The sequence below is a fragment of the Grampus griseus genome (genome assembly GCF_964374135.1).
Source record: "Grampus griseus genome assembly, chromosome: 1".
Classification (NCBI taxonomy): Eukaryota; Metazoa; Chordata; class Mammalia; order Artiodactyla; family Delphinidae; genus Grampus; species Grampus griseus.
The window spans coordinates 50098084-50166213 of record NC_139017.1 but is presented as its reverse complement, the minus strand read 5'-3'; the positions used below and the strand labels follow the sequence as shown (position 1 = coordinate 50166213).

Genomic DNA, 68130 nt, shown 5'->3' with positions numbered 1-68130 from the left:
AAGGTATTTCATGCAAATAGAAACCAAAAGAAAGCTGGAGTAGCAATTCTCATATCAGACAAAATAGACTTTAAAATAAAGACTATTAGAAGAGACAAAGAAGGACACTACATAATGATCAAGGGATCGATCCAAGAAGAAAATATAACAATTGTAAATATTTAATGCACCCAACATAGGAGCACCTCAATACATAAGGCAAATACTAACAGCCATAAAAGGGGAAATCGACAGTAACACATTCATAGTAGGGGACTTTAACACCCCACTTTCATCAATGGACAGACCATCCAAAATGAAAATAAATAAGGAAACACAAGCTTTAAATGATACATTAAACAAGATGGACTTAATTGATATTTATAGGACATTCCATCCAAAAACAACAGAAAACACATTTTTCTCAAGTGCTCATGGAACATTCTCCAGGATAAATCATATCTTGGGTCACAAATCAAGCCTTGGTAAATTTAAGAAAATTGAAATTGTATCAAGTATCTTTTCTGACCACAACGCTATGAGACTAGATATCAATTACAGGAAAAGATCTGTAAAAAATACAAACACATGGAGGCTAAACAATACACTACTTAATAATGAAGTGATCACTGAAGAAATCAAAGAGGAAATCAAAAAATACCTAGAAACAAATGACAATGGAGACACGACGACCCAAAACCTATGGGATGCAGCAAAAGCAGTTCTAAGAGGGAAGTTTATAGCAATACAATCCTACCTTAAGAAACAGGAAACATCTTGAATAAACAACCTAACCTTGCACCTGAAGCAATTAGAGAAAGAAGAACAAAAAACCCCCCAAAGTTAGCAGAAGGAAAGAAATCATAAAAATCAGATCAGAAATAAATGAAAAAGAAATGAAGGAAACGATAGCAAAGATCAATAAAACTAAAAGCTGGTTTTTTGAAAGGATTAACAAAATTGATAAACCATTAGTCAGACTCATCAAGAAAAAAAGGGAGAAGACTGAAATCAATAGAATTAGAAATGAAAAAGGAGAAGTAACAACTGACACTGCAGAAATACAAAAGATCATGAGAGATTACTACAAGCAACTCTATCCCAATAAAATGGACAACCTGGAAGAAATGGACAAATTCTTAGAAAGGCACAACCTGCCAAGACTGAATCAGGAAGAAATAGAAAATATGAACAGACCAATCACAAGCACTGAAATTGAAACTGTGATTAAAAATCTTCCAACAAACAAAAGCCCAGGACCAGATGGCTTCACAGGTGAATTCTATCAAACATTTAGACAAGAGCTATCACCTATCCTTCTCAAACTCTTCCAAAATATAGCAGAGGGAGGAACACTCCCCAACTCATTCTACGAGGCCACCATCACCCTGATACCAAAACCAGACAAGGATGTCACAAAGAAAGAAAACTACAGGCCAATATCACTGATGAACATAGATGCAAAAATCCTCAACAAAATACTAGCAAACAGAATCCAACAGCACATTAAACGGATCATATACCATGATCAAGTGGGGTTTATTCCAGGAATGCAAGGATTCTTCAATATACGCAAATCAATCAACGTGATACACCATATTAACAAATTGAAGGAGAAAAACCATATGATCATCTCAATAGATGCAGAGAAAGCTTTTGACAAAATTCAACACCCATTTATGATAAAAACCCTGCAGAAAGTAGGCATAGAGGGAACTTTCCTCAACATAATAAAGGCCATATATGACAAACCCACAGCCAACATCGTCCTCAGTGGTGAAAAACTGAAAGCATTTCCACTAAGATCAGGAACAAGACAAGGTTGCCTACTTTCACCACTCTTATTCAACATAGTTTTGGAAGTTTTAGCCACAGCAATCAGAGAAGAAAAGGAAATAAAAGGAATCCAAATTGGAAAAGAAGAAGTAAAGCTGTCACTCTTTGCAGATGACATGATACTATACATAGAGAATCCTAAAGATGCTACCAGAAAACTACTAGAGCTAATCAATGAATTTGGTAAAGTAGCAGGATACAAAATTAATGCACAGAAATCTCTGGCATTCCTATACACTAAGGATGAAAAATCTGAAAGTGAAATCAAGAAAACACTCCCATTTACCATTGCAACAAAAAGAATAAAATATCTAGGAATAAACCTACCTAAGAAGACAAAAGACCTGTATGCAGAAAATTATAAGACACTGATGAAAGAAATTAAAGATGATACAAATAGATGGAGAGATATACCATGTTCTTGGATTGGAAGAATCAACATTGTGAAAATGACTCTACTACCCAAAGCAATCTACAGATTCAATGCAATCCCTATCAAGCTACCACTGGCATTTTTCACAGAACTAGAACAAAAAATTTCACAATTTGTATGGAAACACAAAAGACCCCGAATAGCCAAAGCAATCTTGAGAACGAAAAACGGAGCTGGAGGAATCAGGCTTCCTGACTTCAGACTATACTACAAAGCTACAGTAATCAAGACAGTATGGTACTGGCACAAAAACAGAAATATAGATCAATGGAACAGGATAGAAAGCCCAGAGATAAACCCACGCACATATGGTCACCTTATCTTTGATAAAGGAGGCAGGAATGTACAGTGGAGAAAGGACAGCCTCTTCAATAAGTGGTGCTGGGAAAACTGGACAGCTACATGTAAAAGTATGAGATTAGATCACTCCCTAACACCATACACAAAAATAAGCTCAAAATGGATTAAAGACCTAAATGTAAGGCCAGAAAATATCAAACTCTTAGAGGAAAACATAGGCAGGACACTCTATGACATAAATCACAGCAAGGTCCTTTTTGCCCCACCTCCTAGAGAAATGGAAATAAAAACAAAAATAAATGGGACCTAATGAAACTTAAAAGCTTTTGCGCAGCAAAGGAAACCATAAACAAGACCAAAAGACAACCCTCAGAATGGGAGAAAATATTTGCAAATGAAGCAACTGACAAAGGATTAATCTCCAAAATTTATAAGCAGCTCATGCAGCTTAATAACAAAAAAACAAACAACCCAATCCAAAAATGGGCAGAAGACCTAAATAGACATTTCTCCAAAGAAGATATACAGACTGCCAACAAACACATGAAAGAATGCTCAACATCACTAATCATTAGAGAAATGCAAATCAAAACTACAATGAGATATCATCTTACACTATCTGATGATACACTATCTGATGATAGTCAGAATGGCTATCATCAAAAAATCTAGAAACAATAAATGCTGGAGAGGGTGTGGAGAAAATGGAACCCTCTTACACTGTTGGTGGGAATGTAAATTGATACAGCCACTGTGGAGAACAGTATGGAGGTTCCTTAAAAAAACTACAAATAGAACTACCATATGACCCAGCAATACCACTGCTGGGCATATACCCTGAGAAAACCATAATTCAAAAAGAGTCATGTACCAAAATGTTCATTGCAGCTCTATTTACAATAGCCCGGAGATGGAAACAACCTAAGTGCCCATCAACGGATGAATGGATAAAGAAGATGTGGCACATATATACAATGGAATATTACTCAGCCATAAAAAGAAACGAAATTGAGCTATTTGTAATGAGGTGGATAGACCTAGAGTCTGTCATACAGAGTGAAGTAAGTCAGAAAGAGAGAGACAAATACCGTATGCTAACACATATGTATGGAATTTAAGAAAAAAAATGTCATGAAAAACCTAGGGGTGAAATAGGAATAAAGACACAGACTTACTAGAGAATGGACTTGAGGCTATGGGGAGGGGGAAGGGTAAACTGTGACAAAGCGAGAGAGAGGCATGGACATATATACACTACCAAACGTAAGGTAGATAGCTAGTGGGAAGCAGCCGCATAGCACAGGGAGATCATCTCGGTGCTTTGTGACCGCCTGGAGGGGTGGGATAGGGAGGGTGGGAGGGAGGGAGACGCAAGCGGGAAGAGATATGGGAACATATGTATATATATAACTGATTCATTTTGTTGTGAAGCTGAAACTAACATACCATTGTAAAGCAATTATACTCCAATAAAGATGTTAAAATGAAAAAAAAAAAAAAGTGATTAAGACCAAAACCAGCCCATGGTGAAACCAAGCAGGGAGAGAGGGATTGGTATCTGGGCACACAGGATGTTAAGAGGTACTGGTATTGTTCCCTTTTGTATGCAGTCTGATGGGTACACATGAGTTCATGTCAATATTTTTCTTTAAATTCTAAATATATGTTATATAGACTCTTTAAAAAAAAAGGTAAAGACAGAGAAAGAAGGAACTTTTATAAATTTAAAGACTTAAGAATCAACAAAATGCAATGTGCAGAACCTCATTGGATCCTGATTCAAACACACGAATGTTTTTGAGACAAATGGGAAAATTTGAACACAGATGATGTTAAGAAATCCACGTTATCTTTCTTAGATGTGAGAGTGTTGTTAAATACAAACGTTCTTATGTGTTGGATATACATACTGAAGTATTCACGCTAAAATTATGTGAGGTCCAGGATTTGCTTTAAAATATTCTAGAAAAAAAAATGGTTAGGGGAATAGATGAGGTAGGACTGACTGGGAATGTATTGATCATTGTTGAAACTGGATGTGGGCATGTGGGAATTCGTAGCACTATTCTCTCTGGGTTTCTGTATCTTTATACATTTCCATAGTCATGGGAAAACAGTGAACAGACGCAGGTTAATTGGGTACCCAGGACAGGTCTTGGTGTAGGAGAGGGAAGGGGCACTAAAAACTTCAAGATCAATAAACACATCTTTATCTACATTACAGCTTTGCTTAAAGGCAGTCTCCTTCATATGGTTGTTGGAGGAGTTACCTTATTCATTCCCTTAAAACTTTGAGAGTCAGTCACTGAGGAGTCCACACTGGCATTACGGATGAAGACCAAAAGCAGATTTTTCCAGGCTGTGAGGTCAGCAGAAGCAAATCAGAGGATACATGAAAGGGTACACAGTAGGGAGGGAAACGCAGAGTCCAGTGTGGCTGGGATGGTGGAGAAACATGGGGACTGGATGTGGATATGCTAAGGAGTTTGGACTTTAGTAGAAAAGGGGGCAACATGGCACAGGCTGTTTTACAGGGGCCAGAACTGCATTTTAGGAAGATGACTCCGGCAGCAGAAGGAATCAGAGGCAATATGTTTGCAGACGTCAGCTGAGACACAATGAAGACCTAAACTGGAGAGGAGGAAAGGGGTTGAAAGATATTACAAGGTTGATTTGCCAGGACTGGCATGCAGGATACGTAGGAGGTGCTGAGAATTACTTAAACTCTCAGGGTAGGCTTGCCAGTTTTATCAAACAGAAATACAGGACTGGCATCCACTTAAATTTGAATTTCAGACCATCAGTGAATAATTTTTAGTATAAGTATGTCCCATGCAATGACTAATCTAACATTCAAACTGAATTGGGTGTCCTGTATCTTATCTGGCAACTCTGTTTCAGAATCACCTCCCTAAAATGCAAATCTGATCTGCTTAAACCATTGCTATATATATTTTTTAAAATTTTTATTGGAGTATACTTGTTTTCCATTGTTGTGCTAGTTTCTACTATATAGCAAAGTGAATCAGCTATATATCATCCCACCCCCCCACCCCTTCCCTCTTGGTATCCATACGTTTGTCCTCTGCGTCTGTGTCTCTATTTCTGCTTTGCAAATAAGACCATCTATATCAGTTTTTAGATTCCACATATATGCTTTAATATATGATATTTGTTTTTCTCTTTCTGACTTACTTCACTCTGTATGACAGTCTCTAGGTCCATCCACGTCTCTACAAATGACCCAATTTCATTCCTTTTTACGGCTGAGTAATATTCCATTGTGTATATGTATCACATCTTCTTTATCCATTCCTCTGCTGATGGACATTTAGGTTGCTTCCGTGTCCTGGCTATTGTAAATAGTGCTGCAATGAACATTGGGGTGCATGTGTCTTTTTGAATTATGGTTTTCTCTGGGTATATGCCCAGTAGTGGGATTGCTGGGTCATATATTACTTCTATTTTTAGTTTTTTAGGGAACCTCCATACTGTTCTCCATAGTGGTTGTATCAATTTACATTCCCACCAACAGTGCAAGAGTAAACCGTTGCTATCTTAATTCGACTCCCCAGGTAAATAATCCTCCTGGAAAGAGATTGCACTTGTTAGCAGGAAAGAGTATTTGTGTCAACTGAGCAATCATATTTCTCACTTTCAACTGGACAATCAGCCTAGTGAAGAGCATCATTTTTATTTTAGCATAATTTTTTTAAGCTTCTTAGGCATTCTTTATTTTTTTAATTAAAAAAATTTTTATTTATTTATTTTTGGCCGCATTGGGTCTTTGTTGCTACGCACGGGCTTTCTCTAGTTGTGGTGAGCGGGGGCTACTCTTCATTGCAGGGTGTGGGCTTCTCATTGCGGTGGCTTCTCTTGTTGCAGAGCACGGGCTCTAGGCATGCAGACTCCTGTAGTTGTGGCACGTGGGCTCACTAGTTGTGGCTCGCAGGCTCTAGAGCACAGGCTCAGTAGTTGTGGCGCACAGGCTTAGTTGCTCTGCGGCATGTGGGATCCTCCCAGACCAGGGCTCGAACCCGTGTCCCCTGCATTGGCAGACAGATTCTTAACAACTGTGCCACCAGGGAAGCCCTGTAGCATCATTTATTCAATATGGTTTTTAGATCTATACTAAATTTACTCAATTTTAAATTTAGCATTGTCCTAAGTAATGATATCCATGAAATCACCAGTTTAGTGGGCTAGTTATTTTTTTCTATACCAGTTAAAATAAATGTATGACTGTGAAGTAAATTTTTTATTCCCTTACAAACTAAGATTTGCATACATACTTTGGGAAATTCCAGTAAAGTCGGGAGGGCCATGCCTGGGCTGGTCTGACTCGTACCCAACCAGTCTTGAGCCCTGATCCCTGTCCAGATGAGGAGGCGGATGGCCTGGTGTGCTTATAAACCTGCACTTGACTCTACTAGATTAGGAGGAGATGGACAGGCCCCTGATAAGGATTGGGCCAGTGGGGACTGGAGCTGAGCCTCCAGGAGTCCAGCAGGTCCCAGAGGGGCAGAGGCACATATGTGGTGGAGCCCCACTGCCTGAGAAGAACTGCATGAGGACCAGTCAGGGCTGAGAACTTAGCTGGAGGTTGGGTTGAGGAGTTACATCCCCAGGGGAACAACCTCTCTCCCCAGGGGCTGTAAGCTGATATCCAAGAATGCTTGTTTTGGGATTTGGATACAGACTGTTGATCTACCTGCTCGCACAATGTCCAATTGTTCTGGATTTGTTAAGAAAGCTTCTCCTGACACTTGGTAGCAGTTCAGGTTGATGTCAGTCCCTGGGCTGTCCAACAGAGAGGTTTTCCCAGGTTTCTTGGTGGAGACTGGAGCCACCGGATTGGGGCACCCTGAACTCAAACCAACCAGCCTCTGACCCCAAGGGTCATGTTGAGAGCCCAGTGGCTCTGATCATGATTTCAGCACTTCAGCCACATAATGGCCCCCACTGTCATGTTTCCTAAATGCCACAATGCTCTCTTCCCTCCAGGTTTCGCTCATCCATTCTGCTTGTAAAAAGACTCCTGGACTATGCCAGCATTACTCTGGGACTTTCTCTGTGTTCATCAAAGTTCAGGCTCCTTGGTAAGGGCTGATGCATCCCTGTGTGCTTGTCCACAGTGGGCTGGTGAGACACGAGACAGTAGGGGTAGGGCTACCACTCTGTCCAACACTCCTGTGTCACAAGGCTGTTCTGTGGGGGGCAAGGCAGAGGGGCTGGGCAGGAGACAGTAGTGATGTCTGTTATGCTAAGCCAAACTTTACAGTGATCCAGGAGGCAGGTACCGTCATCTTCATTTTACAGATAAGGAAACTCAGAGAGATTAAATAACTCGTATAAGGCAGAAAAAGCAGAGCTAGAATTAGATCTCAGGCTTTCTGACCTTAAGTTTGGCGCTCTTTGAATTATGCCACTTGAAATCGTTTTGAGAAGACAGGTAATCACTGGCTCAATTTCAATACAGTAAGAATTTGGAGGCACCGTCTGTGTGCCTAAGGGTGAGTGGCTGTAATTCAGGTGATTTGCATCAGGCAAAACCTACTGGTATCAAATCCTTCAGAATGTTCTGCTTTAACTCCCATCCTTTTTTTTTTTTTTTAAAATCATCCCACAGACTACTTTCCTCATTACTACTCTTATTAGATACACATACCCACATTAGTTAAGAATTAGTTAGGCTGTGTAACAAAGAGACCCAAAATACATCACTTAAACTTAAGTTTATTTCTCTCTTATATAAAATTCCAGATGAGTAGTCCGGAGGTGAAATACCCCAAAATGGCTGTCTCAGCTCCTACCATCACATTCTGCATCCCTGCCATCAGGAAAGAGGAGAACACATACCTTCATTTTAAGGGGATGGCCTGGAAGAGTGCACATATCACTTCTACTTATATCTCACGTTGATCTAAACATAGTTACATGGATGATTATGGCTACAAGGGAAGTTGGGAAATGTAGTTTTCAGCTGAGTTGTCACCTGTGCAGTAAAAACTTCTATTGCTATGAAAAAGAGAATAGATATTGGAGAGATCAGATAGCCACCACCACAATAATTTTGGGAAACTCTTGTATGAATTGGTAAGTCATTATGTTTTCTGTAAGAAGTCTGGATTTAGAGTCAGATCACTTAGCTTAGAGCCACAATTTTGCTACTTAGGTGTGATCTTGGTACGTTGTGTAACTTCTCTGAATATCAGTTTTCCTCTCTGTACAATTAGGTAACGATAGTCGGCTTAACTCACTGGTGTGCTGGGAGGTCCAAACAAACTCACGTCTTTGAGAGCCTAGGCTGTGAGGTCATGTGAAAAGTGAAATGCTACTGTATTAGGACACCCAGATGTGGTTCTCCATTTTTTTTTTTAATTGTGAGCACTTGGTGCTGGCTCCCCAGCTTGGTTTAGGATGAAAACCACATATCTGAAATGTCTATTTTGTATTTCCACTCAAAGGGGAATACTTTGGTGTGTCCTATCTGCTTCTCCTGGTTAGCCTGCCCCGCTGTGACCAAGTACCTCTCCCCAGGCGCCTGGGCTCTCATCCTTCTCTGGGGTGAGAGTCACTGGTAACCTGCCCCACCGGCTCTTTCTGTGCTCTAATCGTGTGTGGCTGATGAAAGCCCTGAAACTTACTCCTCACAAAGTGGATTTGGGTGGAGACGCTGGAACAGAATTGGCAGGAAGGAAACCAGCCAACAGTCCCCAGTGATGCCAATCTGAACGGTTTCTCCCCACCCTGTGTGCAACAAACCACAGAATGCAGTCTTGGCATAATTTGCATCCCTAGTTGAGCTTGTATGTCAGTCTACAGTGTGTGTCAGTTATAGCAGAACCTGTTCTTATCTATTAGCCTCTAAACTCCTTAAGGAAGGAAGGAAGGAAACCTTTCCTCAGCTTCTATTATGTTGCAGGCACATAGACAACTTGCCTGTATTTATTTCTCACCCAGCCTCACTGCCAGCAGATATTATGACTTCCTTACTGATAGATGAGGAGTTGGAGGTTGAAAATCTACCACCTTGCTCAGTACTGCACAGCCGTCAAGCAGAAGAGGTAGGATTTGAACCCAAGACCTTTGACACCAAGTCTGGCTCTCATTCTACCATAGCACGATTATTTTCATTATAGTCGAGTGTGAAAGGGTAGAAGCCACACGTTCAGTCACTGGATCCTCCCCTGAGTATGGGCATGATTTCATGCCCATAGTGGGGACTCAAAACAGTTGGAATGAATGGCATTTTCACCATTCTATCTCTGGCAGTACACAGCCAAGTAGCTGACATGTGAAATGGGTCATTACAGTATTTTGGGGTATACTTAAGTCATTGGATTGATATTTTTTAAAGAATCGTAACTGAGTTGAAGTTTAAAAACACCTTGCAAAGCCCCCACGGGACTAGGGTCTTTACACAGATAAAACAAGCAAGTGAAGTCAAGGAGAGGTTTCCTGGACACAAGTGTTCATCCCCGCCTTCCTAGCAGAACCTGAGCAGTAGTTAACCAAGGGTCTACTGGGTCTGGTATCTGAGTCACACTCATAGCCTTGAAACTGCGGCAAAAGCAGATGGCACTTCCAGTAGGCATCTCCCAGAGGAGAGAATTTCCCATGAGGTATGTGCATGGCAACTATCCATCCTGGGTTTCCTGGCATGCTCCAAGTTCTTTTGTCTGAAAGTCCTTAGAATGGCACGTGTCCTGGCTGGGTAATGAATCCTGCTTTTGAATATGGAAAATATGGTTACAGCAGGCACGTGGAAAGTGCCTTTTATTGCTTCCTGCTGGCAGATCAAAAGCAGAGGGGTTGGACTACCCCAGGAGAGCCTGTTTTACCCAGGGAAAGGGAGGGGCCTCAGGGCTCAAGAGTCTTTTGTTATTCTGTGCAGGTCAGGAAGCCAGGGGGAGGCTACTGATAGAGAAAGCCAACCAGGGCTGGAGCAGGGCTGTGTCCTGAGAACTGGGTCCCAGAAAAGGCAAAGAAAGTGGTAACAGGAAAGAAAAGAAGCAGAGGCAGAAACTTCTTTTTTGTTGCACAAAGGAAGGAGGTGACCCAAGGCTCCTTGTGACACAGGAAGAAGCATATTTGGGGAAGTGAGAATCTCTCTCTATAGATCCCTTCAGATCAGAGGCCAATTATGGGTGGCCCAGGACAAGCAAGAGGCTCTTTTGTGGTTCTAGCTCTTTCCACACCCGGATGGGGTCACTTGTGTAAAGGTGCCCTTCATAAGCATGTTGAAACCAAGCCCAAAGCCTATTTGTTTTCCAGGATCAGTCTATTAAGGCCCGCCTCCCCACTCCCAGGTCCTCCCACCCTTCAGCTCCCAGCTGGTCCGGCAGGTCCCTAAGGGTTAATTAAGCCTTGGGCTAGTACTCAGGAGACCTGGAGTGAGTCTTACCCTGCTTCCATAATCAGCTCTGAAACCCGGGGAACAACTTTTCCCCTCTGACCTCTGCTCTCTCAAATGGGGAGCAGAGAAGACTGACAGAATTATAGTGCTTACTACAGACAGACTGGTTACTTTGCCCTGAAGGTGATTCAACTAACTGACTCCACATTTAAAAAGGTTGAACGTATTCCTCAGTGCTGTAAAATCCATTATATGTCAGCCATGCTAAGCAACAAATAGCGATCACTTCTGCTTACTGAGTCCCTACTATGTGTCACATACCGTTAGATGCTTTAGATTGATCATCCCATTTAATCCTCCCCACAGCTCTATGAGCTACTACTTTCATTATTAGACTAAGAAGAGTTTAAGCAACTTGCTCCAGTTCATACATCTTTGATTCTAGGTCAGACTCCAAAGCTGGTGTTTTGATACACTAATTCTGTCACTGCATAGATAAATGAGATGCAGTGGGTCCTGATCTCAAGGAGGTTCCAACCAGCAGCGCTGTGGCCAGAAGGCCAGCTTGCAGGCTCTGAAACCCTTGACATTGTTCACTTGGTACAGTAGAAGATGTTCCATCCATTTCAGAAAACCTGGTGAAACTGGACCACACAGCAAACCCTTTTCCTCTTCATGCCTCCAGCCATGAGTTCCACAGACCTAGTTTTCTACGGAAATTTCTGTACCATGAATATTATAAACTGAAGAAATAGCGCCCTCATGTGTCAGGAGTACAACACTCTCCTGCACTCAGGAGAAAGGTACATTTAAAAAAATCTTAATCTATGAAACACTTGTTTTTGTTTTTGTGTTTTTATTTTTGCTTTCTATGACTTTGAAACATGCTGGGGAGAAACACGGGCCTCTCACTGTTGTGACCTCTCCCATTGCGGAGCACAGGCTCTGGACACACAGGCTCAGCGGCCATGGCTCGCGGGCCCAGCCGCTCCGCGGCATGTGGGAATCTTCCCGGACCGGGGCACGAACCCGTATCCTCTGCATCGGCAGGCGGACTCTCAACCACTGCTCCACCAGGGAAGCCCCTGATCCTAGCTTCTTGACATGTTTCTTTTCTTCCTTTCTGTTTCCCCCTGCCCCCCATTTCTTTTCTCTTTTTCTTACTTTATTATACCTTCATTTGCTTCTCCCCACACCACTCTCCCTACCTGTTCTTAGAAATAGTTATATTTGCTTATAAACAATACCATCTTTATTTCTCTTTTTTATGGAATTAAAAAAATTTACCTCTTCTTTTCTGAGTGTGTACTGGGGGTAGGGGAGGGTATGCAAAGAGGGAAGCACCGATATAACCGAGCATTTAGAAGATCTGGATTTGTCTCCATCCATCCATCCCTTCCTCCTCTTTCCATAAAGGATTAGCAGTCACTTATTAAAACACATACAGTAAAAATGACACAATGTAGAGTTTGAGGGGATATGATGAAGGAAAACATGTGCAATAATAAAAGGTCAGGAGGAAGACCTGCACAAAGTAACGTGCACCATAGAGTCCTGTACGTTTGCTGAAAGTAGGTCACAAGGTATTTCATTGTGGAATTTCTCAGAAACCAAGGAAAAGATGAAAAAATAATTAGTGATTGTATGTATCATATTCATTAGATGAAAACGATGAATTGTTCTTTGGAAGTACTGTGCTATCTGGTAGTGAGGCCTGACAAATTCTCCCATGGGTACTCATGAGGAAAGGACTGTGTTACAGTGGGAAACACTCCCAGCAGTAGCCCTACCAGAGCTACAGTAACACATTTCCTACAGTTGTTTCTTATAACAATGTTCAAAGGAAGGCTGATAGTGTAACTCCAGGGTACAGTTCAGTACAAACAAATCCAAACAAGGGAGGAAAACAATATAATCCAAGTAGGCAATTCTCTGCTACTCTGATATACTTCAAGGGAAAAATTTAGAAGAGCTAAAAAAAGGAGTGGACTGCATGTTCTTAGGAAATCCATCGCAGATACGACTCCTCCTGACTGGGCTTTTGATAAAACTGAGCAGAGTGTCAGATTAGAGTGTCTGGTTGTAACTTCCCGAAAGAATCTGTGTTGTTGATAAAAGGAAGATCTTGTGATTTTAATAACTGAAAGGGAAAAGAATAAAGTCCTTTAAAGAGCATTTAGGAGTCTATCCAGACATGTGACTGACTGGTATCCACTTCATCTCAGCAGAGGGTGAATTTAGGGAGCACCTAGAAGCTGAAGCCAAAATCTCTTTAGTAAACAGTTTGGGATCTACTCCAGCTTTTGAAAGAAACAGAGAAGCATAAAAAAAAATTCACAAATTTTAGTGTGCCTAGCACATGCTAAGATATTTGTTTAGAAAGCAGAGTCCTGGGGCCCAGCTCCAAAGATTTTGATTCCCTTGTTCTAGAGTGGGCCACTGAATCTACATTTTAAACTCAAGAAACAATTGGGACAGAGATACCACCTTAAAGTGGGGCTATGATAATTCTAATTGGGGAAAAAGAAAAAACAACAACTCAAAGCAGATGCTAGTGATTGCTCACTTGGACAAAAATCTCTCGGTAAAACACCTTGACTTACACTAATTTAAAACTATAGCTTCCTGGTAAAATCTGTAGTACAAATTAGTTTATAATTGTGCCCCCCTCCCCCTCCCCCACCAAGTAACTAAATGCTCTAACCTGCTGTACAGAATGGCTGCTGCAGGCCAATTTTATGCGGGAAGATGTCTGCCAAAATTGATTTCATTTTAGAGTAAACTCAAGTAATCAGATCACTTAGGATTAGGTTTGGCTGCATGGAATGGAAAAATCACAGTGGCTTGAACAACATGGAAGCTTACATCTGTCTCTCAGAAATGAGTTTCGGAGGTTGGCAGTGCTGAGCAAGTATCCTGCTCTACAATGTCAGGGACCCAGTTTCCTTCCATTGCTCTGATCTTCAGCACGTGGCCTCTACTTCATGCCCAAGATGGTTGCTGCAGCTCCCACCATGGTTCTACACAACAGATAGCAGGAAAGAAGAAGGGCTAAGATGGATGTGCTCCCTCCCTTTAAGGATTTTCCACGTTTATACTGAGCACATCTGCTTACATTTCATTGATCAGAACTTGGTCTCACAGCCATATCTAGCTGCAAGGAGTTGGGGCTCTGGGAAATGTAATCTTCATTTTGCATGGCCACGTGCCCAGCTAAATTTAGGGGTTGATTAAAAAAGGAAGAAAAATAATTGGGTATTGGGGGACATCTACCAGTCTCTGCCATAGCCATTTGTGGACATAAATTAGGTGACAAGGTCAGTTGTCAGTTGAAGAAATTCCTAACCAGTAACACCAAAGCCGTGTCACCTCCCTCAGAAAAGAGCCTTTCTGGGTCTTCCCTGGTGGTGTAGTGGTGAAGAATCCGCCTGCCAATGCAGAGGACACGGGTTCGAGCCCTGGTCCGGGAAGATCCCACATGCCGCGGAGCAACTAAGCCCGTGTGCCACAACTACTGAGCCTGCGTGCTGCAACTACTGAAGCCCAGGCACCTAGAGCTTGTGCTCTGCAACAAAGAGAAGCCACCGCAGTGAGAAGCCTGTGCACTGCAACAAAGAGTAGCCCCTGCTCGCCACAACTAGAGAAAGCCCGTGTGCAGCAACGGAGACCCAAAGCAGCCAAAAATAAAATTAATTAAAAAAACAAAAAAAAGAACAAGCTCCAGAAGTTAAAAAAAAAAAGAGCCTTTCTGATCTCAACACAGATGCTCACGCTTCCTGAAAGCGTGAGCAATTCGCAAGATACACACTGAAAAGAGGATGAGTCAGAATCTCTTTGCTTTTTTCCAACCTTCCTCTTTTGAAAGTTGTACACATGTAATATGTGCTCGTGACAAACCCAAGCAGTATGGAAGAGTAAAAAGCGCAAGTTCCCTCCTGCTGCAGCCCCTACCCCCTAATCCTACCTCAAGGGTAGTCTTGGTTATCATTTTGGGGTATTTCTTTCTGAACAAGATTTGTATCTCCCCCTCAAAATTGTTAGCTGATTGATCAGGACCCCATGCTTATCCTGACTTTGTATCTAGCTTTGTTTTGTATCATTGTAGAGTTTACCGCTATCCATTGCAGTAATGCAGTGGGGGGTCAAACATGACAAATGTTAGAAGTTAAAGGGGATGGAGAAATCATAGTGTAATTCTCACAAGTTATTCCTTGGTTTATGTTGAAATGTAAATGGGGTTAGGCTTGCTATTTTTTTTTTCCCACTTGACTTATGGAATTTTATTTATTTTTTAAAAATGCTTGATTCATGTGAAAGTAAATATGTAACTTCTCTTGGGGTCTTCAGTAATATAAACCAGAATATTTTCTTTTTTTGCTCTAGTCAGTCTGAGTGTGATTTTGCTGACAGTTAACCAGACAGTGTCCTCGTAGGTAACATCTAAGAGAACATGAAACAAATACAGGGAAAGTGAACCATCCTCCTTTTCTTTTCTTCTTTTAAATTTTTTATTTATTTATTTTTTGGCCACGCTGTGTGGCTTGCAGCTGTGTGGATCTTAGTTCCCCGACCAGGGATTGAACCCAGGCCCCCGGGAGTGAAAGCCCAGAATCTTAACCACTGGACCCACAGGGAATTCCCCATCCTCCTTTTCTATCACAGCCTGGAGGGGCTCCAGTGGCACAGAAGATGGCAGAAGCCCTCAGCCAGGAATCATGGGGTCTGCCACGGTGGCCCCCTGCGGATACATCTGAAGGGGTCAACGGAAGCAGTGATACCCCTCCCAAGGACAGTGGTGTCTGGGGGAGATTCCCCAGCAGAGAGGGCTCTAGCAGGAAGTAGGGAGGACAATGGCCAATGTGGTATAGTATAGTAATTGTCCCAGGCTTAGTTGATGTGCCTCCACCCTTTTCTTCTCTGCTCCACCTGCATCTCCCCCACCCAATTCTCTAGCCCGCTCCTCACCCCAGGACCTTGGCTACGTGCTCAACGGAGATCCTCCACCGCTACCACTGTCCTAACAGTGCGAGCTGCCTCAGCCTCCCCCAGGAGAGGGCTTGGCTTCGGCATGGCTTCCATCATGTTTGTTAGAGCAGTACCAGAGCCCCGATTCTTCCCAAATGCACCCCCAGTGCTGTGGCTCCTCTCACACTTCTGGGTCCAGGAGAAGTTCACACTGGAAGGCAGGGGATCTGACTTTCTCAACAACTTCCCAGAAGGTCTGTGTAACTCAGCCCAGAAGTGCAGGGAAATTAATGCTCCATGCGGTGAACTGCAACAATGACAGAGGAGATGAAAGACCTGGTTGACATATCCCTCTCCTTTCCTCCCCAGAGGCACGGTTCTGAGGCACGGTGTTTCCACCTCGCTTGTCTGAATGACAGTCTGCATGACCGAGCAACCAGCTGTGCTCGTGCAGCTGAGGGCAGCTAATCAATGTGCCACCTTGTATTTGCTTTCACTCCTTCCCTGCTTTCGCCCCCTGCCCTGGGATTTGCAATAAAGCTGCAGCATGTGAGGTTTGCTTCTGGCTTTTTTTCTAGGGAACATGGGCTAGGAGAGTAACTGATGATATTTGTCATGAGCATATGTGAACTGTTCCCTGGAGGGAGGGTTATGAGATTTGGCAAATAAAAATACAGCACTGAATTCAGAAATACTGAATTCCAGGTAAACAGCGAAATATTTTTTTAGTGTGTGTCCCAAAGATTGCCTAAGACTTAGTTATGCTAAAAGAATTATTTGCTGTTTATCTGAAATTCAAATTTAAATCTGCATCCTATATTTTATCTGGGAACCCTATCTGAATACACTGAGAAATTCCAGGGGAAGAGGCTTTGCAGGGTTTGAGGTAAGGGAACAGTGTAGGCAAAACTCTACAAAGCTGTAAAAGAATGAAACAACATAGCAAGAATGTAAAATGTGAAGAAGGGGTGCAATGGGAGATAGAGCTGTGTCACAATGAAGAAACTTAGGTTTTTACTTGTTAGAGGAGTGGTGTGGTCACTTAAAAAAAATAGATCATTCTGACGGAAACTCTGAATGATGAAATTCTGAAGAAAAATTGGTTGAGGGGCAAAATGGAATGAAGGCAAGATGGCCAGTTGAGAGGCTGTTCAGTCATTGACACTGGAGAGAACAAGGGCTTGGACCCAACCTGTGGTGGCTGGGATGGAAGGAAGTTGATGGTTTTGAGAACCTCTGGGGAGATTAAATTTAAAAGTCATGGTGAATAACTAGATGGCATGGGGAGTGGTAAGGAAGAGGAAGGAATCTGCCGTGCATTCCAGCAAAGCATTTCTGCTTAGATAACCAGCATCATCAACGCCAATGAGAAGAACAGATTTGGGGGAAGAAAACCACGAGTTCAGTTTCGTACCCACTGAGTTTGAGAGGGTCTGCAGGCATTGCAGCAGAGAGATCCAAGGAATGGGTGGACATCTGGATTTGGGCTGGGATGGACAGGCCCACTGTACAACTCCAGAGGGCACCATTCACACTGTATACAGTGAGACTGGTGCCCCTGGGTACCGTGCTGCATCATACTGATCCTGTGGGTAAGGATGGGAGTGGGTGTGGGGAGATAATTCTCCACGGGTATCTCCCTGCACATCTTGTGGGCAGAGGTATTGGCTGCCTTTGTTCTAGACAATATTTTTAAGGAAGTTTGTTTAGCAAACAGCCTTGAAAGATAGAGAGGGCATCTCCCTCCAAAGTGCAGGGCTGCTTCCTGTCCAGTTACCAAGGATAATGTGTCCCTTAGGCAGACTTACTGCCCATTAGAAAACATTTGGTTCCCTGAACTCAGGGTTCCTTTCCTGTATGCAACCCATTGCGTATGCAGGTGACCTGGCCCTCTTCACATTATCTGGTGGGAATTGAGGCTTGGAGAGCCATCCAAATGCTGCTACTCTGCCCACTGCTATTGCTCTGAGGAATAAACTCCTTTGCCTCTGATTTAAGAATCCTGTGGATGCTCTGTCAGCATCCATGAAACTATGGCAGGCTCAACTGCTGGTTTGCAGGGAGAGTAAAATGCCAGGTCCTTCACTGTTCTTGACAGTGGGGAGAGAGGAATGGTCAGGGCTGCACACATAAATTAGAAAGTCATCCACCTACACGTAAACATTCAGTGTGTGTCCTCTTATCTTTTTCTTCCTATTTTGTTCACTCTTCTCTATTGGTTTCTTCCTCTAAGTTCTAAGCCCCACTGGGGTGAATTTAGGAAGAAAGATGAGTCAGGCATTACAGGTCAGTTCACTCAGTCTTTCAAATTCCCTTCTCCCGTGTGTTTCTCTTGTTACAGAGGCTGGGAATCTAAATATTAATTTTCTAGTCTTCCTGGTATCTAGAGGTGGCAACTCACTCAGTGCTAGCCAATGAGATTTCAGCAAAAGTCTTCTGGAGGGGCTTGGAGGTGATAGTTCTAGGAAAGCGTTTGTTTTCCAAGTTTAAAGAGAGGAAAATTGACACAGGGGTAGTCATTTTTGTCCTTTGTTCTTCCCCTTCTTCTGGCCTAGAATGCAAATGTGATGCTTGGAGGTAGAGCATCCATCCTGTGACCATGAAGTAAAAATCATAAACATAAAAACAGATATTCTTTTTTGGCCGCGTTGGGTCTTTGTTGCGGTGCGCGGGCTTCTCACTGCGGTGGCTTCTCTTGTTGTGGAGCACGGGCTCTAGGCACGCAGGCTCGGTAGTTGTGGCGCACGGGCTTAGTTGCTCCACGGCATGTGGGATCTTCCCAGACCAGGGCTTGAACCCGTGTTCCCTGCATTGGCAGGCGGAGTCCTAACCACTGTGCCACCAGGCAAGTCCCATGACAAGGTTTTTAAAACAATCCTGAATGTTTGTTAGGCAAATGACATATGGCCCATGCACTCAAGGTACCAGTTCTGCTTTCAGTCTGCACTTGGATCCTGCTCTAGCTCTCCTCTCCTTAGACCCTCCTGTAGTGGGTGCTGTGGTGTGTCGCCCACATACCCACCCCTCACCCCCTTTCAGGACTGAGACACTCATTTCTTCAATTGCTCAGAGTGTTGGCAACTCACAGCTGGCAGCTGAGTCCCTCCCTGGAGATTGCCCTCAGCTGTGAGCACTGCTGGTCAAGGCAGGGGTATAAATGTCTAGCCCCTCTGCCCCAATCTGGGACAACTTCAGCTCAAAAGTTGGTGGAGCTGAGCCACCCCAGCTCCAAAGGACCTGTGGCATCAGTTGAGGCCTCTGATGTGACTGAATCACAGCTCATCTTCTCTTGCTACCCTATCCTGCTCCCTTCAGGGTTGACTCTAAGAGCACTCCCCAGTAAACTTCTTGTGCTAAGTCTCTATCTCAGAGTCTGATGTCCAGGGAACCTGACCTTTGGCAATTAGTGACAAGACTGGTCCAAGAAAGAAGACTGTTTATAAATTGGGTGCAATTATGGTGATGAACAACAAGGTTGAAGTGGTGGCCATGGGGGCCTGATCTGAGAGAGCTATTGAGACAGTGACTAGAATGTGATGTCCCTAGGGGTACGATGAACAGGCAGTCAGCAAGGGTTTTGCTCAACCTATACAACCAAAAGAAATCAAGAGTGGACGAGAGACTTCTGTTTCCTGGTTCCGCATGTGATGAGTTTAGAAGTTGCCACTCTGTCTTGACAACAAGTAAAACAGACTGAAAAATTAACTCTTCTTGGATCTGTACAAGAGGGGAGAACAGGGAAGACAGCTGCTCCCAAGCCTGGAGAGGCAGGCAGGTGAATACAGGGAGTCGCACCTTCCCAGAGCAGAGACACAGGAGCTGAAACAGCCTCTGGAGCCAGGGTCCGGGTAGGAAAACCTGAACCTTGAGTGATAAGTGCTGGAGACTCAGTGAGGAGAACTCTGAGAGTTAAAAACTCCAAGGGGACCCAGTCATAGGGGCTCCCACAGTACTGTGAGATTACCCTCCAGGAACTCCACTGGCTTCCCACAGTAAATACCAGAGAAAAATCCCCTCTGGCTCCCTGCAGGGGGAGGGAAAAAGGAACCATTTTGAAATATGCCAGAGCATTCTCTTCTTAAAAAGGTCTGCCTTCAGGGGAAACTAGTTAACCAGAGCCTAACCTGCTGGGGTATTATCAGAGCCTAATTCTAGTCCACTCTAGCCATCCTGTCCCACCTAAGGGGGGAGGGAAAAACTAAGAAACTCTTGTAAAGTTCATAGTCCAGAGACATAGGCTCATTAAAAGCCTGAGAACTGATCATAGGACTATAGGATGCTTCCCCTCCCCCCATACCTCATAACCATATTACTAAAGGCCTATTTACAGCAGTTCCTTTTACCCAGTAATCATGTCCAGCTGACAAGAAAAATTACAAGGAATACTAAAAGGCAAAAAAACCCCCCTAAACCCACCATAATCTGAAGAGACAGAACAAGCATCAGAACCAGACATGACAGGGATGTTGGAATTATCAGACTGGAAATGTAAAACAAATATGACTAATAGGCTAAGGACTGTAATGGATAAAGCAGAGAGCATGCAAGAACAGATGGGCAATGTAAACAGAGAGATGGAAATCCTAAGAAAGAACCAAAAAGAAATACTAGAGATAAAAAAAGAAAAGAATCTCTGAGCCAGAGGATATATCAATAAATCTGCAAAAACTGAAAAGCAAAGAGAATAAAGACTGGAAAAAATATAGAACAGAATATCCAAGGATTGTGGGACAAGTACAAAGGCATAATATATATACAGTGGAAAAAGAAAGAGAGAAAGGAACAGAAGAAATATCTGGAACAATAATGACTGAGAATTTCCCCCAAATTAATGTCAGACACCAAACCACAGATCCAGGAAGCTCAGAGAACACCAAGCAGAATAAACTCCAAAAAACCCTATATCTAGGTATATCATTTTTAAACTACAGAAAATCAAAGATAAGGAAAAATCCTGAAAGAAGCCAGACAAAAAAGCAACTTACTATATAGGAGCAAAAATAAGAATTACATCTGACTTCTCTTCAGAAACCAGGCAAGCAAGAAAAGAGTGGAGTGAAATAGTTAAAGTATTGAGAGAAAAAACACCACCAACCTAGAATTCTGTAAATTCTATGAAAATATCCTTCAAAAGTGAAGGAGAAATAAAGACTTTCTCAAACAAACAAAAATTGAAGGAATTTGTTGCCAGTAGAGCTGTCTTGCAAGAAATGTTAAAGAAGTTCTTTATAGAGAAGGAAAGTAATATAGGTCAGAATCTTGGATTTACATAAAGTAAGCAGGAACACTGAACAAAGGAATAAGTGAAGGTAAAATAGAAACTTATTTTTCTTATTCTTAATTGATCTAACAGATAAGTTCAAAATAATAATAATAACAGTGCATTCGATTATGCATACTAATATATATTATATATATGCTTATGTATACTTATATATAAGTGAAATGAATGACAGCAATGCTACAAGGGATGGGAGGGAGGAACGAGAATTATTTACATAGTCTTACCATTCAACCCATAATCACACTCCTTGGTATTTCCCCCAAAAGATGAAAACTTTTATCCATACAAAAACCTGCACACAGATATTTATAGCAGCTATATTGACAACTGCCAAAACTTGGAAGCAACCAAGATTTTCTTCAGTAGGTAAATGGATAAACAAATTACGGCACATCCAGACAGTAGAATATTATTCAGGGCTAGGAAAGAAATGAGCTATCTATAGAATAGATGGACAACAAGCTCCTACCGTAAAGCACCTCAAGGAGACGGTGGGCCAGAGGCTGATGAGAGCACGGTGGCATCTGCAAACAGAAAAACAGAAAGGCGGAGAACAATGTCAATACCTGTACAGCAGAAATTAACACAACATTGTAAATCAACTATACTTCAATTAAAAAAAAAAAAGAAATGAGCTATCAAGCCACGAAAAGACATGGGGGAAACTTAAATGCATACTGCTAAGTGAAAGAAGTCAATCCAAAAAGGCTACATACTGTATGATTCAAACTATATGAAATTCTGGGAAAGGCAAAACTAGTGAGACAGTAAAAAGATCAGTGGTTGCCAGGGGTTGGGGGGCAGGGGCGAGGGGGGCATGAACAGGTGGAGCCCAGGATTTTGAGGGCAGTGAAAGAACTCTGTAGAATACCGTAATGACAGTTACATGTTATTATATATTTGTCCAAACCCAAAGAATGTGCAACACCAACAGACATAAGAAGACTCTGGTCTTTGGGTAATTATGATGTGCCAGTGTAGGTTCATCGACTGTAACGAAGGTCCCACTTTCGTGAGGGATGTTGATGATACGGGAGGCTATGCATGTGTGGCAGTGACAAGTATAGGGGAATCTCTGTACCTTGCACTCAGTCTTGCTGTGAAACTAAAGCTCCTCTAAAAAGATAAAGTTTTAATAACAATAAAAAAGGGTTTACCCCCATTACAGAGTTGACAGATAATTTTTTTTTTTTTTTGGCTGCGTTGGGTCTTCGTTGCTGCACACTGGCTTTTCTCTAGTTGTGGCAAGCGGGGACTACTCTTCGTTGCAGTGTGTGGGTTTCTCATTGTGGTGGCTTCTCTTGTTGTGGAGCATGGGCTCTAGGAGCGTGGGCTTCAGTAGTTGTGGCACGAGGGCTCAGTAGTTGGAGCTCGCGGGCCCTAGAGCGCAAGTTCAGTAGTTGTGGTGCACGGGCTTAGTTGCTCCGCAGCATGTGGGATTTTCCCGGACCAGGGCTCAAACCCGTGTCTCCTGCATTGGCAGGTGGATTCTTAACCACTGCCCCACAAAGGAAGCCCCCTATAATTTTTTTTAAGTGGATCATTAGGAGACTGAGAGCAGCCACCATAATAAAAAGTTAGAAATCTCTTTTTCAGTTTTCAGACCTGAGCCAGTTTTCAGATCTAGAAACCGTTAATTGAGGAGAGGTTGAATCCCTAGGGGGAAGGCCTAATAACCATGGCAAGTTACAAGGTTAAATGGGAACGATCCCTGTAGTCTTTCCCCGGACAAAAATAAGAGCTATTTAGTCAGGCAACTATGGACTGAGAAAAGGGTAGTATCCAAACATTCTGAGGACACGGGGTCCAAGTTGATATTGATACCTGGAAACCTAAAGCATTATCGTGGCCTTCGTTAGAGTAGGGGTGAGTGAGGACTGGGTAATCAGTGGTCCTGGCCTCAGTCCAACTCACAGCTGGTCTCTTGAGGGCCACAGACTGTCCCAGTGGTCATTTCCCCATCCTCAGTAATATAATTTGAAATGGACACTGAGGGTTGGCAGAAACCCCACATTGGCCTGTTCATGGAGAGGTGTCATAGTGGAGATGGCCCAAATCAAACCCCTGAAACTGTCCCCCCACCCCATCCAAATAGTAAATCAAAAACAATATCACATCCTGGAGGAAGATAGCAGGGATTCATGCCATCTTTAAAAACCTAAAGGATGTGGGTTGGCGGTCACTAACATATGTCTATTTAATTTATCACTCTGGCTTGAGATAGACCTTGGAGGATAACAGTGGAGTGAGGCAGCCTTTACCAAGTCATACCCTCAACTGTAGCTGCTGTGCCATATGAGCTATCTTTGCTAGAGTGAATTAACACTAATTTGTAGATTGTATGTGGCCATTGGATGTGGATTCCTTTCTAGCCCTATCAGAATGGAGAATCTGAAACAGTTCTCATTCATGTGGAATAGTCAACAGTATATACTCTTGCTGCTATAAAACATTCCCTCCTTATGTTATAATATAGTACAGAGGGACCTAGACTTTCTGGCCATGCTGCATGGTCATCACATCGGTCTACCTTATTAATGACATAGTGTTAGTCAGACTATGAGAAAGAAGTAGCGAATACATTGGAAGAATTCTTAACACACACGAGCCCTACTTTCTGACACTACCCTGATGAGTGTGAGGTGTGGAGTTGTTATGGCCTGGTAAGGGTGCGAAGGCTCCCCACTTGCTTTTGCTGGCATGGGTAGAGCCTTAGTTTTTCTGTGGCATTTGGCTGAGGTAAAGTGATTGTTATCTAAACATTTTCTGTCTTGCTAGAATGTTCGTTTCATGGTCTTTAACTAAAGAGAACAGACATTTGTTGGGGCTGTTTTGGGTCAATGCCCATTTGTGTTTCCAGGTTACCAGTTTCTTGAGCTCCAAGTCGGAGATATATGAGACAGAAAAGAAAACTTGGGAAAATAATAATTAAAAAAAGAAAACTCAGGGAACCCACCACTCAGGTCCCATGGTCTCCAACTAGTCATACACCTTTACTCCACCTATCAGACTCTTCTTATGTCTGAGTTTTTAGTTGTACATAGTGGCAGGAATAGGGAAAATTAATATTTCATCTTCTGGAAAGTGGAAGTCCACATTTCATTCACAGAAATGAGATCTCCTATAACATAGCATTGGACCATGAGGGTCACTTTACAGCGCAGGAGATGCAGAAGTGAGCCCATGACCAAAGGATTCACTGATCCTTCACATACAAGAACACTCAGAAAATGCCATCCTGCTAGAACAAAGGAATGCCCTCCTGAAGGCACAGCTGAGGTGCTATGCTGGAGTTGATATCATGTGAAGATGGGGTGCTATCCTCCTGGGTGGAGTATATACTCCCAATCACCAATCATTACCCACTGAAGTGTCCCCAGCAGGTAGACTACTTGGGTCTGGAGATCATGGAGTAAGAATAAGAGAGGTCTCACTTACCACAATCCCAAGTGGTCCACTTTGGAAACTTGTGCTTCCTGCTCCACAGTTCTGGACTCTGCAGATTTAGAGGTTCTGGCTCTCCCAGAGGGTGAATATTTCCGCCCATCTTGAATTTTTTCATGCTGAGAAACCAGCAGGAAAAGACCCTGATCTTTAGGAGAAGATGAGTCTGCTGTTATGCAATGATGGCAAAAAAGATCGTGGACGGCATGCCGGTGATCCTCTTAGACGTCACTTGGTTCTCCCTTGCCCAATTTTGCTGATAAATGGGCAAATGCAGCAGGCATGGCCTAAGAAGGACATTATAATCAGGGACTCAGACCGCTCAGGGATAAGGGTCTAGGTTACTCCACCATGTATGCCACCTGGACCAGCAAAGATGCTCACGAAGGGTCAGAGGAATCTAGAAGAGACAGTACAAGAAGGAAATTATAAGTAGCAGTTGAGACCAGTTGTAGCAGTGAGTTCTATCATTTGTTCCCACTAATCATCCTCTTCTAAGTTTTCCCCAGGTAGAAAGGCTAACTAGGAAAATCCTCAGAGAGGGACTTCCTGGTGGCACAGTGGTTAAGAATCCACCTGCCAATGCAGGGGACACGGGTTTGAGCCCTGGCTTGGGAAGATCTCACATGCCGTGGAGCAACTAAGCCTGTGCACCACAACTACTGAGCCTGATCTCTAGAGCCCGCAAGCCACAACTACTGAGCCCGCAAGCCACAACTTCTGAGCCTGCAAGCCACAACTACTGAGCCCATGTGCCACAACTACTGAAGCCCACGCGCCTAGAGCCCCTGCTCCGCAACAAGAGAAGCCACCGCAATGAGAAGCCCACACACCGCAACAAAGAGTAGCCCCTGCTCACAGCAACTAGAGAAAGCCTGCACGCAGCAACAAAGACCCAACGCAGCCAAAAAAAGAAAATCCTCAAAGAACTGCTTCCAAAGTTTATACAAAGTAGGTAGATTGAAGTGGCAAAGGGGTGGACTTTGGTGGATGCACTGTGTGCTGCCCAGATCCCTCCTCCCCCACCCCGGATGAAGCCCTCATTTCCCCAGCTGCTGAGAGGGTTGACAGCTGACAGCCTGTGTCTGAGTACTGCTTCCAAGATTGCCTTCAGCAGAGAGCTGCATCATCCACCGTCCTGTTCCCATATCTAATGACAAGTTGATATGGGTGGCTGTAAAGGCCTGGACAGTCAGGACAATCTGGGAGGCCATCTCAGGTCCGGAGCTCTCCATGGGATCGCCTGAGTGTTTCGTTGTGACTGTATCACACTCAACTTCTCCTTCTGCCCAACCCTGCTTTCTTTACTCCCCATACGTGTTGATTCCCGCGTCGCTCCCAATAACCTTATTGCATGCAAATGTTTGTTTCGGAATCTGCTTCCTGGGAAACCGGACCTGAGACACCTCCACCACACACACAAACAGAGGCTGCCCTGCCTGTGAACTGGCTTGCCCACAGGCTGTTCTCTGGACCTGGGGAGTACCGCCAGTCACAAGATGATATCTGGAGGCTCAGAGGTTACACTGAAACACTGCGGAGGAAGGAGTCACTGAAGTTCTTGTGAGGAAGGACCTAGGAGGAAGGAAGTACACAAGAAAAGGGAGATGGATATAAATTCAAAGTTTCCACCAAGTTTGGGGCCTGAATCAGCTGCCTGAGAGAGAGGGGTTGCAAGGAATAAAAAGAGGCAAGCCAGGCTTCCCTGATGGCGCAGTGGTTGAGAGTCCGCCTGCCGATGCAGGGGACATGGGTTCGTGCCCTGGTCCGGGAGGATCCCACATGCCGTGGAGCAGCTGGGTCCGTGAGCCATGGCCGCTGAGCCTGCGCGTCTGGAGCCTGTGCTCCGCAACGGGAGAGGCTACAACACTGAGAGGCCCGCGTACCGCAAAAAAAAAAAAAAGAGGCAAGCCAACTTCATCAACTCCCAAAGTCAAGGCATGGGAGGGTCTAAAGCAAGTGGTGCAAGGGCCGCTAAACGGGCTATTGGCTCCTGTGTAGAGAATATCCTAGCGGCTTGGTGCCACTGCTGCCTCTCAGGCCGTGCAGGGGTGGGGGACCGTGAGGCAGCCAGCCTTGAAGCCCTGAGCCACTACTCCTGTCCCTCGCCTTCCCTGTTCTCTGAACTGACAATCAGTGTTTTGTGTTCAGCCCCAGAGTGACAGCTTAACCTCATACCCTCCACCTTGTTCCTCTTTTTACGACAGAGTCAAGCCTTGATGACTTTCTCCTCCTCCACCCGTCAAACTTAGATGGAATCTAAGTTGAGAAGATTCTTAGCTACAGAACTGGCATGATCTGACTGGGAGGCTGTCGAGCCTATTTTGAACCTTCAGAATACTGAAAAACATATTTTTGCTCTGGTTGTGCCCAGATATAGAAGAATTAATACTATTTCCAAGGGTTCACAGATCAAGCAGGAACCCAAGGACTCAGGGGAAGAAAACTACCAGTGAGACATTCTTATCTATTCCAGTATGACCTTATTAACTAATTGCATCTGCAATGACCCTATTTCCAAATCAAGTCACATTGTGAAGTACTGGGGGTTAGAACTCCAAGATATGAATTTTTTTTTTTGCACGGGGAGGGACACAATATTCAGTGAGGACTGTCCTTTTCCTGAACCCCTGGTAAAAAGAATAGAAGTATGCTTGGGATGAAATGAGGGGTCAGGATGGCAGGAAATCTAAAGCTGTTTCAGACACATCTGGATGATAGCTCTTTGGGAGTAAGTAAAAAAGAAGAGCTCAAATGTGTTATTAAATACAAATTAAGCAGCAGACGTGTTGGATGATCACAAAACCTGATAAAAAGTCATATCTTCAGAAGACATTATCCTCTAAGTAAGTACTGGCAGCTAGCACCATACCTAAGCTTATGGAAGCAAAATATTTGTTTGATCAAGTCCAGAGGGCTATAACCTACACAGTAAGGGAATGCGCTCATTAGAATTTTTGTCTATGCTCTGCCTTTGGTATACACTTATGTCACAGAAATGTCCTCACACCACATTGGCCTAGAGAGTAAATGTAGTATAATAACAACTAATGTTTATCAAGTGCTGATTTTGCACCAGGTAATTTTCTAAGAAATTTATCTGTGTATTTCATTCTCACAACAACTCTATTATTGCCATTTTATAGATGAAGAAATTGAAGGTACAGAGAGGTTATGCAGCTAGGAAGTGGCAGCATGAACAACAAAAGAAAAAATAGATAAATTGGACTTCCTCAAAGCTAAAAACTTTTGTATATCAAAGGACATTATCAAGAAGGCGAAAAGACAATATATAGAATGGGAGAAAATATTTGCAAATCATATATCTGATAAGGGTCTAGTATCCAGAATATATAAAGAACTCTTACATCCCAACAACAAAAAGAAAAACAACATAATTTTTTAAGTTAAATAGGAAAGGAGGAGCAGGCAGAGGCCACTAAGATGTGCCCAAAATAGTGGAAAGCCAAGGAGAGCAAAATCGGGGGGTCAAAGGGAGAGACTGTTTTGAGAAGAATGAAGTGGTCAGGTGTATTGAATACTTCTGAGAAATGACATGTCCATTGGATTTAGTAGCATGGGAATAGTTGTCAACCTTCCCACTGAAGGGTGGGGATGAAATCTGAGTCACTAATTTGGAGAGTGGGAATTTGATTTCTTCACCCTCTTGACTTCCACTTCACTGCAGGGTTGTCCTAGATTCTGTTCTCCTGACTTATCTTGGTACCCAGTGCCATCAGTGCTGCCCAACGCAGCCCCTATGCAACACCGCTGCTGAAGATTTTGCCAGTGACAACAAAATATATACTTCCTTTCCACCACCTCAGCTACTGATGTTGCTTCTTGCTTCCCCTTATGCTCAAGTTTTCATGTCTGGAGAAAGCAGATTTGGGGACAGTAGGATTGAAATGCTAGGAAGATTTTCCAGTATTCATTCCTCATTTCTTCCCTGGATGACTTAATGTCCCTCCCTCTTCTTAAAAGATAACAGACACTATTCCCAGATTGGACATGGAAGCTATGGACAATTTTGTCTGTGGTCCAAGGGTTTGGTTGACCAGGGAACACATTCAACTTTATTTTCCACTCCCTGGTGCTAGGGCAAAGGCCACCACTCACACAAAGTCCCCATCAGTGGAGAGATGATTTACAATCAGCTCTTCAGGGGGAAAAAAGTATCCCTGATTTATGCCAATTTCCATGGTGTAAATACTTCCAACACGGGCAATTTCAAGCTGCTGCAAGGTCATTGAACTCAGAGATAAGAGATGTGTAGAATCAGCTCTTACAGGTTGGTATAAAACTGACTCAAACACCAATGCACCCCTTCCTAACTTTAAACTTCTTCCTGGAAACTGGTCATCTTCTTTCTCCTAATTTATTCCTTCCAGAATTTATCAACAGATTTTGTTTAAGAAGTGTGCTTGCCACATAGGAGCTGCTCAATAAGTAATTGTGGAATGAATGAAAGAATAAATGGAATCATTGTTGGTTGCTTCACTGACCTCAGGTCTACAGTGAAGGAAAAGTAGTTGGTTTGAAAGGCACCCTGAATGAGGAAGGGCACTACACTTGAAGTCAGAAAATCTAGGTTCAAGACCTGGCTCTGTCCTGTAATATGTGTCTCCCATAGGGAAAGTCCCTTAATGGCTCCGGGCTTCATTTGGATCATCTGTAAAATGAGGCTAAGAAGAACCTGCTGCATAGAGTTGTTGTAAGGATCAAATACAATAATATATAGTAAAAATTCTAGGGGCTTCCCCTGTGGCGCAGTGGTTGAGAGTCCGCCTGCTGATGCAGGGGACACGGGTTCGTGCCCCGGTCTGGGAAGATCCCACATGCCGTGGAGCGGCTGGGCCCGTGAACCATGGCCGCTGAGACTGCGCGTCCGGAGCCTGTGCTCCGCAACGGGAGAGGCCACAACAGTGAGAGGCCCGCGTACCCCAAAAAAAAAAAAAAAAAAAAAATTCTATGGTGCTATTTTATTGGCATCACTGCACAGCAGAATCTGAAATTTATAAAAGCTATGAATCAGTTCGTAAGGACACTCATCAGAAAGTAAAGTTTAATAAATGGAACTATAAATACAGGGTAGTGAGCACAGGCATTGGGTCAGACAGATGTGGGTTTGAAAACAGATTCTACCACTTATTTGCTCTGTGACCTGAGGAAATCACATCAATAAAATGGAGATAATTAATACCTACTCCACAGGGTTTTGGCAAGAATTATAATTAGACAGTATATGAGTCAACATAGACTAAGTTATGCTATGAATTCAACCAATAAAAGGTCATTGTTATGTCCCAATCATAATACATGTTCACTGTGTTCACTGCAGATGACCTTGGGGTCGTGGGGATATGCTCTACAATGCTTCAGGGTCCAGGTGCTCTCTCACACAGAGCAGCCACAATCTGGAACATTATCAACTGCCTAGGTAGAGGGAAAGTGGGTCTTGCACCAGTATGGAGATGATACACATCATTTCCACATGTATCTCCTTGGCCAGAACTAGTCACATACCCCCACTAACCCCAATTCGGTCAGGAACTACAGTCCTCCCTGAAATACTGCAGACAGCCTGAAATATTGAGTGGACAGCAAAATGTATACCACAGATGGAATAGATGATAACCCTTGGCCCACTTAAATGTTCCTTCCCACCCTCCTCCTTTCTAGGTATGAAGGAATAAAATGATTTCAACCAAAAAGCTTGAAATTTATTCGATCAGCATACATTGTGTAACTACTTAAGAGTTTCCCTTTGCAGTTTTATGAATGTGAAGGAGGGAGAAAAAAAAAAACAAACCCTGCTAGTTTAAAAATAGGCCCCAGAATTTCTTTAGAAAAAGAAGTGTATTTTATTTAACACAATGCTTAGAAAGCCATTTTATTGGGGGAAAATAGCCTCACAGCAGGGTGGCTGGGCTAGGAAAAGACCTCAAGCTAAATTACTGTCCATATTAAAAAAAAAAGAATTTAAAGTTTCTTGAAGCAGCCTGGGAAATTTTCTAGAAAAGAGATTCGAATATTCAATTTAAAATAATCTGCTGTGGTACATAGCAAAGTAAATCCACCCCCAAATCTTCAACAAAAACCTGCTACACTTTGGGTAGTGTTTGTTATGAGGTGGAGGATTAAGAGAAAGTGTTTGTTGGGTTAATTTAGGACAAAAAGAAGAGAAAGCTTCAAGCTACATCAATAATTTATCGGACAACTATTACTAGAAACACAACCCCCTGAGGATTCTCAATTATTCTGTGAGGAAATGCTGAGTTTCCCAGCCCAGTAAATAGATATTTTAATTTAAATATTAAAGGGGAAAGTAGTCCCACTAAGATGAAGGAGATGGGGCTCTCCAGGCTGCTGCTATCAGATTAAAAAAAAAAAATAGTATAGGGACTTCCCTGATGGCTCAGAATCCTCCTGAGAATCCTCCTGCCAATGCAGGGGACACGGGTTCGAGCCCTGGTCCGGGAAGATCCCACATGTCGTGGAGCAACTAAGCCCGCGAGCCACAACTACTGAAGCCCGTGCGCCTAGAGCCCGTGCTCCGCAACAAGAGAAGCCACCGCAGTGAGAAGCCCGCGCACCGCAATGAAGGGTAGGCCCCGCTCGCCCCCACTAGAGAAAGCCCACGCGCAGCAACGAAGACTCACAGCCAAAAATAAATAAATTAATTGATTAAAAAAATTTGCATTATAAATTCCATTATGGGTATGAGAAAAATCATAGACTGGAACACGCTATACAAAACAATTCCCATGCTCCTTAAGTAATTATAAATCAGAGCATATTCTTTCTTTCCTCACACCCTCCGTGGCTACTCACTGCACTTAATGTACACACTGCTTCGCGTGGCCTGCTGGTCCCACCTGAGTGGTTCCCTGCCTGCCTCTCAAACCACAGCTGCTGCCCTCATTCACCCTGCTCCAGCCACCTGTCTCCTTTCTGTTCCCCAAACATCTCAAGTCTTTTCCACCTCAGGGGCTTTACACTTGCTCCTCTTTCCTCCAAGAACTTACTTCTGTGAGCTCTTCATGAGCCAGCTTCTTCTCAGCCTTCACAACGAGTAAAGATAACTTCACAGAGACTCTTCCTGACCACCCCATCCAACATAACCATTTCCAGCCATCACTATGGCATTTATTAAGTGCCATGTGCCCATCACTACCATTTCTAGCACCATCACTCTGCTTCACTGTCTTCCTAGCACTTGCAACAATAAAGAATCACCTTAGTCCATTCTCTTTGCTGGAATGGAAACTCCCAAGAGAGGAGGACTATCTTGGTCCATTTGGCTGTTACAACAAAATACCAGTTTTTAAGACTGGGTGGCTTAAAAGCAATAGAAATTTATTGCTCACATTTCTGGAGGCTGGAAGTCCAAGATCAGGGTACCAGCATGGTCAGGTAAGAGCCCTCTTCTGGGTCAGACTTCTGTGTCCTCACATAGTAGAAGGGGCAAAGGAGCTCGCTCTGTGAGATCTCTTTTCCAAGAGCACTAATCCTATCCACGAAGGCGCCACCCTCATGATCTAATCACCTCCCAAAGAACCATCACCCCCCAACCCCCCGCCACCTTCTAACACAGGGTATTAGGATTCCAACATATAAATTTGGGGAGGATGTAACCATAGCCAGGACCTTGTCTGTCTGGTTCAGCCCTGAATCCCCAGGGCACAGAACAGTGCCTGGTCCACAGCAAGCGCTAAAGCACTCACTGTTAAATGAATCAGTAAATGGATGATTAAATCATGGGAGATACTTTAAATATTTTTGATTGAGTTTACTTCTATCGTGTATTTAACTTGGAGGACAGTTAAAGATCACACTACTCTACATTCCCATGCCTCTATCGAAAGAATTTATTCCTTCCATCTTTGTGCCTTCCCACCCCCAACAGGAAGCCCAAGAATTCTGGGCCACTCTTCAAGCTATGGAGCCGATTCTGTTCCTATTGTCTTAGGCAAAAGCAAATAATTTAACAAATGAGAAACCAAAGCCCTCTACAGACAGACTGCATTCAGAGCCTTCATACTGAACTGTTGAGGACACATTGCAAACAGGCAGCCTGGTGCTGGAGTGTAGTTTCTCAGGGTACAGATTGGAGAGGATGCCCTCTCCCATGGTGTTGCCCTAAGCTGTGATCACTCTGTGCACCTGTGAAACTGAGCTCCCAAAGTAACAGTTCCTTAGTTACAGAACCCTCTCAGTGTAATCAACATGGCAAATATTTATTAAGTGCCATGTGCCCAGCACTATTCTAAGCACTTTCATATGTATTACAGGCCCTCAATCTCACATCCTCATTTTGAAAATCCAAAATCTCTGAAAACAGGAAGATTTTGTAAGTCACTTGACAGCAAACCTTACCTCTGGGAGGTTCTTCATGGTTTTTATCCACCTTCCTTATTGCAAGTGTCCCTGTGTGTCACATAGAATTCCAGATGTTGTGGAAGGAAGACTTTGTGGTTCCAAAACCTTCCTGAGTGATAGGAGCATCTTTTGTTATAATATTTGATTGAGTCCCTGACTTTTCTACCTTGACCTCCAGGAGGGGAGAGAGACTGGAGACTGAGCTAATCACCGATGGCCAATGGTTTAATCAATCATGCCTATGGAGTGAAATCTCCATAAGAATCCTAAACAACAAGGTTCATTCAGAGTTCCCAAACTCCACAGGGACAGAAGCTCCTATGCTCCAGCCCTAGTCCTCGCCTATGTACCTCTTCACCTGGTTGTTCATCTCTATCCTTTATTATATTACTTATAATAAACTAGTAAACATAAGTGTTCTCCTGCGGCCTGTGAGCTGCTGTAGCAAATTATCAAACTTGAGGAGGGGGTCATGGAAACCCCCAATTTGTAGCCAAGTTGGAAAGAAGTGTGGGTAACCTGGGGACCTACTACTTGTGATTAGCATCTAAACTTCTAAAGGAGGGCTGTAGTCTTATGGGACTGAGTGCCTAACCTCTAGGGTCTGAGCAAGCTCTGGGTAGTTGGTGTCAGAATTGAATTGTAGGACACCCATCTGGTGCCAGAGAGTTGAGGTGGTTGATGTGGGAAACCTATACAGACACATTTGACGTCAAAAGTGTTGTGAATAGAAGAAAGGTTTTTTTTTCAGCCATTGACAATAATTTAAGGACTTTTTTTTTTGAGGATTATTTAGAATAAATAAAAAGCTGGAATGACTTTTTATTGAAAGTAAAAAGAGAAGTGCTTACAGCAAAGGAAACCATAAACAAAACAAACAGACAACCCTCAGAAAGGGAGAAAATATTTGCAAATGAAGCAACTGACAAGGGATTAATATCCAAAATATATACAAACAGCTCATGCAGCTCAATATCAAAACAGCAAACAACCCAATCAAAAAATGGGTGGAAGAGCTAAAGAGACATTTCTTTGAAGAAGACATACGGATGGCCAAAAAGCACGTGAAAAGATGCTCAACATCACTAATTATTAGAGAAATGTAAATCAAAACTACAATGAGGTATCACCTCACACCAGTCAGAATGGCCAACATCAAAAAATCTACTAACAATAAATGCTGGAGAGGGTGTGGAAAAAGGGAACCCTCTTACACCACTGGTGGGAATGTAAATTGGTACAGCCACTATGGAGAACAGTATGGAGTTTCCTTAAAAAAACTAAAAATAGAATTACCATATGACCCAGCCATCCCACTCCTGGGCATATACCTGGAGAAAACCATAATTTGAAAAGATACATGCACCCCAATGTTCATTACAGCACTATTTACAATAGCCAGGACATGGAAGCAACCTAAACGTCCATCAACGGAGGAATGGATAAAGAAGATGTGGTACATATATACAATGGAATATTACTCAGCCATTAAAAAGAACAAAATAATGCCATTTGCAGCGACATAGATGGACCTAGAGATTGTCATACTGAGTGAAGTAAGTCAGACACAGAAAGACAAATATCATGTGATATCGATTATATGTGGAATCTTAAAAAAAGGGTACAAAGAACTTACTTATAAAACAGAAGTAGAATCACAGATATAGAAAACAAACTTATGGTTACCAGGCGATAAGGTGGGGGAGGGATAAACTGGGAGTTTGGGATTGACATATATACACTACTATATATAAAATCAATAACTAAAAAGAACCTGCTCTATAGCAGAGGGAACTCTACTCAGCATTCTGTAATGGCCTATATGGGAAAAGAATCTAAATAAAAGAGTGAATATATATATATATATATATATATATATATATATATATATATATATATATATATATATAAAACTGATTCACTTTGCTGTACACCTGAAACTAACACAACATTGTAAATCAAGTATACTCCAATAAACATTAAAAAAAAGAGAGAGAGAGAGAGAAGTGCTTAAGGAGGCTAAAGGCTCTGGCCAAGTCCTCAAGGTCTGACAGGGAGGCCAAGGCAGCCTTTTCCCGCTGCAGGGCTCCCCTGGCTACGCATCTATGGGGAAGGGCTCCCACTAACAAACCTGCTTTAACTCGCAACAAATCCTCTCAGGACTTCATGGGTAAACATGGGTAAATATTTTTAAAAGCTGGAATGTCACAAAAAATTTAAGTGGATCCCTTCTCAAAAGGGAAAAAAAAACCTCAGGAAGAGTTCCATAAATCTTTATTTTACTGCACCCTCTTCACAGAACCCAGTTCTGTTCTACTTCAACAAAAATAAAAAATAACGCAGGAGGCTACAAATAAGAGTTTATTTGGAGTCTTAAGAATTGTAATTTGGGAGGCATAGATTCAGGTAACTCTGAAAGAGTGTTCTGAGGAAGAGAAAGCATCAGGGACTTACAAAGAAGAAAAGTCACCAGGCCGTTAAGAGTTGCCTGGAGAGAACTGTGATTGACTCTGACTGCAGTCAGGAAATATTTGTCCTTCAGGAATAACAAGTTGTTTTAGTGTAGGGGGTCCCATAAGTAGATAGACTATCACAAATTATTTTAGGGTAAGGGTCCAATAAGTATCTTGAGTTTCTGGCAGGTGTTCTGGTTGACATCATCAGGTCAAAAGGTCAGATTCCATCCAGGCTGAGACATGCATAAGTCACACTTTCTTGCTCCATTTTAGAGAGCTCTCTTAGCAACACCGACTCCATTTTGATTTTTCTTTCATACTACAGACAATCTAGTCCTCTCACATTCATCACACCTAAGCTTATTATGACCCTACATTCCACTTGGATTTCAGGAAATGTAATTTTGTTTGACAGGAGGCAGATACATGGCATGTGGAGGTAAATTAACCCCCTTTCATGGTGCTGGCTCCAATGCCCTGGAGGGGCTGTGGGTTATGGAAATCACTGCTAGGAAAGCAAAGGGATGCTCGGGAACAAAGAACACATGCAGAGCTGGCTCCCAGCCTCAGCCCAAGAGAAACATGCCTGACTTCCTAAAACATAATAGACAGAACTGCAGGGAACTCATTTCAATGCTTCATGTGCCAGATCCTTCTTAATAAGATGCTGACGTTTCTTGAAGAAATCAACTTCAATTATGATTTTAAAAATATTAACCAATGGCATCCTCAAAGAAACTCATCAATGTTGGAGGTATATGCTATTTTGTTTTTATAAATTTATTTATTTTTGGCTGCGTCGGGTCTTCATTGCTGCGTACAGGCTTTCTCTAGTTGCAGTGAGTGGGGGCTACTCTTCTTTGTGGTGTGTGAGCTTCTCCTTGCGGTAGCTTCTCTTGTTGCGGAGCACGGGCTCTAGGTGTGCGGGCTCCAGTAGTTGTGGCACGCAGGCTCAGTAGTTGTGGCGCATGGGCTTAGTTGCTCCACGGCATGTGGGATCTTCCTGGACCAGGGCTCGAACCCATGTCCCCTGCACTGGCTGGCGGATTCTTAACCACTGCACCACCAGGGAAGCCCCCATAAGGCAAATTTTTAAAGGACTTTTAATTAATTCTAGTTACTGTATCTGGTATTCTAGCAGTCACCCAGGTGACTAACACTGCCTTCAGTCACAATTTAACCTCCAAAACTAAATCATCCCCCACGTTATGAAAGCCTGTGATTATTGGAAATAAGGCACACGATCTAGTAAATGTGGCTTTTCTACTCTGCAAAATATCCTTACATTAAACATATAAATATTCATCAAACACTGGTTTAAGTAATGGTGTGTATGGAGCGAGATCTAAATGACATAAGGCTCTATATGCAAGCCACGTAATATCTTGACAATTCACCTCTCTCTGTCACAACTTAGCTTTCATTTCCCTTCTTGCTTTTAGGAAAAACTATTAACAAAAAGCTAGGCCAGGGACTTCCCTGGTGGTCCAGTGGGTAAGACTCTGAGCTCCCAATGCAGGGGGCCCGTGTTCCATCCTGGTGGAGGAACTAGATCTGGCATGCAGGCTGAAACTAAGAATTCCACATGCTGCAATTAAAAAAAACCAAAAGATCCCACATGCCGCAACGAAGATCTGGCGTGCTGCAGCTAAGAACTGGCACAGCCAAAATAAACAAATAAATAAATAGATATTAAAAAAAACAAAAAGCCAAGCCATCCCTATCACCCCACACCTTGCCATGTCACTCCTGCACTTTTTTTTGGGCGCACGGCATGTGGGATCCTAGGTATGTGGGATCTAGTTCCCCAACCAGGGATCGAACCCGTGCCTTCTGCAGTAGAAGCACCGAGTCTTAACCACTGGACTGCCAAGGAAGTCCCAACTCCTGCACTTTTTTGATAAGTGAAGATTTTGACTCCGAGCCTAAGCCTCTCAGAGGTTGTGGAGAAGAAACAAGAGGAACCTAGGAATAGCTGTTCTGAATTCAGTGCATTGCCTGCCACTTTAAGACCTCGGACCACAGTCAACTTCTCATTCACCGCAAACTAGCTAGCCAATGATTTTTCCTTCTTTCCAGTGAAAGCTTTACCTACATAGGTAGCTTCTGTCTGCCTGGGAGATAAAACAGGTCACGTTAACATTGAACTCTAGCTCTATGGCCCTCATCTCTACTCAACACAGTGGGACCTCTATTGCTCTCCAAGCTTGTCCTATCACTGAGATGTCTCTCACAGGCTCAAAACAAATGAGCTCAACCTCCAGTGCCTGCTGAAGCCACCTCTGCCTGCACTGCTGCATAAGGGCTCTTCTTCTGTTGTCAGAACCATTAGTCCAGCCACTTTCAGGGGGCACCACTGTGTTAAGCACTGCAGATCTGCACCAGCCCACAGCTGCTCCACTGTTGCCAAACATTATTGCCACCATATGCACTTCATGTGGTCTTGTTTTTTTTGGTCACTTCTTCCCCTTTCCATCGTGTTCCATTTTTAGACTAAGGCATGAGACCAGGGGAAAGCACAGAGCTGGTCTGGAGAACAAATATAAATTGTAGATGCTTTTCTGAATTCATAACTGAACATTAAAGTTATGTAACTGCACCAATCCCAAATACCCGTCTTTCTCACCTCTTAGTATTTGTGTTCTATGTTAATCACCTCTCTTTGAGTGATGGGATGCCACTCCAAGATTATAAAAAAAAAAAGGTATAAAAAGACTCTGGCTTCTATCTTGCTGGCCTTCTTTATCCCTCATTTAGTTGCTTCAAGAGAAGCCAATTGCCATGGTGTGAGCTGTCTTATGGAGGGGCCCATGTGGCAAGGAATGGAGGGAGGCTTCCAGCCAGCAGCCAGCAAGAAACTGAGGCCCTCAATCCAACAACACACAAAGGACTGAATCCTACCAACAGCCATGTGAGAGAGCTTAGAAGTGGATCCGTTCCCAGTAGATCCCTGGGTTGACTACAGCCCTTGGCGTGATCCATTTCCCCAACACAGCTGAACATGCCTGTCTCCCACCAATGGTTCTTCACACTCCCTTCAACCACAGCTGCCTTCCCAACACATCATGTCTCCGTGCCCATGTACATTCTGTGTAAAACTCTTCCCTTCCTTCTCTCTCTCCCACCTTCGCATTGTCTGCCAATCTTCTACCTATCCTTCAATTTTCAACTCAAGAACTGTCTCTGATATGAAGCCTTTCCTTGAGGGTAGGCCTAGGTTCCTTCTTCTGTGTTTCCTTTGCCCCTTGTATAGTCCTCCATATAGCACTAATGACATTGAATTATAATTTTTCTATTTGCTTACCTGCTAATTAACTAGGAAGAAATTTTCCTTATGGGCAGGGACAATGTCTATTAATATTTGGTTTCTCAGCACCTACCACTGTGCCCCCAGGGCTTGGCTAGCACTCAATGTATACTTGTGAAATGCATAAATTTAATATACAAATGCATACATAGTGAAAATTTTGGCATCTGGCAGGCAAAGTGGACATATATCTTGTTATAGGTACTCTTTTATTTGTACTCCTTAAATTATTATGATAATGATGTGAAAGTCTGGCTTTTAGTGTAAATTCTAATATAATAATTTTCTTCAGACTCACCAATAACTTCCTTTTCCTATTAATATTAGTAAATCATTGAAATACTAGGAAGATTACTCTTCTAAAGCTTAGTTGATGTGCTTTTGATTTAAAACACTTAATTCAAAAGATATTAGATAATATGTCTTTTTATGTACCAAGCACTACCCAGGCAGGTGGAAAACATGTCCTGTAGACTGACAGGAGTCAAGAATTATTTCCAAAACATCTGGAAAACCATTGTTAGTCAAATGTAAGTATGCATGAAAGAGTGAAATACAAAACTTAAGGTAGTCAACAAAAGGGTAGCTTTGTATTACTATTTTTTTAAAGGTATTTTTTTAAAAAATTATTTATTTTATTTATTTATTTTTGGCTACATTGGGTCTCTGTTGCTGTGCACGGGCTTCCTCTAGTTACGGTGAGCAGGGGCTACTCTTCGTTGTGGTGTGCGGGCTTCTCATTATGGCGGCTTCTCTTGTTGCCGAGCACGGGCTCTAGGTGCCCAGGCTTCAGGAGTTGTGGCTCGTGGGCTTAGCTGCTCTGCGGCATGTGGGATCTTCCCAGGATAGGGCTCGAACCCGTGTCCTCTGCATTGGCAGGCAGATTCTTAACCACTGCACCACCAGGGAAGCCCTGTATTACTATGTTTTAAAGTCTGGGAACATTTGATTAAAGTGAGGGTGGATGATAAGAAGTGTGAAGGAAAGGACATCTGATTAATGAAAAATAATATGCATGGGCATTTTCTCCCTGAAAGTAGGTGTAGGCTATGAAACTTCTCAGTAGCTACTTGAGGAATTCCCAGACATTTTGTAAAGTTATTTTTTCAGAAGGCATGTTTTTTTAAACAGAGGCCACAGTGGAAAGCATTCAATTTCAAAAAGAGATTAAATGAAGCAATCTACAGATTTGCAGCATAGAAAGTAGGAACAGAAAGAGTGGAACAAAAGCTAACAATCACTAAGATAACAACTAGAAATTACTGAGCATTTACTATGTCCCAGGTGCTATGTTGGGTATTTTACATTATTATCTCATTTAACTGCCACAAAATCCAATGAGGTAGGAGGTATTATTTTCTTCTTTTTAATGAGGAGGAACTCATCCTATCACAGTCATGCTTAAGTGGCTGACTCCAAAGCTAGCTCTCTTCACCAAGTCACTAAGCAACCTACTATTTGTATACTGCAAAGCAGAAAGTTCCTGAGCTATTGCAGACAGCCTGAGAACATTCTACGGTTGGTAAAACTGTTCTCATACAATTCGTTTTGTCAATAGCATGTAATGGATGCCTGCTGGATGTCTGGCATTGCACTCAGCGCTGGGATATGGAGATAACGTAGCCACAGCTCCTGAACTAGATGAAACTTGGGCTGGTAGCGGCCCAGACAAATAAACAAGGGTAACACCATGTAAAAGGGTGTGTTCCTCACCAGGATCGAACCCAGATGTAAGGAGAAGACGACAATTTCCCGATGGGTCTGTGGGAGATGGGGATCAGTTCAGGCTGTTCAAATATGGACAGAAAGTCCAGATGAGAAGCAGTGGGATTTGGATGGTTGATCCAGCCACTCCTGGCTAAGGGCTTTTCCCAATTCTCCAATGTGGAGGGTTTGCTAAGAGCCGAAGCGCCTGTTGCTATTCTTGAATGTCTCCATTCAGTTGTCCTCATTGGCTAAATGTTGATTTTATAAGGCTCTATGTGCAAAGAATTCTGTCAGATATTACTCATTAACTCAGTCATTCGATAAATATTTATTGAGTGCCTACTCTGCACTGCGGATATGGAAGTGGACAAGACAGACGACATTCCTCCTTTCCTGGAGCTTACGTTCTGGCAAGGGAGACAATGAACAAATACCTAACTAAATAAATATGGTTGTTGCAGAGTGTGATGATCGCTGGTTGTTGGGAGGGGAAAATTTCCCCCTTCCTCTCTTGGTTTTTTTAGCTGGTCAAATAACTAAAATGACATAAGACAGATTAACCGGAGAAAAACAAATTTAATTAAGGACTGTGGGGAATCCACATACCATGAAAGATTCCAAAGACAGTCAGGCTAAATGAGATCTATATGTCATTCCAGACTAAAGAGAAAGGGGTAGAAGTCTGGGACTTCAAAGGGAAAGAAAGCAATTCAGAGGAAGATGAAAAACAGCAAACGTTTGGTAAACAAATGTTTTCTGCACCATACAGAAACAATAGGTTGCAGAGAGGAATTTTAACAAACAGACTTTGCTGGGTTCTGTGAAAGGAAAATAAAAATGGAGTAGGTATTGCTAAGAGAGCTCGCTAAAATGGAGCCAGGAGGCTACTAAAGAAGTATGACTTATGCACATCTCAGCTGGGATGGAATCTGACCTTTTGACATGATGAAGTCATCCAGACATCCACAACACCTGCCAAATACTCAAAATATTAATTGGATCCTTACCCTAAAATAACTTGTGACAGTCTGTCTATTTGTTGGACCCCTACCCTAAAACAACCTGTGATTCCTTATGGACAAATATTTTCTGACTGCAGTCAAAGTCATCACAATTCTCACCCAGCTACTTTTAACAACCTCGTGGCTTTCTGGGTTTTTTTGGCTTTAACAACCCCTGACTCTTTCTTTTTCTCAGAACACTCTTTCAGGGTTACCCAAATCTGTGTCTCCTGAATTGCAATTCTTAAGACCCCAAATAAACTCTTACCTTCTTTGCAGCCTCCTGCATTACTTTGTGGTTGACAGCTCTTCCCTGTCTAAAACAACTAGTTCATGTTATACTATAGTTATCTATGGTGATAGCTCCCTTCCTGGAACAGGTCCTCTACTACTTTTAGGCAGTTAGGGGGAAGGTCAAAGGTTCTTCCCAAGTCTTTGGGCCTTGGTTGTTTTCAGCTCCAAATAATCCACATGCTTATAGCACTTGAAATCCTGGGCATTGAATTTCAATACAGCTGTCATCACTGCAGAGAACAGAGTAAAGAAATAGGACAGAAACAGGATGTCCTACAGAATATTCAGAGGGCTCTTAAACTTAGCCAATTTTCTCTCAAAAAAGGATGATAGCTTCATCTTCTCAGCAAAGGCTCTAAATAGTAATGAATCAAATGAATGAATCTTGGCATTGTAACTCCTTTGAATTATCTCATGTTGTTCTATAGTTATGCAGTTAAAAGGCATTTAAAAAATCTTAGATTGGATGATGCAATCATACCAGAGCTTCTTGAAGGGACCAAAGAAGCACCGACATTGTTTACTAGGAAGAAAATGCCTCATGAATAAACAGGAATCTCCAAAAAAAAAAAAAAAATTCACATGCCAAAGTGGTACATCTTGGGGCAACTTATTCTGAACTACTGCACTATGAAAGAAATAAACAGGGCTGTCCAATGGAGAATAACCAAGGAAGACCTCTTAGAAAGAGTGGTCAGGGAGGCACCCTTAAGAAGTGACATCTGAGTGGAGATCTGGATGTGGATGAGGTAGCCATGCCCTCAGCTGAGGGAGGAGCACTTTGTGCAGACTTAACAGCCAGTGCAAAGACAGACACTGAGGGGAGGTGCTTAAAACTGGAGGTTTGTAGACCTTATTCTCATGCTCAGATGCATAAGACCAAGTTCTAGGCACCTGTGTTGTAATGGGGCTATAATAGAGCTTACTGTTATTTCATAGACTAGCGATAGTGGTATAGCAATAAACAAAAAAGATTTTGTAGTCCTCTTGCAAAAAAAGTATTCATGTTCTAAAACTTACAAAAGGCCCCTGTTTTGCATGTTAACAGAAAAACAGAGAAGAGAACCAAAAGAGGTATCAGATATCATCTAATCCAACTCATTTTAGAATCGAAAACAGTGGTCCAAAGAGGTGAGATGGAAGTCCCACGTTCACATGACTTGACAGTGGCAGAGCTGAGATTAGAACTCCAAATTTGAAACTCCATATGCTTTTTCCCTTAACAGGTTAAGGATGAAATATTTGTAATTGGCAGGCACTCAAATGATTGTATTAAATATTTTTGTATTAAATATTTTTTTTGAAAATGATAAACCTGATTTTCCTCCTCTCAGAGTTCTCCCACTTAGTTTTCCATCTAGCTCGAAGCTCTCCCAAATTCAGTTGTTAAAAAGGAAACCAACTTTGACTAAGGTGCTCACCCCCTTACCTGAATGTGCAAGCAGTGTGTGTAACACCCCTTGGCCACCAGAGGGAACTGAAGGCTGCTACTCAGAGTAAAAGTTCTTGTTTCTGTACCCAAGTTCTGATGGGGGTAGCCTGAGAATCTTCCTGAGAATATGGGGAGGCGGAGTTGGAAGCAGGAAATGGAGGCGGGGCTTCGGCTCACACACCTGTGGCCCCCACCTGCTCATGGCCCAGGGCAGCTGAGGGAAGTTACCTCACCTTTGTTGAACATCTTAGCTCAGAGAGCCAGGTCCCCCAGAGCCAGAGCTGACAAACTCCTACACCAGCACCACCACGCAGCATTTATAACAACGATGAAAATGCGGGTTTGAGGCCAGGCCAAAAAGATGCGGACTCACCCTGAGGAGATGTGACCGAAGCTTATAATTATAAAGACGGCAGATTAGGTGATATGAGCTTACTTACCAATTCCCAGAGTATCAGAAAGAGGAAGCACCCTTGAAGAGACTGAAGAGACCTTTTTAGGAGGAACAAAGGGAAATGCCACTTACATGGGGTGAGAGGTCAGCAAGGGCAAGACATTTGTGAAACCACTGCCTCCACGCCTGATGACTTAGGCCCATAACTGGCTTCCATGAGTTCAAATTCGTGCCTGGTGCTAACGCATATAGGCTGAATCTAAAAAAAAAAAAAAAAAAAAAAAAATGTTCTGAAGAACCTAGGGGCAGGACAGGAATAAAGACGCAGACGTAGAGAATGGACTTGAGGGGGAATGGTAAGCTGGGACGAAGTGAGACAGTGGCATGGACATATACACACTACCAAATGTAAAATAGCTAGTGGGAAGCAGCCACAAAGCACAGGGAGATCAGCTCGGTGCTTTGTGACCGCCTAGAGGGGTGGGATAGGGAGGGTGGGAGGGAGGGAGACGCAAGAGGGAGGGGATATGGGGATATATGTATACCTATAGCTGATTCACTTTGTTATACAGCAGAAACTAATACGACATTGTAAAGCAATTATACTCCAATAAAGATGTTAAAAAACAAACAAATTCGTGCATGGAATCCTGATAATCCCCGAGTGTCTCTGTCTGAGAGACTCTTGGGCCAGGAGTAGTTTATAAGGTGTTAAATTTGGGGGCTTCTATCTGTCCCACTGGGACCCTTCCTGCTCTTCGGTGCGGATATTGAAGTAAACGCATACGTGGAAAACGCAGCATTTCCTCTCAGATGCCAGGTAGTCATATCCAAAGGTATTGAAGGAAGGCGTACGGGTGAAGAGACTGGTCCTTTCCTAGTAGTATGACTTAAACAACTGCTTAATTTCTCTAAGCCTCCGTTTTTCCATCCGTCAAACAAAACAAATCCCATTTAGGACGATTTCCCAATCCTGTCAGCGGCAGGGCGGAACGATAAGAAGGTGAATCAACAGTCGGGTCCCAGCAGGCTGAGGAGCAGGCCTAGGGACACGCCCCCCCCGCCCACCACTCCCGTACTTCGATTGGTTCTCTTCGGAAGGGCGGGACTGGCTTGCCCGCGGTGGGCGGGGCCGGTAGCGCTGGGCGAGGCCCGTAACGCTGGGCTAGCCTTGGGCCTCCTAGGTCACAGGGCTCCGGACTCTCGAAGGGGTCACCGCCATGGCCGGGTGTGCCTGCGGGTCCGCGCGTGCAGTTCTCGCCTTCCTGCTGGCGCCTGCACTGGTGGCCCTGCTGGTGGCGCCGGCGCGGGGCCGGGGTGGCCGGGGCCACGGGGACTGGGGCGCCGCCGAGCTGCTGCCGCCCCGCGAGAACGCGGCGCTGGTGGCTCGCTTCGTGACGAACGTCTGCGACTGGGGCGCGCTGGCCACCATCTCCACTCAGGAGGGGGTGCGCGGCCGCCCCTTCGCCGACGTCTTATCGCTCAGCGACGGGCCCCCGGCCAAGGGCAGCGGCGTGCCCTACTTCTACCTGAGCCCGATGCAGCAGTCGGTGGGCAACCTGAAGGTGAGCGGGCGGGGCCGTGTGGCTCCGCGGGCCGGAGCGCGAGCCTTTTGACTATAGCTTGAATTCTGCTTGCGAAGGAGAGCCAGCCTCGTAGAGTTAAGAATTTGAACCCAGCCCAAACCCCTGCCTCTTCTGTCCCGCGCTGGCCGGGCTGACATTGCAGCTTTTCAGTTGTTGGGCAACTAAATACCAGGAATTTCACACACGCCCTCGCCACCGCGCCACTCACTTGGGGCGAATTCTTTACCGGCACCTGGAGGACTTCTCAGCCCTGAGTCGTCTTGGGGCACGGTGTCTCATTAACTGGGCTCTAATATTAAAAGTTTTACCGGGTGTAGAGGCTGTTGGGTAGTTTAGCACTTTGTATAAGTGGCTTCGGGATTTCTCTTTGACACCGCTTCTTTTGAGCTAAGGATTTTCCCTTCAGCAGCATGAAGCGAACAGACAACCTCGTGAATGATTATTGCAGTCTTTAGGCCTCGTGTGCACATGAGCTTCCCTAACACAGGTCACAGAGTGGTGGCCCATGAGCTGATCAGGCCCACAGACTGGTTTTCTTTGGCCCACGCAGAGTTCTGTTTTGTTTTTAATAAATCTGAATTAATTATCAACATTCAAAAATGGAGATTGCAACTAAACGTCTAAATTTCTAACTTCTTGAAACATTGGAAGCTCTGTGGCACTGGGGGCCTGCATTCTTTGAGCAGAACCAGAAGCAGCTGCCTCCTTAGCCAAGACACATACACCCCCATTGACCATTTGCTTATTCCCAGCCCACTCCGCTCCACTCCCTTAGACATTTCCTCAGAGCAAGCTCATTCCACTCCCACCAGTGCTGTTCAAATTTGCCTGCAAATACAGTCACCTGGGAAGACTTTTAAAAAGGCAATTCCAAGACATTTTACTAAAAACACATTTTATAAAAAAAAAAACAAAACACCCCAAATCCCTCCCTGATGCTTCTAATATTGGGGGAGGGCAGTGAGAACCACTGCTATACATGAATATATTTAAACTTTTGCTGATACTATCTTCCTCATTTTAGGAAATGTGGAAACTCAAACTCAGAGGTGCAGAGACTCACTTGTGACTAGTTAGCTAATGGCTGTCAGGTGGAACTTGAGCTCAGGTCTTTGATATCTCTAGAAAAAGACAGTGGTGAGGCACTTGCCCAGGATTTCAGGTTCGTGATTGCAGTGAAAAGGCATGGCCACATCAGAATTAGTCTGACTCTGATGCCATCAATTAACTGGTCAAAGCTGGTTTCTGCTTTCTACTTTTCCCCTCCTTCTGACCTCTGTCTTCTTCCTGTCTGCTTTTGTGTACCCTACCCACCAGATTTACATGAACAAAATACCACTTGGCATTGCCGTCTGCCCAGAAACCTTTAACAACATCTGGCTGCCTAGAGCTGCATAGGATTCACCTGGGTGTTTGTTAAAAATGCAGATACCTGGGCTGGGAATGGAGCCCAGAAATCAGCATTTTAACAAGCTCTCCGGGTAAGTCGTTCTTGGAAAGCCCTGACAGATGCCAGCCTATAAAATACAATCTTGGCTTCTTAGCTTGGAGGTGAACCACCCTTACTACCCCCCGCCCCTGACCTCCCCCCACCTTGTCCCCAACTCCCTTCCCTCAGGAAACCTTTCTTTCAAGCAAATTGGGTTTTCAATACTCCCAGTTGTGTCTTACACTTTCCCAGTTCTGTGTTTTTGCAGTTACCATTCCCTTTACCTTTAATACGTCTTCCCACTTTTGTGCTGATTTGACTGTCTTTTAAGGCTTTCTAGTGTTTCCATATCACTCCAGGCTGTGCTGACATCTTCTTACTCTGAACTTCAAATACACTTAACTGTACCAACTGGCAATTAGTTATGTGCTGCTTTTTGACCTCTTCTGTGTCTTTGTGCTGCATTTTAAAAATTTTATTTATGTCTGACTTTTCAACCAGATTATAAACTTACAGAGAAGGGAAAGACCTTATCTGAGTCTCCCCCTCCCCTATTTTTGGTCTCCTATAGTGCCTTACCTAATAGTTTGTCGACAGCAAATACTTGGCCTAATGATTCCAAAGAGATCTCTTTATGACTCACTGTTTTGATGGGTCACTGTGAGATGGCACAATTCCCCACACAAGACACTTGGGGTTTAAAACACTAAATACAGCATGTGAATTTTACTGTAATCTGTCAACAATGCCTTTTATGAAGCTGATTTCTGAATAAGAAAGAGTTAGAAATTTTGCTTGCATCACATTTTTAATCTAAGAATTCTCTTATTGCTAGAACAGGAATGAGCAGCTTCTCCAATTTTGAAGTCACATGACAGTTTCTGCTAGCACAAGATAACCAAGAAGCATGATTCAGCTACTTTCTTGCTTAAACTGTACAATTAGCTAGTTGAGCCACTGTGGTATTTTTATTCACTAGTTTCACATTAGTCTAATCCTTTAGTTCTTTCAATGAAGACTAGAGATCAGCCTTGTATTTGGGTGGTACTGTAATTATAATTCCTCTGGTGAATATGGGACAAATTAAGAGTTTAAGAGAAAAAAAGCATTAAAATCATCCTTACCAAGTCAATTAATTTAAAATATGAAACAACATCCAACACACCTTTTTTGGAGAGAGGGTAAAGATCAGTCTCTATCCAAGTAGTAATTTCCCCAAGTGGAAGGTGGTATTTTCCAATTCATTGTTTCATGGAAGAACGGTCAAGCTCTGTGGACGGTATGCAACTTGTGAAATTGATTACCTCTCCAGAGACAGTATTTCACGTGAGAGGTCTTCATTTTCTCTCTACAGGAGAATCCATATGCTACGCTGACCATGTCTTTGGCAGAGACTAGTTTCTGCAGGAAATATGGATTTGATCCCCAAAGTCCCCTCTGTGCTCACATAATACTATCAGGAACTGTTATCAAGGTAAATATTTATCCTACAAGAACAGATACTTGTTTTAGAAGAGCATCATGTTATTAACAATGAAGGAAGAGATATCTTAGAATAAAATAAAATTGATTTGTGGTTGAGATACAGAAGTAGAATATGTTCTAGTATGTAATTTCATGAACGCTAACAGTTTTAATCAGTTGCTTTCATATAGGTGTTCAATAAGATATTTATGAGGAAAATGAACTATTTTTTGAAGCCGAACAGATATAACAGCTATTAAGCACGTATATGAGGAACATCTGCTCAGCCAAAGTTTATACTCCTGACCATGTTGTACGTTGTACAGTATTTCCCATGTTTGGGTTCCTTGTCTCCATATTTTAACAATGACTTAGAGCAGAGAGTGAATTTAGTAGGTTAAAAGGGGAGTATCCATTATTAAATACTAGAAATGAATTTAGACAGTTTGGGGTGAGTGCTAGAGGGAAGAGGTTAAATAAAATCGTGGGAAGGGCAAAGGGCGAGGTGTCATGGGAACTGATCTGATCGCCAAGCAGCAGACCACCTTCTTGACCTTGTCAATCATGAATACCTCAGATAAGTTTTATCTGTGGTCTCAAAATTCTATGTGGATGCATCTCTAGAGTTGAGTGTCCTTCACTGGCAAGAGAAAGAGGGGCAGCAGATACTCTTGAGTTCCATTGTGCTTCTTCTAAAGACTTTTATCCTTTGTGTACACTCATCTACGTGTTTAACATGTGCATGTAATGGGATAAAAGTGATAATGTTACATAGCATAACCACCAGTAGCATTTTATTATAGCACTTTGTGCCAATTACTCTGATAGCTCACAATTGCTATTTAGCAGCGAAAATTGGTTCTCATGATGATTTCCCACTTTATTATGGTATGTGTTATCACCAACGTTTGAAATCTCCATTGTTCTCTGCATTTCTTCAAATTTCCTTTACTTCCTCTTGATTCCTTAAGATCAGAATTTATAGTAGATTTTAAATGTTCTCAGCACGAGGGAAAAAAAAAGAAAAAGAAAAAAGATGAGAAAAAAATTGTGTCTGTGTGGTGATGGATGTTAACTAAACTTGTGGTGATTATTTTGCAATGTATGCACATATCAAACATTATGTTGTACACCTAAAATGAATACACTGTTATATGTCAATTATAGATCGTTAATTTTAAAAATAAAAATTAAAAAATTAGGATTTATAACTAAATAAACTCTTTAGGATTTGTGGAATGCCAGAATCACACATTCTTAACAGCCAAGAAAACAAAACGTCACTGCTATGAGTAGGTTTATTTTACGTATGTCTTTTAGGTGAGCGAAGCAGAAATGGATGTTGCAAGGAATTCATTATTCATTCGACACCCTGAGATGAAAACCTGGCCATCCAGCCATAATTGGTTCTTCGCTAAGTTGAATATAACCAATATCTGGGTCGTGGACTACTTTGGTGGACCAAAAATAGTGACGCCTGAAGAATATTATAATGCCACATTTCAGTAAGTATTTACATGTCTTTCATCTTTCTAATATTACAGCCCTTTTAGAAGGTCCTCAACCTTCTAAAGCAAAGGGGTCTTAACCATTTCATGTACCATGGATCCCTTTGGCAAGCTGGTAAGGCCTACAACTCCCCTAGGAATAATATTTTTTAAATGCATGAAGTACACAGGATTACAAAAGAAATCAACTATATTGAAATACCTTTATAAAAATATTTTATAAAATGTGTGGTGTAGTAATATGTTGGCTTTTTAATGAATATGTTAAATAATAAGGTCTAGTAGTGCATCCATAACTTTTCTGCACTTTCAGAGTAGTGAGAACTGAATATATTAAGACATCTGCAGCAACTCTACCATGATGTGAGGGTATCTGCAATTTCTATATTTCTGTTGCTGGCCGTCACAGATACACTGTCACCACTGTGGTTTATTGCCTACGTTCATCATTGAAAAGAATGATACATTTCAGTTAGAGCTTAATGAAAATGAAAACTTTTTCCATCCCAGTTTTTTCCCATCACAACCCCCCTGAACTCTATCTACAAACTAGGACACCAGGTGGAGATTCTATTATTTTTTCTTTTTTTTCTCTGCACGCCATGGCTTGAAGGATCTTAGTTCCCTGACCAGGGATTGAACCTGGGCCGTGGCATTGAACGCATGGAGCCCTAACCACTGGACTGCCAGGGAATTCCTGAGACCCCATTTTAAGGCTATGCTTCTGGGGCCCTGGGTGGAGACCAGTTCTGACCCGTGGTGGCATTTTCTCATAAGAATCAGACCTGGGTGCTTCCAGACCATGAGGGATCCACATCGAGTCCGAGCACGTGACCCCTGTCCTGTGAGCACCTGTGGAGGTGTGTGGTGTATCCCTCCAGGAAGTGGATACTTAGAGGGAAGGAATCATGGGAGAGAATGAACGAGAAGAACATAACCTGAAGATGGGAAAGGGACAGGAAAGAAGGGTCTGATCAGATTCTTTGAAATTAGGTCAGGGTTCAAATGAAGGAATACAGGGACTTCCCTGGTGGTCCAGAGGTTAGATCTTCGCACTTAGTTCCCCAGTTGGGGAACTAAGATCCTGCAAGCTGCGAGGCATGACCAAAAACAAACAAACAAAACAAAACAACCCCCCCCCCAAAAACAAATGAAGGCATACAAGGGACCGATACTTTTCCCAGGTGACACAGGTCACGGTGGCATGTCTGGCAGCCTCAAGGTCTAGCGGATGGTGATGACAATAACAGTAGCAGTAGCGTTTGTTGAGCATTGCTGGCTGGTGCTGTACTGGCAGCTTTACATGTCTGAACTCACTGAATTCTCACTGCAATCCTATGAGTTAGGTAGTGTTTTTCTTCATTTATGAGATAGAGAGCTGATGCGCAGAAAAGAAAGAAACTGGCCTAAAGCCTTACAGCCAGTAAGCAATGGTGCTGGGATGCAAACCCCAGCATTCTAGCTCCACAGCCCTCAACTTGCTTCTAACCAAGATGTTTTGCTGCCCCTCTGGTTACCTTACTGGCAGCTGGCCAGGCTTCAATTCCAGTGTAATTTAAACACTTTCTACTTGTAACAGACTGACTGCTGTTTGTGGAGATTAGGGTGACATGCTAAGCTAGACCTGTAGGTTGCAGTTCAGGTTTGGGTTTAAATTCTCAGCATTTGTTTATTCTGTCTTATTCTATTGTACAACAGTTCTGTGGTGAACTATTGACTTTCCACCATGACTGTAAGTCTCTTCATAGCAAAGCTCAGGTTTTAGTTTTGGTTTTTCATTCCAAACTGGACCTAGGACAGTACATGGCACAGAGCAGGTGTTTAATAAATACTGGCTACTTTTCAGGCTGATCCTTTGAGACAAAGATTCTCGACTTCCTTGTTTGAATAAAGAATCTAACAGTCATGGTGTTTATTCCGCTGCCGTGCATGCAGGAGAAGAGACCTGGGCCAGTGATTGTCTCCTGGACACGAAAAGCCATCTTACTTTATAGGAAGACAGAGGTAGCAATTACAACATTATGGCAGGGCAACAAATTATCAAGGAGGAAGGCCAGTAAGATAATAGGCCTGCTCTTTGAGGTTAAAGATCACTTTTACAGGACATAACAATCTCTGAAGTACAGTTATCTTTGTATAAATAATATGCCCGAGGGCAATGCTTGCTTTAATAACAAAATAAAACTGGGTTTTCCCATAAGTCTCCACACTGAATAAGTGAGTAAAATAGATAAATTTGAGGTTCCCACTTAATTAACACAGACGAGTGGGCCTTTTCTGCAGCTCAGAGTTAAAAGGGAGCACTCTCTCCTGTCCTTCTGAGAGGAGGACAGAAGACTAGCCCAGGGTGTGACCCATCCTGAGACAGGACTCCAGAATCCTAGGAATGGGCAGTGACTTGAAGGTGACCTTCCCGAACAGGTGCCTCTGACTCCATTTCAGAGTCCAGGAGTGGGTGCCCCACCATCCCACCCACCAGGTTTGCCATCAGAACTGTTCAATAGCCCAAGAGAGTATACAATAGTCCTTGCCTTGCTGGACTCATATTGAATGGAAGGTTGATGTTCACCCAAAGTATTTGCGCTTATGCTTGAGTAAGCAGTTCTCATAAGTACCATCAATTGCTTCCTCTCTCTGTTAAGTATGAGCAGCAGGCCTCTGGGCTGCCCACGTGTTCCCTGGCAAAGATAGAGGTAATGAGAGGTCACAGCCTACAAGCCTGCCCGCTCTGCCTTACCTGGAGCTGGATTTCCTGATGGCAGTGGTCGGGGCCGCAACAGGAAAATGGGTCAAGGTCACGTCCCTGGCTGGATGCTGGCTGATTGCTGCTCTTTTGCCCTAATGTTCAGGACCCCTTCTGTTCTCGACTGTTTTTGTCTTTTAAACCTTCAGATATTCTTGAATGAGATGATCACAGCAGCCACAGCTGCTGATGAATGTTTCATCCCGGCAGCATTTGCTAAGTGTGTCAGCATCATACTTGGAGAGGAGGAATGATGGCCGAGATGAAGATTCCTAGCTAGGCCTGACCCTAAACCAGAACTCAGGAATCTGCATTTTAGCAAACTCAGATGATTCTTTTTTTAAATTTTTTTATTTGCAAATCATATATTTGATAAGGGGTTAATATCCAAAATATATAAAGAATTCATACAACTCAATAGCAAATAAAACAAACAATCCAATTACAAATGGGCAGAGGATCCAATTAGACGTTTCTCCAAGAAGACATACATGGCCAGGTACATGAAAAGATGCTCAGCATCACCGATCATCAGGAAGATGCAAGTCAAAACCTTAATGAGATATCACCTCACATGTGTTAGAATGGCTGTTATCAAAAAGACAAGAAATAACAAGTATTGGTGAGGATGTGGAGAACGGGGAACCCCTATGCACTGTTAATGGGAATGCAAATTGGCGCAGCCACCATGGAAAACAGCATGGAGATTCCTCAAAAACTTAAAAACAGGACTAACATATGTTTCCAGCAATTCCATTTCTGGATATTTATCTGAAGAAAATGAAAACCCTAATTTGAAAAGCTGTATGCACCCCATGTTCATTGCAGCATCATTCGCAATAGCCAAGACAGGGAAACAACCTGTGTCCATTGATGGATGGATAGAAAAAGAAAATGTGATTGCTGTATCTCTCTATATAGATATAGGAATATTATTCAGCCATATAAAAGAAGGAAATCTTGTCATTTATAACAAAATGGATGTACTTTGAGTGCATTATGCTAAGTGAAAAAGTCAGAGAAAAATACTGTATTATATGTGGAATCTAAACAACAAATAAGCAAACCAACAAAAAACCAAAGCAAAGCAAACTCATAGGTACAGAGAACAGATTGGTGGCTACCAGAGGCGGGGTGGGGTGGGGTGGGTGAAACAGGTTAAGGGGGTCAAAAGGTACAAACTTCCTGTTATAAAATAAACAAGTCATGGGAATATAGTATACAGCGTGGTGACTATAGTTTATAATACCATACTGCAGATTTGACGGTTACTGAGTAAATAGATCTTAAAAGTTCTCATCCCAAGAAAAAAAATTTTGTAACTCTGTGTGATGATGGATGTTAACTAGACTCCTGATGATCATTTCTCAGTGTATACAAATGTGGAATCATTATGTTGTACACCTGAAACTAATATGTTATATGTCAGTTATACCTCAATTAAAAAAAGAAGTGATTGTATAAGTGTTCAAAAATATAGATGCAGTGTGGCGTTTTTCTCTTTTCCTTTTAAATAAATCCTGTATTTAAATCTAAATCTTTTTTTTTTTTTCCCTTGGCTGTGCTGGGTCTGTTGCTGTGTGGGCTTTCTGTAGTTGCGGTGAGCGGGGCTACTCTTCATTGCAGTGTGTGGGCTTCTCATTGCAGTGGCTTCTCTTATTGCAGAGCACGGGCTCTAGGCATGTGGGCTTCAGTAGTTGTGGGGCTTGGGCTCAGTAGTTGTGGCTCGCGGTTTCAGTAGTTGTGGCTTGCGGGCTCTAGAGCACAGGCTCAGTAGTTGTGGCACACGGGCTTTGTTGCTCTGCGGCATGTGCAATCTTCCCAGACCAGGGCTCGAACCCCTGTCCCCTGCGTAGGCAGGCAGATTCTTAACCACTGTGCCACCAAGGAATCCCTAAACTTTTTTTTTTTTTAATATTTATTTATTATTTTTTTGGCTGCGCTGCATCTTAGTTGTGGCATGTGGGATCTTTAGTTGCTATGTGCACGATCTTCATTGTAGCATGTGGGAACTTTAGTTGTGGCATGTGGGATCTTTAGTTGTGGCATGGTAACTCTTAGTTGCAGCATGTGGGATCTAGTTCCCTGACTAGGGATAGAATCCGGGCCGCCTGCATTGGGAGCACAGAATCTTAGCCACTGGACCACCAGGAAAGTCCCATGGACTTTAATTTAAAGTATTAGATTTTATACTCCAATAAAGATGTTAAAAAAAAAAGCATTAGATTTTAGATTATGGAACATTCATATAATGAACCGTAAAGCAGTCATTGGAAGTGATGTAATTAGACATAGACATGTAAAGATGATCACAATATATTAAGTTTAAAAAGCAAGTTACAAAATTGTATGTGTCATAAATGCCATTTAAAAACATATAGTAAAAATAACATACTCTAGTAATAGAAAAAGAGTTCCGGCAAGACACATTAAAACATTACAGTATATAATTCAACAATAAAAATATAGTTAATTCAGTTAAAAAACAGGCAAAGGATTTGACATATGTATGAATATTAGTCAGTCATAAAGAAGAAGGGAATCTTGCCATTTGCTACAACATGGCTGGACCTTGAGAGCATTACGTTAAGTGAAAAAAATCAGACGAAGAAAGACAAGTCCTGTATGATCTCACTTATTTGTGGAATCTAAAAATAGAAATAAAAAATTTGAAAAAACCCCAAACCCTGAACTCACAGATACAGAGAACAGATTGGTGGTTGCCAGAGGTGGGAGGTGGGCGGGGGTGGGTGAAATGGGTGAAGGGGGTCAAAAAGTACAAACTTCCAGTTATAAAATAAGTCATGAGGATATAATGTACAGAATGGTGACTATAGTTAATAATACTGTGTTGTATGTTTGAAAGTTGCTAAGAGAGTAGATCTTAAAAGTTCTTATCACAAGAAAAAAAACATAACTGTGCAGTGTTAGAAATTAAGTAGCCTGGGTAATCATTTTACTATACATACATATTTCAAATCTTTATGCTGTGCACCTGAAACTAATGTTATGTGTAAAATAAGCATAATACAAAATATACAGTTAGAAGGAGCAGCAAGAAATATGAAAATCTGAAGGAAGGAGAAATCACTTCAGCATAGTGGGATTAGGGAAGGTTTCGTTGGAAGAGTTAGCATATGAGTTGGACCTTTTAAAGATAGCAATTTGATATGTGTGAAAGGAAGAGACAGTATGCTAGGCAAGGGAATGACATAGATTTAAAAAAAGAGCAAGGAATTGTGAGATGGGGTCAAAGAATGGTGTTTAGTTTCACTTGGAGGATGGTAGAAGGTAATTTCAGAAGGTAGGTTTGGGCCAGTTTGTAGAAGACGTTAAGTATGAGATTAAAATGCATATATTACTTTGGATTAGAACAGAAGGATGTGTATGCTATTTTATGGTATCAGTGAAATGACCTCACCCACAGCGTTAGTCAGGAGGGTCCAAGTTATGTCTCTTACGTTGTTAAGAGATGACATTTAAATTTCAGTGGCTTAAGAAAACAAAAGTCAAAGGTTTATTTTTATTTATGCAAATTCTGCCATGGATTTGGGCAGTTCTCCAGGACAATTATCCTCTGTGTGTTGATTGGCTCCGCAGTCTGGTCTCTGTGGACCCTGTGGAACCTCCATGTTAACACAGGCTTCCACAATGGCTGTGGCAAGAAAAAAGTTCTGAAAGCTTACCCATCTGGAACTAAGTTACTTTGTTCTAGAAGCCACACACGCACTGCTTCTGCTTACAGCTCATTGGCCAGACGAGTACCGTGGCCCTTCCTAATGCATGCGGGGCCTGGGAAGTATGGTCTCTGTGTGTCTGGAAATGGAGAGGACATGGATACTGAGGAGGCCTAGTAATGTCCACCACACCCAGACTGGCAGAAAATCACTGTGATTCAGAACAAGATTGTATTTACAAACAAAATAGAGATACGTAAGGCTTCTAATACTCTATTAACAGAAATTTCCCCATCTGTTGCATTTACAACTTTCAAATGAAGGAAACATTGTTTACAGTTTATCCACCCACAACACATAATGAGAGGAAGATAGCTACTTATTTCTGTAGTCTGCTTGTCATTATCTCTAGGGCAGCATAAATTGGTGTATGTTGTATGGGGCATAAGCTCTGCCGACACACAGCTGACACCTCACTTTGCTTCAGCTGCAAGCTGCAGTCTAGCCATTATAGACCACATCTTCCAAAGGATGCCTCCTCATCAGAATGTGATGAGAGAGAAGGCCATGCTTAAGGAAAGAAGAACACTGATGTAATGTGTATACACACAGTCGCCTGTATGTGATGTGAACATGTTACATGATCTATATAAATGGAAGATATTTTGAAAATGGAATGTAGAGCTAGTATGGCTTAGTCAAAAGTGCCTGAGCTTTGGAGTCAGAGATCAATAAGCTACAGTCCTAACTGTATGAACTAATTGCTCTGTGACTTCGAGCCTCAGTTTCTCATCTTTTTTTGTTGTTGTTGTTCACACAAACACACGCTGTATTTTATTTTTACAAGAGATAAATAAACTGACACCAAGCATTGTAAATGGATGACCGCAACAAAAGCAACAATGATTGCAATTACCAGACACAAAACACACTCACAGTATGTCATAATATTGACATTCAGTCCAGGAATCCTCCACTGTAACAGCTCCTTTACTTTGCAGTGCAAATTGATTTGTATATTTTTTGCCTCTGAGTCCTTGTGGGATTTTTTTTTTATTCAAACAGAAAGTCACAAAAATTATAATCATCCTCATCAGTTCACTCAGTCCCATGTAATTATTTTTTTTTATCTTGATCTTTTGTTAGCACTTTTATGAATTCATCAGTTTTCCATTAGAGTTCTGAAAATGCTTATTCATTCAGTTCAGCAGTATAGTCAGTTACCAGAAACCTGTACTTGTCAGAGTCTTTTCCATGAATTCCTTGAAGATGAAAGCCTTTTATAGGAACATTTTTGCAAAAGCATCAGAGTACACCCAGAACTGTCTGTAAATGACAAAAGACTTAAAAATGACCATGGTTAAAGATTTGATGAAAGTTCATAATAATGCAATTGACAAGGAAATTTAGTTATTTCTGAGATATACATTTTAAAGTAATAGCTAGAATTATGACTTATAACATTATACCAAAACATATAAGATTTTTAGAAATTTCATGTATTGTCTGAAATTTAGAAATTTCATGTAATGTCTGAAACATTTATATTAACATATTTCCATACAAATAACCCAAAGAAAGTTTAGTATTAGTTGTTTCTTTGTTTTTTTTTTATACTGCAGGTTCTTATTAGTCATCAATTTTATACACATCAGTGTATACATGTCAATCCCAATAGCCCAATTCAGCACACCACCATCCCTACCCCACTGCGGTTTTACCCCCTTGGCGTCCATACATTTGTTCTCTACATCTGTGTCTCAACTTCTGCCCTGCAAACCGGTTCATCTATACCATTTTCCTAGGTTCCACATACATGCGTTAATATACGATATTTGTTTTTCTCTTTCTGACTTACTTCACTCTGTATGACAGTCTCTAGATCCATCCATGTCTCAACAAATGACTCAATCTCGTTCCTTTTGGTGGCTGAGTAATATTCCATTTTATATATGTACCACATCTTCTTTATCCATTCCTCTGTCAATGGGCATTTAGGTTGCTTCCATGACCTGGCCATTGCAAATAGTGCTGCAATGAACATTGGGGTGTATGTGTCTTCTCGAATTATGGCCTTCTCTGGGTATATGCCCAGTAGTGGGATTGCTGGATCATATGGTAATTCTATTTCTAGTCTTTTAAGGAACCTCCACACTGTTCTCCACAGTGGCCGAACCAATCCACATTCCCACCCACCAACAGTGCAAGAGGGCTCCCTTCTCTCCACACCCTCTCCAGCACCCGTTGTTTGTGGATTTTCTGATGATGCCCATTCCAACTGGTGTGAGGTGATACCTCATTGTAGCCTTGATCTGCATTTCTGTAATAATCAATGATGTTGAGCAACCCTTCATGTGCTTCTTGGCCATCTGTATGTCTTCTTTGGAGAAATGTCCACCCAGGTCCTCTGCCCATTTCTGGATTGGGTTGCCTGCTTCTTTAACATTGAGCTGCATGAGCTGTTTATATATTTTGGAGATTAATCCTTTGTCCGTTCATTCATTTGCAAATATTTTCTCCCATTCTGAGGGTTGTCTTTTAGTCTTGTTTATGGTTTGCTTTGCTATGCAAAAGCATTGAAGTTTCATTAGGTCCCATTTGTTTGTTTTTATTTCCATTACTCTAGGAGGTGGATCAAAAAGGATCTTGCTGTGATTTATGTCAAAGAGTGTTCTTCCAACGTTTTCCTATAAGAGTTTTATACTGTCCAGTCTTAATTTAGGTCTCGAATCCATTTTGAGTTTATTTTTGTGTATGGTGTTAGGGAGTGTTCTAATTTCATTCTTTTACATGTAGCTGTCCAGTTTTCCCAGCACCACTTATTGAAGAGACTGTCTTTTCTCTATTGTATATCTTTGCCTCGTTTGTCATAAATTAGTTGACCATAGGTGCGTGGGTTTATCTCTGGGCTTTCTATGTTGTTCCATTGATCTATGTTTCTGTTTTTGTGCCAGTACCATATTGTCTTGATCACAGTAGCTTTTTAGTATAGTCTGAAGTCAGGAAGTCTGATTCCTCCAGCTCTGTTTTTTTCCCTCAAGACTGCTTTAGCTATTCGGGGTCTTTTGTGTCTCCATACAAATTTAAATATAATTTGTTCTAGTTCCGTAAAAAATGCCATTGGTAATTTGATAGGGATTGCATTGAATCTGTAGATTGCTTTGGGTAGTATAGTCATTTTCACAATATTGATTCTTCCAATCCAAGAACACGGTATATCTCTCCATCTGTTGGTATCACCTTTAATTTCTTTCATCAGGGTCTTACAGTTTTCTGCAGACAGATCTTTTGTCTCCCTAGGTAGGTTTATTCCTAGGCATTTTATTCTTTTTGTTGCAATGGTAAATGGGAGTGTTTCCATAATTTCTCTTTCAGACTTTTCATCATTAGTGTATAGGAATGCAAGAGATTTCTGTGCATTAATTTTGTATCCTGCAACTTTACCAAATTCATTGATTAGCTCTAGTAGTTTTCTGGTGGCATCTTTAGGATTCTCTATGTATAGTATCATGTCGTCTGCAAACAATGACAGTTTTACTTCTTCTTTTCCAATTTGTATTCCTTTTATTTCATTTTCTTCTCTGATTGCCATGGCTAGGACCTCCAAAACTATGTTGAATAGTAGTGGTGAGAGTGGACATCCTTGTCTCATTCCTGATCTTAGAGGAAATGCTTTCAGCTTTTCACCGTTGAGAATGATGTTTGCTGTGGGTTTGTCATATATGGCCTTTATTATGTTGAGGTAGGTTCCCTCTCTGCCCACTTTCTGGAGAGTTTTTATCATAAATGGGTGTTGAATTTTGTCAAAAGCTTTTCCTGCATCTGTTGAGATGATCATATGTTTTTTTCCCTTCAGTTTGTTAATATGATGTATCACATTGATTGCTTTGCGTATATTGGAGAATCCTTGCATCCCTGAGATAAATCCCACTTGATCATGGTGTATGATCCTTTTAATGTGTTGTTGGATTCTGTTTGCTAGTATTTTGTTGAGGATTTTTACATCTATATTCATCAGTGATATTGGTCTGTAATTTTCTTCTTTTGTAGTATCTTTGTCTGTTTTTGCTATCAGGGTGATGGTGGCCTCATAGAATGAGTTTTTGGAGTGTTCCTTCCTCTGCAACTTTTTGGAAGAGTTTGAGAAGGATGGGTGTTAACTCTTCTCTAAATGTTTGATACAATTCACCTGTGAAGCCATCTGGTCCTGGACTTTTGTTTGCTGGAAGATTTTTAATCACAGTTTCAATTTCATTACTTGTGATTGGTCTGTTCATATTTTCTGTTTCTTCCTGATTCAGTCTTGGAAGGTTATACCTTTCTAAGAATTTGTCCATTTCTTCCAGGTTGTCCATTTTATTGTCATAGAGTTGCTTGTAGTAGTCTCTTAGGATGCTTTGTATTTCTGCGATGTCTGTTGTAACTTCTCCTTTTTCATTTCTAATTTTATTGATTTGAGTCCTCTCCCTCTTTTTCTTGGTGAATCTGGCTAATGGTTTATCAATTTTGTTTATCTTCTCTAAGAACCAGCTTTTAGTTTTATTGATCTTTGCTCTTGTTTTCTTTGTTTCTATTTCATTTATTTCTGCTCTGATCTTGATGATTTCTTTCCTTCTGCTAACTTTGGGTTTTGTTTGTTCTTTTTTCTCTAGTTCTTTTAGGTGTAAGGTTAGATTGTTTATTTGAGATTTTTCTTGTTTCTTGAGGTAGGCTTGTATAGCTATAAAGTTCCCTCTTAGAAATGCTTTTGCTGCATCCCATAGGTTTTGGATCGTTGTGTTTTCGTTGTCATTTGTCTCTAGGTATTTTTTGATTTCCTCTTTGATTTCTTCAGTGAACTCTTGGTTATTTAGTAACATATTGTTTAGCCTCCATGTGTCTGTGTTTTTTACGTTTTTTTCCCTTTAATTCATTTCTAATCTCATAGTGTTGTGGTCGGAAAAGATGCTTGATATGATTTCAGTTTTCTTAAATTTACTGAGGCTTGATTTGTGACCCAAGACGTGATCTATCCTGGAGAATGTTCCATGTGCACTTGAGAAGAAAGTGTAATCTGCTGTTTTTGGATGTAATGTCCTATAAATATGAATTAAATCTATCTGGTCTATTGTGTCATTTAAAACTTCTCTTTCCTTATTTATTGTCATTTTCGATGATCTGTCCATTGGTGTAAGTGAGGTGTTAAAGTCCCCCACTATTATTGTGTTACTGTCGATTTCCTCTTTTACAGCTGTTAGCAGTTGCCTTATGTATTGAGGTGCTCCTATGTTGGGTGCATATATATTTATAATTGTTATATCTTCTTCTTGGATTGATCCCTTGATCATTATGTAGTGTCCTTCCTTGTCTCTTGTAACATTCTTTATTTTAAAGTCTACTTTATCTGATATGAGTATAGCTTCTCCAGCTTTCTTTTGATTTCCATTTGCATGGAATATCTTTTTCCATCCCCTCACTTTCAGTCTGTATGTGTCCCTAGGTCTGAAGTAGGTCTCTTGTAGACAGCATATATATGGGTCTTGTTTTTGTATCCATTCAGCAAGCATGTGTCTTTTGGTTGGAGCATTTAATCCATTCACGTTTAAGGTAATTATCGATATGTATGTTCCTGTGACCATTTTCTTAATTGTTTTGGGTTTGTTTTTGTAGGTCCTTTTCTTCTCGTGTGTTTCCCACTTGGAGAAGTTCCTTTAGCATTTGTTGTAGAGCTGGTTTGGTGGTGCTGAATTCTCTTAGCTTTTGCTTGTCTGTAAAGCTTTTGGTTTCTCCATCGAATCTGAATGAGATCCTTGCTGGGTAGAGTGATCTTGGTTGTAGGTTCTTCCCTTTCATCACTTTAAGTATATCATGCCACTCCCTTCTGGCTTGTAGAGTTTCTGCTGAGAAATCAGCTGTTAACCTTATGGGAGTTCCCTTGTATGTTATTTCTCCTTTTTCCCTTGCTGCTTTCAATAATTTTTGTTTGTCTTTAATTTTTGCCAATTTGATCACTGTGTGTCTTGATGTGTTTCTCCTTGGGTTTATCCTGTATGGGACTCGCTGCGCTTCCTGGACTTAGGTGGCTATTTCCTTTCCCATATTAGGGAAGTTTTCGACTATAATCTCTTCAAATATTTTCTCTGGTCCTTTTCTCTCTCTCTTCTCCTTCTGGGACCCGTATAATGCGAATGTTGTTGCATTTAATGTTGTCCCAGAGGTCTCTTAGGCTGTCCTCATTTCTTTTCATTCTTTTTTCTTTATTCTGTTCCACAGCAGTGAATTCCACCTTTCTGTCTTCCAGGTTACTTATCCGTTCTTCTGCCTCAGTTATTCTGCTATTGATTCCTTCTAGTGTAGGTTTCATTTCAGTTATTGTATTGTTCATCTCTGTTTGTTTGTTCATTAATTCTTATAGGTCTTTGTTAAACATTTCTTGTGTCTTCTCGATCTTTGCCTCCATTCTTTTTCCGAGGTCCTGGATCATGTTCACTATCATTATTCTGAACTCTTTTTCTGGAAGGTTGCCCATCTCCACTTCATTTAGTTGTTTTTCTGGGGTTTTACCTTGTTCCTTCATCTGGTACATAGTCCTCTGCCTTTTCATCTTGTCTGTCTTTCTGTGAATGTGGTTTTCTTTCCATAGGCTGCAGAATTGTAGTTCTTCTTGCTTCTGCTGTCTGCCCTCTGGTGGATGAGGCTATCTAAGAGGCTTGTGTATGTTTCCTGATGGGAAGGACTGGTGGTTGGGTAGAGCTGGCTGTTGCTCTGGTGGGCAGAGCTCAGTAAAACTTTAATCCACTTGACTGCTGATGAGTGGGGCTGGGTTCCCTCCCTGTTGGTTGTTTGGCCTGAGGCAACCCAACACTGGAGCCTGTCCGGGCTCTTTGGTGGGGGTAATGACAGACTCTGGGAGGGCTCACACCAAGGAGTACTTCCCAGAACTGCCGCCAGTGTTCCTGTCCCCACAGTGAGCCACAGCCCCCACCCCCCCTACCCCCCCGCCTCGGCAGGAGACCCTCCAACACTAGCTGGTAGGTCTGGTTCAGTCTCCCCTGGGGTCACTGATCCTCCCCCTGGGTCCCGATGCACACACTACTTTGTGTGTGCCCTCCAAGAGTGGAGTCTCTGTTTCCCCCAGTCCTGTCGAAGTCCTGCAATCAGTTCCCACTAGGCTTCACAGTCTGATTCTCTAGGAATTCCTCCTCCCATTGCCGGACCCCCAGGTTGGGAAGCCTGACGTGGGGCTCAGAACCTTCACTCCAGTGGGTGGACTTCTGTGGTATAAGTGTTCTCCAGTCTGTGAGTCACCCGCCCAGCCGTTATGGGATTTGATTTTACTGTGATTGCGCCCCTCCTACCGTCTCGTTGTGGCTTCTCCTTTGTCTTTGGATGTGCGGTATCTCTTTTGGTCAGTTCCAGTGTCTTCCTGTCGATGATTGTCCAGCAGGTAGTTGTGGTTCTGGTGTTCTCGCAGGAGGGAGTGAGAGCATGTTCTTCTACTCTGCCATCTTGGTTCCTCTCCCAGATGATTCTTTAGTACACTAAAGTGACTGAAATTAACTTGAGATCTTAAACTTTCAGATCAGAAGTTTCTCTAGTCCTTCCCTAGAATGAATTAACTTTTATGATTTGTCAACTCAGTTTAATGACATGATTTTTCTTCCCCTCTCTTCCCCTCTCTAGGTGAAGCAGCATGTGGCGAATTTAACCTCATGTGCGAAGTTTCTTAGGAAGTTTCATGCAGACTTAAAGCGCTTAATGTTTCTTTATGGAAAGTTTCCCAGAATATTAGACAGTTTTCTTTCCTTGCTTGCATGTTTACAGAATTGAGATGGATTGTTACTGCATTTCTTGGAAGATGAGATTGCTGGATATATTTATATATATTTTAGTATTTTGAAGCCATTTTCAGAGACATGTCATTCATTATGATCAAAGAAGTTTTGTTCCATCAATTTCAAATAGTTTGCCAATGGTGCTCCTTAAAGAGGCGTGGGTACCAGTTTTAGATTGCCCATTGGCATTTGAAAGTACTCAAGTACGTGTTTTTAATTACTGAAAACCACTGTGCTGGGGAGAGGTGTCATGCCTCCACGGCTGCTGCCTTAGCCTGTATTAAGGGCTTGGCTCCTGTTACAGTGCACCTGAATAAATCTTGCCAAGACAAACAAACAGTGATGAAACACAAGTGGAGCATCCCACTCATGGTCCATTTGTGTCTGACAGTCCTGGGTGTTGTTGATCCAACAACACAGGGCAAGACTATTTCTTATAAAGAAGTTTAAAAAAAGCTTTTGAAGTCTAAAGTGATAATTATCTAGAACAAAGGAAGTTCATAAAACTTCCTGAATTTGATTTAATCAAGGAAGTTCATAAAATTTTCTGAATTTGATTTCCCCAGCTAGGTGGACACTATATAATTAGTTTCCTCCACTCAAAATACAGAGACACAAGCACACTTTTTTTTTTTTTTTGCCCCAAAATGGGATTGCGAAGAAAGAAAAGAAAGGAGGGGATTTTGTGTGTAAATTGTTTCTGGTGTTCTTTTCTAAGTTAAGTTAACGCAGACATAGACCAGTTTAAACCAGGGCCCAAATCCATCTCCCAACCACTCTCTCTAGCTTTTTTTCTAATGCTACTCTCAACAATGAACTAAGCCTTCCTCAACTGCTTCAGATCTCTAAATGGCTTCTAATGCTGTTACTACCTAAATCATGTCATCAGAGGGAAAACAACGTGACTTTTAGAAAAGAAATCACATTTCTTCAGAAGGGAAAAAACTGTTTGCTTTTATTACCTATATACATGATTTCAGAAGACTGTATGAGATCCTTCATAAAGAGCTGTGTCAGGAGTCAAGCAACTGAATCCTTAAATGGCTAAGAGAGAGGAAGTTGAATATGAGTTTGAAGACTACAAAATGAACTTACCTGAAATCGAGCAAACAGCTTCTCTTTAAGAAAAATGATGTATCTTAAACTTGGTAGAGTAGGTTTCTTATTCGAGGCATTAATAATTAAAAGCATTATTTTCATGAAATATGTTGGATTTATTTTCTTATGCAGAGATGTTAATATTTATTACATGTTTTTTCACTGTCCACTGTTGAAACCCTTTTGTGTTTTTATTTTATAATCAACTTCTGGCTGCTTCAAAGTTGAAAATGAACAATTTGACTCTTTCCTATTGGTAAACAGCTCATCATGTCTTAAAATTTGGGGATTGGCCAGAATGCAGCCTTTGTCAAGGATCTTCCCTCAGGGCCTTGGGTGCCAAGGTACCTTGTGATAGAATTAGGTTGAGAGTGTCTATCTGTATTTCTCCCTTTACCCAGTTATTGTGAGTTTTCTCTTCATCATTTGGTACCATGTAAAAACATTTGTATTCAGGTAAGATCCAGTTATCACAGTGGAGTGAACCACTTTTTCACGGAAGGTGCTGCAGATTACTTTATAATTGAATGCGCAGATTGTCCCCATTATGTTATGATTGACCACCAGAGGGCACTGTGGACCACTTTTTGTGCCGGTGCCGGTTCTTGTACAGTAAGAACAAGAACTTACATGCAGGGACACGTTCCAAGACCACCCCTCCCCCCGCCCACCCCCACCGTGGATGCCTGCAACCCAGGATGGTACCAAACCTATATATACTATGTTTTTTCCTATACATACATATGATAAAGTTTAATTTATAAATTAGGCACAGTAAGAGACTATCCGAATTGCCAGCATCACTACTCTTGTGGTTTGGGACCATTATTAAGTAAAATAAAGGTAACTTGAACACAAGCACCGTGATGCCAAGACAGTTGCTACTAACTGACAAGTAGTATTGATATACACAGTGTGGATTCGCTGGACAAAGGGCTGATTCGTGGTGTAAGATTTCATCATGCTACTCAAAACAGCACACACAATTTAAAACTTATGCATTGTTTGTTTCTGGGATTTTTCATTTAATATTTTAGGACTGAGGTTGACCACTGGTAACTGAAACCGCTGAAAGCAAAACTGTGGATAAGAGGGGACTACGGTACAGCAGAGCTAATCAAGCCCACCATGGGTTGGGATGGGGGAGATGGCCTCGATGAGATGACCCTGGAGTAAAGGCAGCCCAGCAGGGCAAGAGGAGAAGCCGAGGCCTGGTCTCATGCTGCTGCCGATTGGCTTTCATGGATCTATCCCTCCCTGTCAAGTGCTTCATGACTTGCTGCAGAACTGGGGCAGCATCCTGACCCGAACCAAGTAGGAGATGAGTGTCTTGGTTGGCGACTAGCGTTGGCCCAGAGAGCAAGGCAGGCCCTGATCAAGAAAAGAGAAAATCAGAAGTAGGAAGAGGGAGCAGCCAAGGAACCCTGAGCCGCTGAGTCCAGGGGGCTGCGCTTGGCGGATGTTGTCTTGGCCTTGGATCTGTGCTTAGCTGGTCAAGGCCATTTATTTATTTAAAATTTTATTTTATTTATTTATTTTTGGCTGCGTTGGGTCTTTGTTGCTGTACGTGGGCTTTCTCTAGACGCAGCAAGTGGCAGCTACTCTTCGTTGCTGTTCGCAGGCTTCTCATTGCGGTGGCTTCTCTCGTTGCAGAGCATGGGCTGTAGACACACGGGCTTCAGTAGTGTGGCACGTGGGCTCAGTAGTTGTGGCACGTGGGCTTCAGTAGTTGTGGCTCGCGGGCTCTAGAGCGCAGGCTCAGTAGTTGTGGCGCATGGGCTTAGTTGCTCCGCGGCATGTGGGATCTTCCCAGACCAGGACTCGAACCTGTGTCCGCTACAGTGGCAGGCGGATTCTTAACCACTGCGCCACCAGGGAAGTCTTCAAGGCCATTTATCTTTACCAGGCTGTGGCCAATAGTCATGGTTCATTCTGTCTTTTAGTCCAGGTTCAAATTCCTTTCAAGTATGAGGTGGAGTGGGGAAAAGTCCTTTATGACATGAGGCAGGGCTCCATGAGCCAATGCATACATATTCTGATTGGAGGTCATTCATGTCATGTTTCCCTTCTTAGTAATATTCAGACTGAAGATCACAAAGTCGTTGAAGAGCAGACTCTACTTTCCTGTGGTGGGGCATGTTTTCAGTTTTAGTACTGAAAAAAATAACGTTCTACTTTGTGTAAAATTGGTAGGTCAATATTTTTAGGGAAATTCCAAACTGTCACTTCAAAACAAGGTACTCTATATATTTTCATCTGAGAAGACAATGATAACCTTTTTGGAATTAAGGGAGTAACCAGTAAAACTGTATCTTTTCCTTAGTTTTTTTTCCTTACTATTTATTGTAAGATATATATTTTTGTGTGGAAGTTACACAGAATAAAAGTTTAAAACTGAATAATTTCACCAGCCAGCATGACAGCTAATATATATATTTTTTAACATTTTTTTTTGTTTATTTTTTTAGATGTTGGGGGTAGGAGTTTATTTATTTATTTATTTTTGCTGTGTTGGATCTTAATTTCTGTGCGAGGGCTTTCTCTAGTTGTGGCAAGCGGGGGCCACTCTTCATCGTGGTGCGCGGGCCTCTCACTATCACGGCCTCTCTTGTTGCGGAGCACAGGCTCCAGACACGCAGGCTCAGTAGTTGTGGCTCACCAGTTGCTCCGCGGCATGTGGGATCCTCCCAGACCAGGGCTCGAACCCGTGTCCCCTGCATTAGCAGGCAGATTCTCAACCACTGCACCACCAGGGAAGCCAACAGCTGATATTTTGCTGTGTTTTCTTAGAAAACACATCTTTGCTTCCATGAAATGTTTAAATATAATTAAGATCATGCTAAAGTTGATTGTGTATCACGCTTCCTTCACTTAATCATAAGCTTATGTTACTGGAAACCATTCATAAAGATGGCTTAGAATGGCTGCAAATATTTCATCAGGTTGATCTACTTTGGCTACCAAATAATGGTCTATGTTAGCACTCTGTTGCTAGTGACAGAAACCCTAGTCAAAGTAGTTTAAGCAAAAAGAAGAGTTCATTGATCTTAAAATATTCCTTCAGAACTCGCTCTTCATCTCCTGACTCCTCTTTCCACTGTGCTGGTTTTAACTCCAGTCAGCAATCTTAGAGCAAAGAGGATGCATCTTTCCCAGCCAGGGGAGCCCTTCCTGAATAATCCCTGTGTCTGGGAATGGGGTTCCCTCATTGGCCGAGACTCCATCCTATGTCTTCCCC

General features: G+C 42.2%; 1 protein-coding gene across 2 annotated transcripts; it reads left to right on the top strand.

The window, feature by feature from the left end:
- Window positions 1-44739: 44739 nt before the first annotated feature.
- On the top strand, window positions 44740-64998 carry CREG1 (cellular repressor of E1A stimulated genes 1; the record flags this gene model as incomplete). Of its 2 annotated transcripts, XM_082669707.1 has the most annotated exons (4): window positions 44740-45138; window positions 47943-48062; window positions 49373-49557; window positions 63643-64998. In XM_082669707.1, exons 1-4 carry the CDS (start codon window positions 44794-44796, stop codon window positions 63644-63646), a joined length of 654 nt encoding a protein of 217 aa, XP_082525833.1. In that variant the 5' UTR covers window positions 44740-44793. The 2 variants fall into 2 exon arrangements, with proteins under 2 accessions (XP_082525833.1, XP_082525834.1); XM_082669708.1 differs by lacking the exon at window positions 63643-64998 and having other exon boundaries at window positions 49373-49561.
- Between the last annotated feature and the right edge of the window lie 3132 nt (window positions 64999-68130).